The sequence below is a fragment of the Hemibagrus wyckioides genome, linkage group LG20 (genome assembly GCF_019097595.1).
Source record: "Hemibagrus wyckioides isolate EC202008001 linkage group LG20, SWU_Hwy_1.0, whole genome shotgun sequence".
Classification (NCBI taxonomy): Eukaryota; Metazoa; Chordata; class Actinopteri; order Siluriformes; family Bagridae; genus Hemibagrus; species Hemibagrus wyckioides.
The window spans coordinates 10076091-10148179 of record NC_080729.1 but is presented as its reverse complement, the minus strand read 5'-3'; the positions used below and the strand labels follow the sequence as shown (position 1 = coordinate 10148179).

At 37.9% G+C, this 72089-nt stretch overlaps 1 protein-coding gene, 4 non-coding genes and 5 pseudogenes across 8 annotated transcripts in view; 2 read left to right on the top strand and 8 right to left on the bottom strand.

Moving 5' to 3' along the window:
- The window catches only part of epc1b (enhancer of polycomb homolog 1 (Drosophila) b), a 53892-nt gene extending 40482 nt beyond the window's left edge, over positions 1-13410 (top strand). For 3 of the 4 annotated variants that reach the window (XM_058418132.1, XM_058418131.1, XM_058418133.1), the window contains 5 exons: positions 2802-2908; positions 5435-5576; positions 6355-6682; positions 6872-6907; positions 11204-13410. In XM_058418132.1, coding sequence (XP_058274115.1) covers positions 2802-2908; positions 5435-5576; positions 6355-6682; positions 6872-6907; positions 11204-11276 — 686 coding nt within the window. In that variant the 3' untranslated portion in view covers positions 11277-13410. The remainder of the gene's footprint in view (positions 1-2801; positions 2909-5434; positions 5577-6354; positions 6683-6871; positions 6908-11203) is intronic. The other variant, XM_058418130.1, reaches the window with a different exon arrangement.
- A 19313-nt stretch (positions 13411-32723) lies between these two features.
- On the bottom strand, positions 32724-32838 carry LOC131342108 (U5 spliceosomal RNA). The gene has a single exon (XR_009202969.1). It is a non-coding gene; the product is annotated as a U5 spliceosomal RNA (small nuclear RNA).
- Positions 32839-33410: 572 nt separating this feature from the next.
- On the bottom strand, positions 33411-33528 carry LOC131342109 (U5 spliceosomal RNA). Its single transcript, XR_009202970.1, has one exon. It is a non-coding gene; the product is annotated as a U5 spliceosomal RNA (small nuclear RNA).
- A 271-nt stretch (positions 33529-33799) lies between these two features.
- On the bottom strand, positions 33800-34021 carry LOC131342098 (U2 spliceosomal RNA; annotated as a pseudogene).
- Positions 34022-34474: 453 nt separating this feature from the next.
- Positions 34475-34639, top strand: LOC131342104 (U2 spliceosomal RNA; annotated as a pseudogene).
- A 2434-nt stretch (positions 34640-37073) lies between these two features.
- Positions 37074-37189, bottom strand: LOC131342113 (U5 spliceosomal RNA). The gene has a single exon (XR_009202974.1). It is a non-coding gene; the product is annotated as a U5 spliceosomal RNA (small nuclear RNA).
- A 664-nt stretch (positions 37190-37853) lies between these two features.
- Positions 37854-37968, bottom strand: LOC131342107 (U5 spliceosomal RNA). Its single transcript, XR_009202968.1, has one exon. It is a non-coding gene; the product is annotated as a U5 spliceosomal RNA (small nuclear RNA).
- Positions 37969-38227: 259 nt separating this feature from the next.
- LOC131342102 (U2 spliceosomal RNA) lies at positions 38228-38394 on the bottom strand (annotated as a pseudogene).
- Positions 38395-38746: 352 nt separating this feature from the next.
- On the bottom strand, positions 38747-38854 carry LOC131342116 (U5 spliceosomal RNA; annotated as a pseudogene).
- Positions 38855-39126: 272 nt separating this feature from the next.
- Positions 39127-39348, bottom strand: LOC131342106 (U2 spliceosomal RNA; annotated as a pseudogene).
- Positions 39349-72089: the final 32741 nt, after the last annotated feature.

Here is a 72089-nt window from a genome sequence, read left to right as displayed (position 1 = left end):
AGGCTCATCTGAAGTTTGCCAGTGAACATCTGAATGATTCAGAGGAGAACTGGGTGAAAGTGTTGTGGTCAAATGAGACCAAAATCCAGCTCTTTGGCATCAACTCAACTCGCCATGTTTGGAGGAGGAGGAATGCTGCCTATGACTCCAAGTACGCCATCCCCAGGTGACAGGACAACTGCACCACATCAAAGGGACGATGGACAGGGCCATGTACCGTTAAATCTTGGATGAGAACCTCCTTCCCTCAGCCAGGGCATTGAAAATGGGTCGTGGATGGATATTCCAGCCTGACAATGACCCAAAACACACGGCCAAGGCAACAAAGGAGTGGTTCAAAAAGAAGCACATTAAGGTCCTGTAGTGGCCTAGCCAGTCTCCAGACCTTAATCCCATAGAAAATCTGTGGAGGGAGCTGAAGGGTCAGCCACAAAACCTTAATGACTTGGAGAGGATCTGCAAAGAGGAGTGGGCCCAAATTCCTTGAGATGTGAGATGTGTGCAAACCTGGTGGCCAACTAAAAGAAATGTCTGACGTCTGTGATTGCCAACAAGGGTTTGCCACCAACCACAGTCTCAATGTTATGAAGCCTGAGTGACGACTCATTGCAGCTAGCAGACAGTCGGATTAGCCTGCTTGTCTGCTCCCTGGCTCTGGATTGTCACTGATTAACTAGATCTGCTCTAAGACTATGTGCTATGCTGCAAGAAATGAGAGCAGCACCTTCCCGAGTGGGATGGACACCATCCCGTCCTAACAGGCCAGCTTTGCCCTCAAAAAAGCTCCAACTGTCCAAACTCTCAAGCCGCCTCAAACGGGGCGGGGGGCGCTGTAAACTCTCACTGTATTACACTATGTAACGTGATTTTTGTTCCTGGGTAGTGAATGACATTTTCCAATTACTCTTGATGGAAAATTATAAAAAATAGCCATTAAGCCCCTTTAAGTTTGGGTTTGGGCTTTTAAGAGAATGAAAACCTCAAAATTAGCCCATTTTACTAAAAAAAAAAAAAAAACTGCCCAAATCTAACCCAAATTTCATGGCTAAGATGGTTTTTTTTTCTCTTTATTTAGGTTACAAAGAATGGGGGGAAATAACACTCATTTCCCAGGAACAAGAAAAAAATAAAAATTTGTTACATAGTGTTATTAATGAACTGATTACTGATCAGGAGTACAGGCTCCTCAAACTTCAGATGAGCCTGTACATGTGCTTTCTTTAGCAGGGGGACCTTGCGGGCGCTATTGGATTTCAGTCTTTCATGGCGTAGTGTGTTACCAATTGTTTTCTTGGTGACTATGGAGGCAGCTGCCTTGAGATCATTGACAAATCCTCCAGTGTAATTCTGGGCCGATTCCTCGCCGTTCTCATGATCATTGAAACTCCATGAGGTGAGATATTGCATGGAGCACCAGACCGAGAAAGATTGACAGTCCTTTTGTGTTTCTTCCATTTGGGAATAATCGCACCAACTGTTGTCACCTTCTCACCAAGCTGCTTGGCGATGGTCTTGTAGCTCATTCCAGCCTTGTGTAGGTCTACAATCTTGTCCCTGACATCCATGGACAGCTCTTTGGTCTTGGCCATGATGGAGAGTTTGGAATCTGATTGATTGCTTCCTTCTGTGGACAGGTGTCTTTCATACAGTTAATGAGCTGAGATTAAGAGCACTCCCCGAGAGTGCTCCTGCTGTAATCTCAGCTCATTACCTGTATAAAAGACACCTGGGAGCAAGAAATCTTTCTGATTGACTTATTTCACTCATTAAAATGCAAATCAATGTATAACTTTTCTGAAATGCGTTTTTCTGGATTTTTTTGTTATTCTGTCTCTCACTGTTCAAATACACCTACCATTAAAATTATAGGCTGATCATTTCTTTGTCAGTGGGCAAACGTACAAAATCAGCAGGGGATCAAATAATTTTTTCCCTCACTGTATCATATATAGAAACATGTTTAAGTTTTCAGTTCATCTGTATGGTATTTTTTACATTGGCTTAAAGCAGCCTTGCCAAACATTTAGAACACTTAATCCAATCAATTAGTATGGGAGCAGCAGCAAGACATCAAGGACCATCACTTAACAAAGACTATGTTATGTTCATGACCCTGAATACCATTTAGTATTGCCGACCATGTGGGTGATGACAACTATAACAATACCTAGCCAAGGTGTACGTGACCGTGATTACCATTTAAGGACATCCGGCTAGACGACGGTATCACCCGGCCATTTGGGTGATACTCGGTTCTTACAATAATTTACATTTCAAGTGAAACTCATTTAAATTACACACAGGAAACACTGTATAAAATGTTTGAGCAGGATTTGTCCTGCGTTCTTTTTGACTCAGATGAACCCAAAGTACTTTTTGTATTTTGACACTGCAACGCTTCAGTAAACTACTACTTCATTAATATCTTTGACGTCCTCATCGTTTTATTTTTCTTAGTGTGGTAATTAACAGACACATGAATGTCAGGGTGCCAGTTTTTCCCAGCAGAATATTGTCTAGAGCATCACACTGCCTCCATCAGCTTGCCTTCTTTTAGAGCAACTTGGTGCCATCTTTTCCCCCGGTGACATGGACACACATCCATGGACCCAGCCATCCACATGGCAGATGGTGGCCTGGTCTGACAAATCATTTTTTCTCTTACATTATGTGAATGCCCAGGTGTGTGTGCACGAGTCACCTGGGAAAGAGATTGCACCAGGACCTCACAACTTACAGAATGTCTTAGTGCTAGATACCATAACACAGCTTCAGAGGTCTTTTTGCTCTGTGTTTTGTAGTGTTTACGGCTGAGCAGTATCATGTCCATCAGGAGCAGCTAGCCTTGATGAAGAAAGAGCAGCTGGAGCAGGCACAGCAGCAGCACCGAGTCAATGCCAAGACACAGGTGAGTGTAGGTGTGCAATGACAACAAAAATGTAATAGTTAGTGGAATTCTGAGTATGTTACAATGATGGTTATATGATGCCCTTTCAAAAAAGTGAGCATTGCTCAAATATGTGCCTAGGTCCAATTTCCAATTGATTAAATCATCAAACGGAGCATCAAATCTTTCATCTGTAGTTCAAGGGGTTTAACAAAGATTTTTCTTTAAAAGTGTAGTAGTAATATACATTTACAAATAATTCCATTTTCACAGGCCCAAATGTCATATTTTTTGAAAACTAACTTTATTTATCTATTATCAGTGATCTAAACTTATCAGCAGTTTCATTGCCTGTTTCCTGAAGTTGATTTCAAGTGTTGAATTTTCATTCATGAGCTTGGAAATCCATGTAAATATATGTCCAAAGAGGTGAAGGAGGCTATTCCTAGCCTAAAAAACAGATTATCAGAGAGATGATGATAACTGGAATGGTCAAATTAAAAATTTGTTGCAAGGAGCACACTTGGCAGTTCAGCAACACCAAAAGGCTTGGAAGGATAGACTAAACTAAAGTGGTCACAGAATTCTTTCCTTTATCATTTGTCAAAGTCTACAATCAAGTGCCACCTGCATGAATGTAAATGCATAGCTTTTACCTCAAGATGCAAAACTCTTAAGTAACACCATTGGGAAAGATGCAACGTGTAAAATGATGAGTAGAGAAGGGAAGAAGGGCTCATTATCCAAAGCATACCACTTCTGTTTAACAAGGTGGAGGCAGTGTTATGCATATGGCTGCAAATGAACTTGTGTATAGAGCTACTTTCTGCTCAGATTCATTCAAATGCTTTAAAACTTAATGGACAGTGTTTCACTGATAGAAAATGACCAAAACATACCACAAAAGCAGCCCAAGAGCTTCTTAAGTCACAAAAAGAAACAGTTATAAAAGCCTGGTAAAGCATCTTAAAGGAGGTAACTCTGCATTTGTTGATGTCGATGAGTTCCAGATCAATGATTTCAGGCAGTCATTGACTGCAAAGAATTTGCAACTGAGTGGTTGAAAAAGAATGGTTTGGAGGAAGAGCTGGACACATGCACATTCACACACTCAGCTCTGTCCTCCACTCTATTTGTCCATTGACCTTTCTCTCCATTCACAAACAGGTGCTTGTCTACTCCCACATTTCCACACTGAGTATTAAAAAAAAAAAATAACCCTTATATTTAGAATTGTAAGTTTGTCCAATTAATTTTGAGCCTGTGAGAACAGAAGGAATGAAAAAATGGCTGTAATTCCTAAACAATGTAATATGTTTGGACAGCCTTGAAATAGAGCTGAAAGTCTAATCCATTGTGGTGATCTACAGCTTCAAAATTATTAAATTTTATATAAACAAGAATCTGAGGCTGAACAATTGGACAGTTGTTCAGCTGTCAAATTTAGTGAGCCTCTACCCATGATTGCCTCAGATTCCTGTTCTTGGTTGACAGGAGTCAAACCCAATGTGATGATCTGCAGTTGTAGGCCATCCACTTCAAGGTTTGATATTTTGTGCATGCTGAGATGCTTTTTGTCTTACCTCAGTTGTAAAGAGTGATTGGGTAATGTGCTAGGAATGAAAGGATGCCACATTGTTTGATGGAAATTATCGACCTACAGAGGGCTGAATTTATAGACAACCCGAAAATCAAAGTGAAAAAATGATGCAGCAGGCTAATCCATTTTGCTGAAATTTCATGGCATCAACTCAAAATGGTATTCAGTAGTTTGTATGGCCCCAATGTGCTTGTATGCATGCCTGACAACGTCGGGGCTTGCTCCTAATGAGGTAATGATGGTGTCCTGGGGTATTTCCTCCCAGATCTGGACCAGGGCATCACTGAGCTCCTGGACAGTCTGTTGTGCAACCTGGCAGCATGTACCAAAAATAATGTCCCAGAGGTGTTCTATTGGATTTAGGTCAGGTGAGCCTGGGGGCCATTCAATAGTATCAATTCTTTCATTCTCCAGGAACTGCCTGCATACTCTTGCCACATGAGGCTGGGCATTGTTGTGCACCAGGAGGAACCCAGGACCCACTGCCTACTACGCAGCTGTTTCTGTTTCTGTTTCTGTTTCAGTTAATGACTCTGTTCAACCTACATATGAAACTTATGATTGTTAGTATGTGCATAATTGGTTAAACAAACAATGCTCTTTGCATTTTGTAAATTGCTAAAAAAAAAAAATTAACAATTAAAATACATCTTTACAGCATTTCTTCACACCTCTTCACACCACATATTGCCTACTTACTGTTAATGTCATCATGAATGGTCATGGCTCCCATTTGAAAGAAACACAAAGTATAAAAGTATAAATTGATGAGTTGATGTAGTCAGACTGTCCTTTGCCTGCTTGACTGTCAAACATGAACATTGCAAATGCCATCTGATCTGAGAAATGCTTCTCATGTTAACAGAATAAAGACGAGAGGTTTTTTTTGTTTGTGTTTTTTTAAAATAAGAAACACATTTGATTTGTGTATTATTGTTTTGTTTTAGACTTTTTCATCCAAGACCTTAGACTCTTCCAGTGCACAGTTTGCTGCCTCTGCACTGGTGACTTCAGAACAGCTAATGGCACTGAAGAGTAAAGAGGAAGGTATTCTGGGTGTTGGAGTCAATGGAGTTATATCAGCCTCAGGTAAAAATAAATAATAATGCATCATAATTCAGTTACGGTTGCATCTGGTCCTAATCAATCTTAATATGTCTTAAAATAGATTTTTGGATGTTTTAAATGTTTTAAAATATCATAAATATGATTTTTTTTTTTTTTTTTAGGTATGTATTTAGGTATTTTAAATACATGATTTAAGGACAATTTAGAAAACTTTTGGACACAATGTAATGTTCTTGAGAATTTAACATCTTGTCATTTGTTATTTATTGTTTAATAAGTTTTGTAGATATTATGATACCTCACATTGGTTAATGCAGTTTAACAAATGCTAAGTGCAGTTAGTCTGCCAAAAGACATTTAGTTCCTAATTTTCTCAAGCTTTTTTGCAGACATACGGATGTAATCCTATTTTTAGTCAGATATCAGCTGATAAAATGTCCGCGATGCATCAGCTCCATCACATTTTTAAAACAGAGGAGCCTGTTTAGATCTGTACAGTGATCTGTGTAGATAACACAATGATTTTTGTAGGTTTGTGTATCATTATAGGTTGCATCATGGTCCTGGAGAAACATTTAGTTCCAGTCAATACAAGCTATATAGAGGAATGACAGTAAAATCCCACTTGATTTCACTTTTACTTGTCTATGCTCATGGGTTGATGTTGTAATGACTGGTGCATATAATACCTAGTGCAATGGAAGTCGGCTACCTAATAAATGTATTAAATTATTCAGTTATTTTTATGTATTGTGAAGTCCTCCCTAGTATTATATACATTTCATATTTCTTTCTGCAGGAGCCTATAAGGGATTGCACCACACAAGAACAACATCCAACAGCTCCATACCCATCTCTAACAATCACCAGTGCTCCCCTACCTCCAACCCCAACAATGGAACTTCCTCAGATAATCACCATGTTGGCTCAGTCAGTCCAGCCCCTGCACAGGTGCTGTTAGCTGGGGCAGTGAGAGTGGGTGTGCCATCACCGGGTGCAGCGTTAACTGTGCGACATTTGCATCGTCAGCTCACAGATCCATCTTCCGCCCTAAAACTTGCTGCCAATGTCAACAGGCAGCTCCCTAAAGTCACAACTAGTTCTACCACACTGGACATGAGCATTAGGTCAGTAAGCTTTGTTTGAAATCTTCAACACCACAATCATTAATTCTTTGTATTATTTTCCTTTTAAGTAACTTGAGGGTGGCACAATAGGTAACATTGCCACTTAACAGGGTCTTTGATTTAATCCTGAGCTCAGATCACTCTCTGAGGTTCACCTGTTTTCCCTGTGTCTGCATGGGCTTCCTCCAGGTTCTCCAGTTTCCTACACCACCCAAAAGCAAACGGGTAGGTGAATTGGCCATGTGCATGGTGCGCGCATATCCCCATTTGCCCAGTGTTCCCAGCATAAACGCCAGATCCACTGTGACCATGACCAGGATAAAGTGGTTATATAATATGAATTGATAACTTCAACTCATTCAAGAATTTAAATTTAAAATAAGTTTTATTACATAATTGAGGAAATTATTTGGCTACACTGATCTAGCATTTGAATTCATTATTAGCAATTTATTTTTTAGATTTATTTGTCACTAATAAATCTGTCAATCTAGGAAGATTACTAAAAAAGAATGTGAATAAAATGTAACAAAATGAAAGACCCAAAACCTTTGAATGGGTCTGGTTAAACAAGTGTTTTTATATAGAATTTAAAAACTTTCATTTTGGGTTGTGTTATTTCACAATTAGTCCCCATGTACACTCACTGTACACTTTATGCATGCCAATTATTTGGGAGCAGTGCAATGCAAAATATTGTGTGAATACTGCTCAGAAGCTTCTGGTAATTTTCACATAAAGCAGCAGAATTAAGACAAATGCTCTGTGTGACTTTTATCATGGTATGGAGGATGATACCAAATCGGCTGGTTTAAATATTTCATGAACTAGTATTTTCACACACAACAGTATCTAGTGCAAAAAAAACATTGTGTGAGCAACTTTCCAAATTTGTTGAGCAGAAAAGCATCTTGGCATTCATAAAACATTGACTTTGATGTGGTTGTGCTACAACAGCAGACGACCATGTTGGGTTCTGCTCTTGTCAACTAAGAACAGGAATCTGAGGCTATCATCCAGTCTTTTTCCAGTCTTCAGTCTGAGCTTTCATTACAAGATGTTTTAGCTTGCAGAGACCCACCGTTCACAGGATTTTTGCACCATTCTATGAAAACTCTAGCGCAGGGGTGTCAAACTGTATCCACAAAGGGCCGGTGTGGGTGCAGGTTTTCATTAAGTGATGATCCTGTATCTGCATTATTTTATACAATGCACTGCTGCCACATGATTGGCTGATTAGATAACTGCATGAATGTGACATACAGATGTTCATAACAAAGTAGGTGATGAGTTTATGATTAAAGAATCTTAACAAAGACTTTTTAAAAATGTATCCTAATTTTTTTTCTTGATTTCAGTTTATAATGAAAGTGATGCAAGTGTTGTATAATGACAAAGCACTTGGAAATGTTCTGAAAAATATTGTTTTGTAAAGATTTTGTCCTACAGTTTGGCAATAAAATGATTGTGCCTTTTCTTTAGTATAAAGACACTCCAGGAAGTGCTCACTTTAAGCCTAGTTCACACTACAGGATTTTAAACCCGATTTGCAAATTAACGAGCTCACCGACAGATCGGTCTGTGATCGTGGGAAAATCAGCGGGTGATCAGCGCTCGGCAATCTTTGTGTGAACTACTCAACGACGCATCAAAGAGGCTCGCTGACAAAGCGATCTGCCGACGGTTAAAGTCTTGTAGTGTGACCAAGCCTTTAAGGCCCGGAAAATGATGCGAGACTTTTGGTAGAGGTTTGTTTTGAAAATGGACGTCGGCAGGAGTCTCGCTCTAAATAAATGTTAATTTATTAAAATAAATGTTGTGTCCACACTATTTTTGAAGCCATATTGCTGCTGCTGCTTTTCTTCCGGTGACCTCAACCTGTTGACTTGCTCTCTCGTTGGCTGGAGGTCGTAGCTACAATTGACACCATGTGATGTCGAGTCGGCCGACCGTCCTAGATACACTATATTGCCAAAAGTATTCGCTCACCCATCCAAATAATCAGAATCAGGTGTTCCAATCACTTCCATGGCCACAGGTGTATAAAATCAAGCACCTAGGCATGCAGACTGTTTTTACAAACATTTGTGAAAGAATGGGTCGCTCTCAGGAGCTCAGTGAATTCCAGCGTGGAACTGTGATAGGATGCCACCTGTGCAACAAATCCAGTCGTGAAATTTCCTCGCTCCTAAATATTCCACAGTCAACTGTCAGCTGTATTATAAGAACGTGGAAGTGTTTGGGAACGACAGCAACTCAGCCACGAAGTGGTAGGCCACGTAAACTGACGGAGCGGGGTCAGCGGATGCTGAGGCGCATAGTGCGAAGAGGTCGCCAACTTTCTGCAGTGTCAATCGCTACAGACCTCCAAACTTCATGTGGCCTTCAGATTAGCTCAAGAACAGTGCGCAGAGAGCTTCATGGAATGGGTTTCCATGGCCGAGCAGCTGCATCCAAGCCATACATCACCAAGTGCAATGCAAAGCGTCGGATGCAGTGGTGTAAAGCATCCGGCCGCTGGACTCTAGAGCAGTGGAGACGCGTTCTCTGGAGTGACGAATCGCGCTTCTCCATCTGGCAATCTGATGGACGAGTCTGGGTTTGGCGGTTGCCAGGAGAACGGTACTTGTCTGACTGCATTGTGCCAAGTGTAAAGTTTGGTGGAGGGGGGATTATGGTGTGGGGTTGTTTTTCAGGAGCTGGGCTTGGCCGCTTAGTTCCAGTGAAAGGAACTCTGAATGCTTCAGCATACAGACATTTTGGACAATTCCATGCTCCCAACTTTGTGGGAACAGTTTGGAGCTGGCCCCTTCCTCTTCCAACATGACTGTGCACCAGTGCACAAAGCAAGGTCCATAAAGACATGGATGACAGTCTGGTGTGGATGAACTTGACTGGCCTGCTCAGAGTCCTGACCTCAACCCGATAGAACACCTTTGGGATGAATTAGAGCGGAGACTGAGAGCCAGGCCTTCTCGTCCAACATCAGTGTGTGACCTCACAAATGCGCTTCTGGAAGAATGGTCAAAAATTCCCATAAACACACTCCTAAACCTTGTGGACAGCCTTCCCAGAAGAGTTGAAGCTGTTATAGCTGCAAAGGGTGGACCGACGTCATATTGAACCCTATGGATTAGGAATGGGATGTCACTTAAGTTCATGTGCGAGTCAAGGCAGGTGAGTGAATACTTTTGGCAATATAGTGTATTTAACATGCCAGATATCTGGATTTTGTCTGCGAGGTGTCAGCGAGCCTCTTTGATGCGTCGTTGAGTAGTTCACACATAAAGATTGCTGAGTGCTGATCACCCGCTGATTTTCCCACGATCACAGCCCGATCTGTCGGCGAGCTCGTTAATTTGCAAATCGGGATTAAATCGGGCTTAAAATCCTGTAGTGTGAACTAGGCTTAAGTCTCCTGCCAAAAAACAGCATAAAATGGAGTTGTTTGAAACAGTATGTCAGAGTGACTCTTTCAGGTTTTAAGTACGTTAGCACAGATATCTAACATGGGTACACACTACATACATGTTATGGTCATGTGATACGCTAATGAATGAGTTCAGGTTGCATAGCCATGCCCCATTCAAAAAGCACTTAAAATAGCAGTTAACAATTGTGGCTAAAATGAAATGTCTTCCACAACTGCAAAGTACTCTTTCAGAGTGGTCAAAATGAAACAACATTGATCTGTTAAAGGGCATAGGTCTGCTAAATTCATATTTAGCTGCTAACCTTCTGCTCTTTGCACAGTATCTCAGTGATGAGTGGTTTCAGTAATGTATGTAATTTTAGTGTAAACAGAAGAGGAACTTTGTTTTCGTGATCCACCACATGGTTAAATGTCTGCAATAGTCTTTTTTTTAATAGCTTTCTTCTTGTTCCAAGAGTATTTCTGGCATACAAATTAGTAACCACAAAAACTAGACTGGGTGGTGTGTGTTAAAGTTCTACTTGTTTTATTTGTTTGACCACTCTAAAAGTGTTTACAATTCACTAAGAATTATGGATCTCTTTGGCCTAATGTACATGGATATTTGTATATTTGAAGATCTTGAGATTTCTATTTAGGATTCTAATTTTCCATCAAATACATAACCTATGATTTCATTATGTTGTTAAAAACAAATCGTAATGCATCTAGAGTTAATTCAAGGAAATAGTTCAAAACATTGTTTAAAATGTATAAAATTAAGTTCAAAGAAAAAAATCTGGCATTATAAAATGCAAATATAATAATGAAATCCATATATAATTCATATACAAACATTTGCCAGTTTTCACATTCCTTACAAACTTGCTGCACACTGTTGGTATTTATTTTTAATTGATGCAATAATGTAGACTAAACATGGATAGACTAAATTGAACAGTTTTCCTAATCCAAAATTACTTTCTATAGTCAAACCTGAAACTGTCATTTGTTTACAAGAAAAAACCTCAGCATCTTTGAGTGAATATGTGGTTCACTTTATACGAATTAATATGATTCAGTTATCTTTATTGTTTTTATTGTTTCAGGGAAAATCATGATCAAGAAAAGCCAACATTGAACAGTATAACAGAAAACACGGTAGCAATGGAGGTTACGTAGCCCTACCCCTTTTCCTTCATCACCCCAAGATTTTGGGCGTCTAAACCAGGTGCTGTGCATCAGTGACATTGTGTGTCCAAGGCAGCTGTTGGGACTATACTGCAGTGTTTGCCGCTTATTGTTTTGTTACGGTCATCTGTAAATTATGAAAAGCATTTATACTATGTACATTTTTGTAATATGGCCCTTTGTACATAACATTTACTTGAATACAGAAATTCTGCGGTTATGTTTTGCACTTTTTTTTGGTCAAAAAACAAACTGCGACTTTGTTGGAGTGAATGGTGGTGTCTATGTTCATGTGGTGATGTGAGATCAGATGCATGGTGTAAACCTGCTATTTTATCTATTTATTGTAAGGTGTTTACAGGAAATTTACTTTGTTTTTTATACTGTGTGACCTCTGTGGGTGTCTGTGCGTCTAACCATATGTGATCGTTTTCTTGTGAAAAAGTGCATTTTTTTTTTCCAGTTATGTTCCCTTGTACTACAATCAACTCCTTTCATGGTCATTTCTGTGAAATATTAATTGCTTGTATGTACACATACACAAATAGATTCACTGTCATACCTCTGTACACCTGCTCATTTATATTTCTAATCAGCCAAGCATGAGACTGCAAGAGCTTTAGTTCATGTTCACATTAAACATGTGAATGGGGAAAAGGGGGATCTTTGTGATTATGGCGTGATGCCAAATGGGCTAGTTTGAGTATTACAGAAAAATGCAAATCTGCTAAGTTTTACACACATAACAGTCGCTAGTGTTTACACAGGATGGTGTGAAAAATAAAAAAACGTTTAGTAAGCGACAGTTCTGTGGGTGAAAATGTCTTGTTGATAGGTTAAGAGATCAGAAGAAAATGACCAGACTAATCTGAAAATTACCGACTACTATTGCTCACAGGAAGTTTATATTAAAACTGTGGTGAGCCAAGAAATCATGCATGCACAAAACATAACACCTTGAGGTGGATGAATAGCTGAAAACCACATTGGGTTCCACTCGTGTCAACCGAGAACAGCAATCTGAGATTTTCATGGGCACATACCCAAACTGGATGGTTCAAGATTATGGGGAAAAAATCACCTGATCTTTTTCCAATGTTCACTTGTGTAATTTGGGCAAGACTGTACACATTATGGCCTTAGATCTTTGTTGATATGAATATTACCTCAAACTTTTGACCTATATCCGCATGATTGTATGCATTATGCTACTGCCGCATGGCTGATTGGATAAATGCTTAAATGAGTGGGTGTACAGGTGTTCCTATTAAAAGGGGAGTGGTCCATAAGATCTCTTATAAGGTCCATAAAGACATGGTTTGTTAAGCTTTGAATGGAATAACTATAGTTGCCTTTACAGAGCCTTGACCTCAACCCCAAGTACACCTTTGGGACTCCCCATACCATACAAATCCCCCCACACTCAACTACACTCTACTGGGAAGACTTTCTACAAGATTTTGTAATGCGTAAAAATTAGCTTTTGTGAGGTCAGACACTGATTGAAAGCCAGGCCTTCTTGTCCAGCATCAGAGTTCTAATAATTCCAAAGGTGTTTATTGGGTGCCAGGATCTGTACAGGCCATTTGAGTTTTGCTGGTTGTCAATTTGTATACAGGTGTATTTGTATACAAGTCTTTATGTACAGGATAGGGCCTTCCCCCAACTAAAGTTCGAAACATTCAGTTTAGATTTATAGGTTGTAGCATTATAACATCTAACTAAACCCTGAAAAACAACCCAAAACACTTACCCGTCCTTCACAAAACTGTTGGCACCTTGTATTAGTGTTTTCCTTCCATCTACTAAACCCAGTCAAGGTGCCAGATAGCTAAGCTAGATTTGTCACTCTAAAAAAAAAAAGTATCTACTACTTCAAAGTCCAGTTGCATGTGGTTTACACCACTCCAGCTAATGCTTATATGGGGTATTATGGCAATTTATGTGATCTGCACTTAAGCACACTTAAGAGTGTGAAGTTTGGCTGAGCTATTTTGCTCCAAGACTCTTGTAGCACTACATTTTGACGAGAGCAAATCTAGCAGAGCTGAAACTTTGTAAACTGATTCATCCTATGATGGTGCCACAAGTCAATGAGTCAATGAGTAAATGTGTGTGTGTGTGTGTATATATATGTATGTATATATATAATATATGTATATATATGTATGTATATATATAATATATGTATATATATGTATGTATATATGTATGTATATATATATATGTATATATATGTATATAATATATATGTATATAATATATATGTATGTATGTATATACATATATGTATATAATGATATAATGTGTATATATGTGTATGTGTATATAATATATACACACACACACACACACATATAATATATATACTACTCACAAAAAGTTAAGGATATTTGGCGTTTGGGTGAAGTTTATGGAAAATGTAAAAAAAAGTTCACGCTACAGTGATGTATCATGAAAGTAGGGCATTTAAGTAGAAGCATGCAGTGGTGATTTCCTCATCTCAAACAATTGATTGAAACAAAAGCCAACAACAGTGGTGGGTATACCACAACAAAAAATGTCAATGTCTCAATAATTTGTCATGTGCCCTTGACCATCAATTACAGCTTAACAACGACATCTCATGCTGTTCACGAGTCGACTTATTGTCTGCTGAGGCATGGCATTCCACTCTTCTTGAAGGGCGGCCCTCAGGTCATTGAGGTTCTGGGGTGCAGGGTTATGAGCCTCTACATGGCAACTCTGCTGATCCCATAGGTTTTCTATGGGATTCAGGTCTGGAGAAAGTGCAGGCCACTCCATTTGAGGTACCCCAGCCTCCAGCATCAGCCTTCCTAATGATGCAACCTCAATGACCTGGAGCATTGTTGTCCATGAAGATGAAATTAGGCCTGTGTTGTTCAAGCAGGGGCACAATGATTGGATTAATGATGTTATTCAGGTAGTATTGGCTTGTCACTGTAGGGCAGTTCTGTATTGAGTAGACACACCAGAACAGTGGCTGATGCATAGCGCTCTACTTGACGTCTCCAACATCGTTGGTGGCCATCATTTCTGCTCAGCGTGAATCAACTTTTATCAGAGAACAGCACTGAGGCCCACTGGTCCCTCGTCCAGCGTAAATGCTCCCTGGCCTGATGCCTGGTGGTGTGGTCAGGTACCCTTGCAGGTCGTCTAGCACGCAGACCACGCTGATGTAAATGGTTTCGAATGGTCTGAGGTGACCCTTGGGTGCCTCTCACCTCCCTTAAATGTGCCTGGAGTTGAGTGGCATTTATCATCCGGTTCCCCAGGGCACTGTTCACAATGAAGCGGTCATCAACGTGGGATGTGGCCAAAGGACGTCCACTTCTATGCCTTTCTGTGACTCTTCCAGTCTCTCTGTATCTCTGTCGCAACCTGCTGATGACACTCTGTGACTCTCTAAGCTCAGTGGCCACTTCCCTCTGAGAAAATCCTGTTTGAAGCCTCGCAATGGCGAGGTACTGTTGATCAATTGTTTGGTGTGGTCTTGGTCTCATGATGTCAAAATGTGAACACCATGATGAAGAGGACTGTTTAAATACCAATTCTAATTGAACCAGAAAATTTCTTGGTCGATTCATGGATCAAACACCAGTTGTGAATTTTGCCGTTAAGCACCTTGTTAGAGAACAGCAAGTTATGCAAAAAGTACTGAAACACTGAACAGTTGGACATGTGCATTCAAAAGTGTAGAGAAGGTCAAATTAAGTTCACCTGTAAAGGTTATAGTGCAATTTAGGTGCATCCTGAAATTTCACCCGAAAGCCGAATATCCTTAACTTTTTGAGTTGTGTGTGTGTGTGTATATATGTATATATAATATATTATATATATATATATATATATATATATATATATATATATATATATATATATATATATATATATATGAGACCATTCCTCTCTGCACAATTTTTCTAGATCGTCCTGGGTTCTTATGCACTGTCCTCTTCAGCTCACCCCCAGGTTTTCAATTTGGTTGAGGTCTGGGGACTGAGATGGCCATAGGAGGAGCTTGATGTTGTGTCTGCTGAACCATTTTTGTGTAGATTTCGCCACGTTTTGGGTCATTATCCTGCTGAAAGACCCAATGACCCATCTTCAGCTTTCAGGTTTTCATTTAAAATGTCCTGGTATTTCAAAGAGTTTATGATGCCATGCACTCTAACAAGGTTCCCAGGGCCCACAGCATCACTGATCCTCCACCATACTTCACAGTGGGCATGAGTTGCTTTACTGCATACTCATCTTTTGATTTTTTTTTTACTTCTCTTACCATCCTCCTCACTGTGCATGGTGGCAAGATAAACTTGGGTCCTCATCCAGGCTTGTTTGTCATTGTTCCAGATGTTTTAAACTTCTTAATGATTCCTCTGACTGTAGATATGGACAAATTTAGGCGAGTGGCTATTTTCTTGTAGCCATTGCTCGACTTATGAAGGTCAACACACATCTGCCTTACTTGAATGGGGTATTCTCTTGTCTTTCCCATGTTGAAGGGTGAATAAGAGAATTAGGCCTCTGTGTCACGTCATATTTATACCCTAGAGAAACAGGAAGTCATGAATTATTAATTAAAAGTTTCTGGATACTCTGATCAACTTTAAAAACTACAGTAAAAATTACAAAAATGCTTCAATTACATTTATTTTTTAGGAATTGTTAGGGGTGCCAATAATTGTGGAACAGGTGATTTTATAAAATTGTTTGTCATGGATTTTTTTTTTTTAATTCACTTTAGTTAAAGGTTAGATTTTTCTACAATTTTCAGTGAGATTATGCTTCTGCAATAAAAAATGAATTTATCAGAAGCCTAAAAACACATCTTAACCAGGGGTGTGTGTATGTGTGTATATATATATATATATATATATATACATATATATATATATATATATATATATATATATATATATATATATATATATATATATATATATATATATATATATATATATATATATATATACACACACACACACACACACACATATATTGAATATTTGAAATTATGAACTTTCAAAGTGCAGACTTTCAGCTCTAATAATTTGACAGTTCAAAGAATTTGCAACAACGTATTAAAAATAAAAATAATTATGAAATAAATATAATAAATAAAATAATTCTTCCCTGGTGATACTGCATAATGCTTGATTCCCTGGTTTTTACTGCAGCTGTCTTCTGTTCCTGCTTGTTCTTGGGAGCATTCCACTTCTTTGCCTTAAAAAGTCAAGAGTTTCTTGTAAAGTATTCTTTGGTTCAAAGTGAGCCGATAATATCAGAAATCATCCAATTGCTCATCCAGTTGGTCAGGAGTCAAATAATTAATGCAAGGGAACCAGTTTCACTGGCAGCCATACATGGCTATACTTCTCTATACTCTTCTCTATCCATCATTCTGGCACAATGATCTTTAGTTGTTGTTTGGATTTTTTTTTTTAGGTTTATCAGTGTGTATGATTTACAAAGTTTCTCTTGACTTTGACACAGATACACCTATTTCCTGGATGGTGTTCTTTATATGGTCAACTGTTGTGTTGACCATATAAATTCTTCTGTCATGTACCATAGTTTCTGTTTTCTTCAGGGCCTTTTGGTGTTTTTGAGCACACCCGTTTGTTCTTTCTTTTAAGATATACCAAATAATTGATTTATTTGGTAACTGACTTTTGCTCTCTCTCTTGTTGTTTTTTTTTTCAGCCTACTGATGGCTGAAACTGGCACTGCTTACTTCACTGGCAGTTACAGCTCCTTAGACTTTTCATTATGAGATTTAACAGCAGCAATAAATTCCAAATTCAAATGCCACACATGAAATCATCTCTAGACCTTTAGACCTGTCTACTTATTTTTAAGTAAAATTACGATTGCTTTTGGTCGCTTAAAAAGATGGGACCACTAAGTGGTGTAATTCCTACATTGTTTTCTATTTGAATGTAAATATATGGCCAACACATTAATCCTGAAAGTCTGCATTTCGAGCATATGCATTATTTAATAAATTTTAAATAGGCGGTGTTAAATAGCTAAAATAACAAAACCTTTTTGTCAACGTCCAAATATCTATGGGCCTGTTTATATATGTATATCTTAATGCTTAATGCCAATTTTTACTTTGGTTGTCAATCCAAAGTAGGATCTTTGTATAAAATAAGAGAAATGAATTTTTTTTATATATATATATATCTCTGTAAGAATTCTCCCAGCCACCAGATGCTGTGGTGCTTTCCTTTAGAAACTGTACAAGCTCTCTTCAGTGAAGAGGACAGTGATTTACAAGGCTATTTGTACTTATGTATGTACATCAGTCTGAATGCCCATTCCAAAGGCATATAATCAGTCCATAAGGGTTTTTTTAATTGTCTGGGCCTATCTGCACATGTACCACATAGAAGATTTAATAATTTAATATAAAGAAAAAATGTTCAATAAAGCCAGGGCATTACGTGTTTGACCAGCACGTAGGTGTGTGCTGCTTTTTATTACACAAAAAGATTTGTAAAAGTGTCTATATACAACTGGGCTGCTTAAGATAAACTTATCTGAACTGATTGGTCAGTTGTGCACATTGTAGGTTTAGATTTATTGATTGTAGCCCCCTTGTCTCACTTTACTTCAGGAGGAAAGAGACCACTAATGAGATTATATTTGAGTGGTAGGCTAATCTGTGCACAGAAATAACAGTGTTTCTGGTAAGGGTGACACAAACAGCAGCATTGGTGGAATTCTGAGCTTCAAGCCTGCTACTACAGGGTCATCCACAATTAATGGCAGTCCAAATCTTAACTAATATTTAGCTACTTATATGTAGCTCGTCCAGGTCTTCAAAGACTCAGGATTGGTGCTTAATATTGTACCAACATATACCTGTCTGGATTGGTATACCTATTCATGTTTTACTCCTACTCCATTTGTGGCCTCAGCTCATGGAATCATCCTAATACTGTTGCTGTCATTCCTGAAGCATATTGTATATATATTATAATATATATATATATACATATATATATATATATATAATATGTTATGAATATATATATATATATTCATAACATATATATATATATATATGTATATGTATATATATATAATACGTTTCCTGAAGCATATTGCTAGTACTGGGTTTTCATTCGAGTTTCTATTCATAAAAATGACTCGCTCCCGAAGGCCAGCGTTGGTAATAAGCTTTAAGGAACTAAAGGCAAGCACCAGGAATCTGCTTCTATTCACCTTGCAGCACACCACTCCACTCCCACAATACATGCTTCACTGCACACATCTTTCCAAAAAAGATTCTCTCTTGGACCGTTACTTAATTGTGACCTGGCAGAGACAGACAGGACCAATATCACACTGACCAGAGTGAGTGATTGATGAGCTCCATAATTAAGGAGACAAAGTATGAATGATGAGCTCTAAAGTTACTTTGAAGACTATGACTGTGAACCATTCAATAATCCATGAGAGAGAAAAAAGCTGAGTATGCATTAATATGTGTGAATCAGAGTGATCCTACATGACAGACCAATTAGCTGTCTCTGTGCATGTGTTACACGTGGATTCTAAATCAGGACGAGGACAAAGTATTCATTCCCTTTATCTGCTTTTGTAAACTCGCTTGATTTCCGCTTTTTTGTCAATAGTTGCATTTCTGCAGTGAAAAGAAAAGATGAAAAATTTGTCAATCAATGGACATTTTGCTGATTGCTCATTGCTGCCTTCTGCTGCTCTTGGGTAGTACTGTAGCAGCTGTAATTTTTCATTCTCTCACCATGCTGTAATTCAGTAGCCTAGTCATTTGATCTAATGGATTTAAAATATTTCTGATTTTATCATTAATGTTTAAGCTAGCAAAATATTAATGTAACATTTGGTAAGTTCTTACAATATTAATTTACGATTGCTCATAAATGTGACCATTATTGCAATCACATTCTCTGATTTAGCCATGGAGAATGTTCTCCCTTTCTCTCTCTTTTTCTTTCTCTCTCACACATGCTATCTAGCTCACACTCTAAAAAAGAAGGGAATGAATGAATGAATGAATAGACAACAGTATAAAGAACTCATCAGAATTTTGCTACACAGTAGCCTGTATTAACCAATAGTGCATCTTCTGTTAAGAAATCTGTTAAGGTTGGTAGCACAAGATATAGAAGAAGATGAAAGAGGGGAAAAAAAGAACAAGAAAGTGAAGGACAGCGAGAGGGGAGGCCTCAGCCCTATGCAAGGGATTTTTCTGACAAACGAATGTTTGCAGCTGAATGGGGCAGTTTTCTTTTACTTTTTTCACGTTTGGAATCAACTATGATATGAAATATGATTTTTTACAGTAAAATGCAAAAATTCTTCCAGTGATTTTTCCAATAGGAGCAAAAACAAGCTCCAGTTAGTCCAGAACACAGCAGCTAGAGTCCTAAACTAGAACCAGAAGATATGAGCACATCACTCCTATTTTAGCCACACTACATTGGCTCCCAGTCAAATTTCGCATTGATTATAAAATCCTGTTACTGACCTATAAAGCACTAAATGGTCTCGCGCCACAGTACTTGAGCGATCTTTTAGTCTTTTATGATCCGCCACGCCTACTCCGATCAAAGGGTGCAGGTCATTTGGTAGTACCTCAAGTAGCAAAGGCTATAGCAAGGGGCAGAGCTATTTCTTTTAAAGCCCCACAGTAATGGAACAGCCTTCCAATTAGTATTCGTGATTTAGACACAGTGTCAATGTTTAAGTCTAGGCTGAAGACATATTTGTTTAGTCAAAAAACGTTCCTCCTTTACTTTCAAATGTTAATAATTAATATGAGATTTTTTAAATAATTAGTTTATATGGCTTGTTCGCGAGTCTCGCGAGACGTTGGAGAGGTTGCTTCGCAAGAGGCTGTTACGGATCTCCCGCTTACGTTTAGCGCGTTTAGAGGAAGATGATGGCTGAAGCAGAGGAAGACGAGTGCGAGTTAACGGAGGCAGATGACCTATGGCCAGTTCAAGTTCAGTTTATGTTTTCACTCCAGGATGTCAAAAAGTATAGTTTCATAATGCGGTGCATGCTGTGTTCACCAAAACTAACTGACATGGCAGCGTACAAGAATTCCAGCTCCAACCTGAAAAAACACGGAGCAGTAAGTGTTACAGTGAAGTCTATTTGAACCCTATTAATGGTCATTTGGTAACTATGGACACAGTGACCTTATTTTAATACCAGATTTCTCACACTGTCCGAATGTTTTTCTTCATATGCCCTCTCGTGCAAGCAATTACCAATATCTTGTGAACCCTACAAACAACACAGGTTCATGAACAAATATTCATTCTAAACGTCTGCACAATTTCACACCCATTTTCCACAAAACCACATCAATTGAACAGCACACTGTGACGTCATACACAAATACGGACACCTAAACAAAGTCTAGAACATACATACACAATAAAAACGGGATTGTATTTTATTCCTAAAGAATGCATGTACTTTATTATATTATATTATTATTTCATCAGAGGATTCTCCAAGCTTAAGGTTTATGCAGAACTAATCAAGTCAAGAAACTGATTGTTCAAGAAAGAACATATGACAAAATAAACAGTCACATACTGAAGGGCAAACACACACAAACAAGTTCATACACAAACATAAACACACACACTGCACACACACCTTCTCTTTTGTTCTCTATTAGCTTGTTTAAATGCAGATGCTGACAAGTTTGTGTTGTGAATGTGAAAATAAAGACAGAGTTAACTGAAAAACACCTGGGTGTGTTTGAGATGACAGGTCATGTAATGTTAATGTGCCCCTCACTGGACTGAGATAGGCTACTTTACTTTAACCTGTGTTTTATATAAGCAGAACAAAGAGACTTTCAAGGAGAGGTGTGTGAAAGCTGTCCAAGTAGTTTGAAATTCTGGGTTTTCGCTTCATATCAATCAGATCAGAAGTAACTAATAACTAGCTACTTGAGTAGGTTTTTTCATTGGATACTTTTTTACTCTTACTCAAGTAACTATTAAGATTGTTACTTTTACTTTTACTTTACTCAAAAATATTTCTGTAAGTACTTGTTCTTGTACTTGAGTACAGATTTTGGATACTCTACCCACCTCTGACTGTCATAGCTAGTCTTGCCTAGCTAGTCTTGTCCCTGCCTGCACTTTACACATAATCTACATTGTCTTTGAACATCACATGATCACAAGCATATTAAATATCTTTCTCTTTCTTTCTCTGTCTTTCTCTGTTGAGCTATACACCCCACTCCTGAGCTAACAGTGTTTGCCAGTTTCCAGTATGACCACTGCCTCTACCCCTGGTCGGAGTCTTGTCGCTTGGTGGTGCTCACTGATGCTGTGGGTGGATCTGTGTGGACAGCCTGTGACCCAGGAGACAGCCATGGACAGAGCCAGTTGGGGACTTTCACACAGTCACAGATCTGCTATTTCATCTGACAGCTAGTGACAGCAAGAAATTAGTGTCTATAATGAACTCAGAAACTACAATGACCTAATAGTTCCTCATGGGCCATTGATTGCTGTTGTAGAAAGGACATTAATCAGTTACAGTTACATTAATTTCTGTCCAGTGTCACCCAAATGAGGACAGGTTCCCTTCTGAGCCTGGTTCTTCTCAAGGTTTCTTACTCATATCATCCCAGGGAGATTTTCCTTGCCACCATCGCCACAGGCTTGCTCATTAGGGATAAAATTAATTAAGGATGAAATAGTTTAATAATTTAATTTAATACTTTATTTTTGTTTATATTTATTTAGTTATTTTTTATTTTCGTTTTTTCCCCTCCCCTTTTTCCATTTCTCTTCTTTTGTAAAGCTGCTTTGAGACAATGTTCATTGTAAAAGGCACTATGCAAAATAAATTGAATTGAATCATTTTTCATCAAACAGGCTTGTTTCTTGTCACAGCGCAGTGTGTTCTCTGCATTGTGCTTCTCTGGCGCTGAAGTGGCAATTCCAAGTCTCAGCGCTCTACGAGCAAGGGAAAGTGGTTTTTCAGACAAATGCATGTGTGCAGTTGATTGGGGCAGTTTTCTTTGACTTTTTTCATGTTTGGGGTCGACTATGATATGAAATGTGATTGTTTACATAAAATACAAAAATTCATAAGAAACATGGGACAGTGATGAAAAACATGAATTTTGATAAGAAATATGATTTTTTCCATTAAAATGCAAAAATTCATAAGAAACATGGAAACAGTGATATTCCATCAAAATTCACTTGACAAAGTGAACATTCATGATTTTTCATTGAACAGGCTCATTTCCTGCCACAGCACAGTGTGCTCTCTGCATTGTGCTTCTCTGGCCTGCACACCTCTCTCTACAACTGGATCCTGGATTTCCTGACTGGGAGACCCCAGTCAGCATACAGAGAGGAGGTGCAGCGGCTAACAGCCTGGTGTAAAGCCAACAACCTCTCCCTGAACATTGACAAGATTAAAGAGATGGTTGTTGACTTCAGGAGAGCACAGAGTGACCATTCCCCGTTGTTCATCGACGGATCCTCTGTGGAGATCGTCAAGAGCACCAAATTCCTTGGTGTTCATCTGACAGAGAACTTCACCTGGTCACTCAACACCAGCTCCATCACCAAGAAAGCCCAGCAGCACCTCTACTTCCTGAGGAGGCTAAGGAAAGCCCATCTCCCATCTCCCTTCCCCCATCCTGAGCATCCTGAGCAGCTGCATCACTGCCTGGTTTGGGAACTGCACCGTCTCGGATCGCAAGACCAGCGATCTTCAGCGGATGGTGAGGACAGCTGAAAAGATCATCGGAGTCTCTCTTCCCTCTATCACGGACATTTACACCGCACACTGCATCCGCAAAGCTAACAGCATTGTGGATGACCCCAAACACCCCTCACACACACTCTTCACCCTCCTGCCATCTGGAAAGAGGTACCGGAGCATTCGGGCCCTCACAACCAGACTGTGTAACAGTTTCTTTCCTCAAGCCATCAGTCTCCTCAACATCCAGGACTGAATTGCACAAAAAAACTCTCTCTCTGTCTCTCTCTCTCTCTCTCTCTCTCACACACACACACACACACACACACACATAAACCCAGAACTGTACAAGACTAAAGAGAACTGAACTGTACAAAACTCTCTGTCTCTCTCTCTCACACATACACACTCTCTCTCTCTCTCTCTCTCTCTCTTTCACCTGTGTGGACACACACAACTTATATTGTTCACTATTTATTGCATTACTTCAAACCCTGTTATTATTTCAATACACTGCTATGCTTATATTTATGTCTATGCCTATTTCTATTTGCACTACCTCAACGGCTGCTACTCTGTACATCATTTCATTTTTATTCCATTTCATTTTTTTTCATTTCACTGCACGTTCTTTTTTCTTTCGGCGCTGTCTTATTTTTGTGTTGTCTTTTTGTACCTACTGGTTTTGCATTGTCTTATCTTTGCACTGTTTGCACCTAGTTGCACACTTTGCACTTTTTGTGGCTAGGACAAAAACCTTGGTCAAAAAATATGAATTTTGATATGAAATATGATTTTTTACATTGAATCTTCTTTCGGCTGCTCCCTACGTGTGTGAGGGGTCGCCACAGCAGACCAACTGGTCCGCACATCAATCTGGCACAGGTTTTACGCCAGATGCCCTTCCTGACACAACCCTCCCATTTTGGGAATTTTGGGAATCGAACCCTGGCCTTCCGCATGATAGGTGAGAAACCTACCACTGAGCCACCAGTGCCCTAAATATGATTTTTTACATTAAAGTGCAAAAATTCATAAGAAACATGGAAACAGTGATATTCCATGAAAATTAACTTAACAAAGTCAACTTTCATCATTTTTCATCGAACTGGCTCGTTTCCTGCCACAGTGCAGTGTGCTCTCTGCATTGTGCTTCTCTGGTAATGAAAATGTGATTCTCAGCGCTCTACAAGCAAGGGAAAGCGGTTTTTCTGTGTAGTGGAAATTTTAACAAGTAACATAGATGAACAAGTAACACTGCTGTGTGTGTGTGTGTGTGGAGAGCAAGATATTAACCAGGTGGCTATCAGTACCTGGAGCAACTCTACTCGTGCAATGCAAGAACATTGTATATCTTGTCTTTCTATATGCTATAGCTCCTTTTATGGATGTGAGATGTACCATTCTACAAGAGTTTCGTCATGTACAGCTGTTGGTCATGTATACATTTAGTTTAGGATGCACCTAAAAGTCCTATATAATATATGAAATAATAAAAGTCCTATATAATAATATGAAAGTGGGCCTCGCCTCTCCGCTGTGTAATCTCATTGCACTGTGTTTGAGATGCCTTTTGCTCTAATCTCTTTGCTTTGACTCCCACACTTGTGTCCGTGTTCCACCGAGATCCCTCATCTGAGTGCTAGTCTTGGGGTTGATCCCTGCTGGTTTGGACCAAGACGGATCACGCAATTGACTGCTGGTGGGGAGAGATTTGGACAATCATGAGACTGCCCCAGCAAAGGGATCTGGAATTAGTGGGTAAGATTTTAATTTATTTAAACTCTCACTCTTTCCATCTTCAGACAATCAGCTTTAGGTAGGCAGAATTTAAGCTTGGATTCTGGCCAACGGTTCTGGGAACCAGTAAAGTTACATGAATAGTTCTGGGAACTAACTATATACTATGGTAGTATATATTGATGTTGTAACTACTTTCAGTGGACTTGGAGGAAAGCCATCGCTGCTGCTGACGAGCACAGCTGAGTGACCTGAGTAAAATCAGGCTAAAAGAGGTAAATAAGGCATTGTCTGTTGATTGATTGTGTGCTATCACACCCGTGGCCGAAAGCAAAAGGGGATCCTAGGAAACGAGACCAGATGATCCAATTTCCAGCACACTCGATGAGCATGTTGCAGAGGCAGTTCCTGATGGCCGACGCGGATCGCCTCACTCAAAAACCAATGACATTCAGATGCCTATGGTCGAGGTAGCTGGCCCAGAGGGAGGACCGTGTATCGCCCATGGGGATCAAATGACTTCAAAAGATGCACAAAAAGAACTCCCAGATCCAAGAGAAGTGGGAGGTCAGAAGTTTGGTGATAAACTGGTCCGATTTTTGCAGAGAATTCAGACCCACAGCCCATGAACTGTGATGCCTCGTGATGAGAAAACCCAGCGTTGATGTGTCATGCCTGCATTTTGACTGGCCAGGGAGAAATATTCAGATTTTTCACGTAAAACTGGAATAACGCCGAGAATGTTGAATACAGAGACTTAGTAATGTGCCTGACTGATGCTCTTAACCAAGCTTTTCCAGTAAGAATGGACATGACTAAAATCTCTATGTGCAGACAAGAAGACGACGAAACAGTCTCCAGATATCTTGCACGATTAACAGAAGTGCATGATGCTCACAGTGGCCTCGAGTGCCCAGCGGACTTGGCTGCAGCGGATATTACACGATATGAGGCACACTTGAGAAACAGTTTTATGAATGGATTAAAAGAACACATTGCAAGAAAAGTCAAACAAACGTGCATTACTTGGGACACTGGAAAGTTATCTCTGATTGAACAGCATGCTGTGCACGCAGAAAAGTTGTGGAATGCTGAAAGACAAAAAGGGAAATAAAAAAGAACAGAAATGAAACACCGTCTCAATATGGTTCAATTATTTGAGGCTCAAGGAGATTTTTACAGGGGGAGGGGCTGTGGCAGAGGTAGAGGCTGAGGACGGGGCAAGCCTGGATTCCAGAGCGGATGTTTCCTGTGTGGAAACTGGATACGAGACTGTCCGAAGAGACATTGCGTGGGAGAAGCGAACACCGAAGCATGAGGTAGGGTCAGGGACGGGTGAGCAGTCAAGGAAGGGTAAGGTCTGATCTTTTTGTGTAATGCAGAAATACTCAACTTTTCTCACACAGACTACATGATACCGAAAGCGCTGCACTGTGCTGTGCACATACACAGACACAAACCACATGAGAGTTATGAGAAAGAATGGTACAGGAAGGCCAGACATATTGATATTGAAGCGTGTGATATGGAATGAACACAGATATGCTGTATAGGTAGATTTATCTCAGGATTCAGTTCGAGTTGGTCATCCACACCCATTCCAAATGAGTCATGGATCTCCACATCTCTCTCTAGCCAAATCCATCAATGACATTCTCTTTGGGAGAATGGATGTTACAGGCTACTCAAAGTCATGACTGGGAACCAACTAAGCAGCCAGCTGTTCTTTACAGCCCAAAATTTAATGCATATAGCACAGCACTAATTTGGCTGGCTAGAGCTGAGAGAGGCGTGGTGATCCTTCCTGATGACGGGACAGATCCCAACCCATGGTACAAAACCGATTTGGCCCTACCCAAATTGGAATCTTCAGATGTACGACTACGAAAAGTGCCCAGGGAATTGTGGGCAAGTGGAAAATATGATGTAGGTCTGATTGAAAATTGCCCTCCAATGATTATTACACCAAAATCAGATTATAGGCCAAAGAAGGCTCAATATCCCCTAAAACCAGAAGCTACAGCAGGAATAACACCGGTGTTTAATTCTCTATTAATATCTGGTGTTATTGTGCCATGTGAGATGTCTCCTGTGCAAACACCACTCTTCCCAGTAAGGTAAATATGAGCTCCAGAGGAACTGGATAAGTGGAGATTCTTGAGTGGAGATTCTTGATTCATTGAAAGTGTTCAATGATGCTGTGATCCAACGAGCACCTAATGTTCCCAACCCATACACTACAGGCATTCTTTATCAGTAGATCCAGATTGTCAATTGTGGTTTGCGTTTTCCTTCAATGGAAAAGCCTATACTTTCACATGCTTATGTCAGGGCTATTGTGAGTCACCTACAATCTATAATGAAGCATTAAATAACAGTTTAGATACACTGCAGCTAACTGAGAAATCTGTGTTGCTTCAGCATGTAGATGACATTCTTTTGGCCGCACCGACTAAAGAGCGGTGTGAAAAAGACACCATTAAATTGCTCTGTCACCTCACTAAAGAAGGACATATAGCAAGCCTGTCAAAACTGCAATTTGTACAACAAGAAGTGAAGTTCCTAGAACATTTAATTTCTGCAGAAGGTAAAAGACTCGAGTCGAGTAGAGTGGAAGCAAGTATGTGTTCATACTGTAGGATGTTTATACCCGATTATGCTGTGTTAGAGGCACCACTGAGTGCTATTGCTCATGGACAAGGCCTGCAAGCACACAGAAAAGTGATGTGGACTGAGACTGCAAATGCTGCGTTTCAACGACTGAAACAGACATTACAGACCACACCTACATTGGGCATTCCTGACCCGATGAGAGCATTTACGCAGACTGTGGACGAAAAAGGGGGGTGCATGACATCTGTTTTACTTCAAGAGCATGGGGGTAGGCTGCGACCAGTGGCTTACTTCTCAGCAAAGCTAGATCCGGTAGCAGCAGGACTTCTAATGTGTCTTAGAGCAGTGGCTGCAGCAGAGAAAGCTGTCAATGCCTCACGAGACATCGTAGGCTACAGCAAATTAACACTGTTGGTCAACCACATGCAATTGCTTTTAGAACAAAAGACAGCACACATGACGGTTGCTCGATGGTTGAGATATAACACTGTACTCTTAGAAATGCCGAATGTCACAGTTAAACGGTGCACAGCTCTTACCCCTGCCACTCTTCTTCCCACAGAGCAGGATGGAGAGCCTCATGATTATGAGTGTGATTAATGAAGTGTGTAGTCCAAGACCTGATTTACAGGAGATACCCCCGATCAACCCTGATCAACGGATCAGCATCCAGGGGCCCAGAAACAGGTAAAAAATGCGTAGGGTTTGCAGTAGTGACTCAGAATGAAATTCTACTTTCATGTAAACTTCTGTCTCATTACTCAGCACAGGTGGCAGAACTCACTGCCCTCATAGAGGCCTGCAAATTGGCAGAGAGTAAGACTGTGAAAATTTACACTGATAGCAGGTACGCCTTTGGTGTCACGCATGATTTTGGAACATTATGGAAGCATAAGTTTTTTGACCTCCTCAGGCAAGCTTATCGCGCACCATGACCTGATAGCTGACCTCCTGGACGCAATCCTACTTCCAAAACCTATTACAGTATGTAAATGTGAAGCACATATGCATTGTAATGATCCTATTTCCACATGGACTTTATTGAGTTAACACTTAGCGAAGGTATTGTCTGGTTATAGTAGAAATGTTCTCTAAATGGGTAGAGGCTTTTCCTACATCTAAGCTAGTGCAGTAGCAAAAGCACTACTCACTGAAATTATTCCACAGTGGGGAATTCCTGAGAGAATTGGTAGTGATAATGGTACCCCATTCGTGAATCAGGCATTACAGAAAGTCAGTGAATACTTAGGATTCAACCTGAAACAGCACTGTGCCTATCACCCAGCTAGTGGTGGAGCAGTAGAAAGGGAGAATGGCACACTAAAAAATAAATTGGCAAAATGCTGCACAAAGACATGTTTGTCATGGGTCAAAGCCCTCCCAATAGTGTTGATGTACATGCGAGCTCAAGCAAGAGGGAGAGCTAACCTGAATCCATTTGAAATTCTTTTTGGCAGGCCATTAGCCACAGGAGTGGGTTTTCCAGGAAGCCAGAGACACAGTATCGGCAAATGTGAAGATGAAATGTTGAACTATTGCATAAATTTCTCTTCTGTGTTATGTGATATTCACAGGCAGGTGAAGGACGCCCTTCCTTAACCACACACAGACACCCTGCACCACCTGAAGCCTGGCGAGTGGATCGTGGTGAAAGACTTCAGGAGGAAGAATTGGAAGGCCAAGTGTTGGCTGGGACAGTTCCAGATTCTGCTGACTACACCCACCGCTGTGAAGATAGCAGAGAGAGCAACGTGGATACACACCAGTCACTGTAAGCGGGTACCAGTGCCAGATCAGGAACTAGGGGCAGAGTAAAGATTCACCGTAACCACCCCGTATGGTAGAATTGTAGAATTCTAGAACACCCCCATTTAGGAAGACAACCCTAACGGATAGTGTTCTAGAACCCCCGTGAGGTGGGACGAGTGCGTAAGGGCAGTGCCTGCACTCTGAGCACCAATATATGTCAAGAAAGGTGAAGGTTCACTTAAAGGTTGGTGTAGTTCATATATGGGAATAAGTTCATTATCTCTGCAAATACCCATGTGGGTCAAAAGGGTGGCTCTCAGTGGGGTGTAGTACCAGTACATCTTTGACGAGTCATCGTCCAGGAGGTTGCTCCTGGAGTAAGAATGGACCAACAGCTACATTTATTTTAAACAATGTCACTAACTCTGACAGAGGCAAGTTCTGGTGTGCAACTGAGCAGATAGGCACTGACTCCTATGAACACACGGTGGACATAGAAGTGATTAAACCAGCCGTGATAGATAGGGTAATAATTGTAGTCATACCAGCTCCGGCCCAGGCTAATTTGGAAGATGATCTCACCGAACAGATTTCCACCATTAAGGGGTCTAACACTACTGATCTGCAGAAACGAATGGAACTCGCTGTGTAAGTGTGAAGACAATTACACCTGTGCTTTAGCCCTTATGCAACACGAAGAACTTCAAATTAATAAGTCATGCTGGCTTTGTCTTCAAGTTCATCAGTTGTTTAAAACTGTCCCTATAACTGCAAGCATGATTGAACAGGTGTCGACGTCCTGCAAACTCCCGGCTAGTATCAGTAATGTAGTTATGATGGGGAAAAGCCTTCTGACTAGCGGGAATGTAAGTTTCTACAGAGCAAATTGCACTGAAAAGTAACCAAAGTATCCTACACACCTAGTGTTCAGAGTAACAAAAGAGCAGGCTGATACTTGTGTATGCAGAGACTTGGGAAAAACAAACGTGGGCATGTCGTTGTGCAAGCTGAACGTGTATGTTCTGCACATCGACAACTTTTCAGCAAAGCAAGATGACTGCACCAACATGGGGCCGGCCAACTGCACAGCGAAGTTGTGTGGCGGGACCCAGGTGAACATGCCCTTTCACAAGACTCACTTCATCAGCTGCTGCAATATGGGTGTGTGGCAATAAGGGATTCTACCGACTCCCTACGAAGGGTTGGAGAGGTTGCTTCTACCCAGCATTACTCACTACTGGTACATCAGTGTACATACCTGATTATGAGAGCAATACTAGAGAGAAGAGAGCAGTATTCAAATATAACGGATACATGTTAGCGGATCCGTAGACTAGCCCGTCAGAAAATATAGGATGGACAGTATTTCTAGGAAGAGGAACTACAGTAGCCCTAAATAAAATCAATGGATTAGCTTATATGGTTCTGACCCTGGTGAATAATACTGAAACATTGACTACAATGATCACTGATGAACTTACACAGCTTCGGAGTGCAGTCATACAAAATTGCCTAGTGTTAGATATGCTCACGGTAGAGAAAGAAGTAGTGTGCAAGATGCTTGACATCTCGTGTTGTTTTAACATACCAGATGTGTCTGCTAATGTTACAGAGGTGCTCAACCACATGAGGAACGAGATTAGACCCCCTCCACAAGCGGACGATTCATGGGTCAGTTGGTTCACTGCCTTTTGGGGAGGCTGGGGATACTGGATGGTGCATACACTGCTGCCCATAATAGTGATCAGACTAGCGCTGATGTGTGTTCCCTGCATCTGTCAGTTGGTGTCTACCACTCTACAATGATTAGTTGCCTCAACAGTCAACAGGAAAATAGAGCATCAACTGCTACAACAAACGGAGGACAGATCTGATGAATGGAGAGAGCAGTTTCGAGACACTGATTTTCCACCGGATCTGACACAAACAGACTATGACCCTAAGTTGACAAATGATAAAAAATAATTCAGCTTAGACTGTGTGTGTTTTGTTTTGATTTTTTATCCTGATATGTTTTGTGTTATGCATTTCTTTTCCCTGATTCTGATTCTCTAACTCACAAAGAAAAAAAGAAAATTAGAGGGGTTTCTCTCAAGAAAAAGCAGAGTTTATGTTTTAGTTGATGAAGACATCATTGGAAAGCCAAGGGAAAAGATGATGTCTGATGTTGGTCTAAAACTGTCTGTGAAATGCTTAAAGTAAATATGTTACAATTTTGTATATGTAGTTTGTCCTTGAGGACAAAAAGGAGGGAAATGTAGTGGAAATTTTAACAAGTAACACAGATGAACAAGTTACCCTTTAGGAACTCTGCTGTGTGTGTGTGTGGAGAGGAAGATATTAACCAGGTGGCTGTCAATACTAGGAATGACTCTACTCGTGAAATACAAGAACATTGTATATATTGTCTTTCTATATGCTATAGCTCCTATTATGGAAGTGAGATGTACCATTCTACAAGAGTTTTGTGCTGTTGGTCAAGCATACATTTAGTGTAGGATGCACCTAAAAGTCCTATATAAGGGTCCCGTGAAAGCAGGCCTCCCCTCTCCACTGTATAATCTCATTGCACTGTGTTTGAGATGCCTTTTGCTGCGGAAAAATAAAAATTCCTTTCTTATCTCTTTGGTTTGACTCGCACCCTTGTGTCCATGTGTAGTTTGTTAATTATTTGAAGTCAGACTGCAGACTTGCCAACACATCTGATAAATGCATGTGTGCAGCCGAATGGGGCAGGTTTCTTGACTTTCTTCACATGCTTGGGGTCAACTATGATATGAAATGTGATTGTTTACTTTAAAATGCCAAAATTCATAAGAAACATAGGAAAGTAAAAAAAAAATATGAATTTTGATATGAAATATGATTTTTTTTCATAAAAGTGCAAAAATTCGTAAGAAACATGGAAACAGTGATATTCCATGAAAATTAACTTTACAAAGTCAACTTTCATCATTTTTCATCGAACTGGCTCGTTTCCTGCCTCAGCGAAGTGTGTTCTCTGCATTGTGCTTCTCTGGCGCTGAAAATGCGATTCCGGAAGTCTCAGCGCTCTACGAGCAAGGGAAAGCGGTTTTTCAGACAAACGCATGTGTGCAGACGAATGGGGCAGTTTTCTGTGACCTTTTCACGTTTGAGGTCAAGTATGATATGAAATGTGATTGATTATTTTAAAATACCAAAAATCATGAGAAACATAGGAAAGTGATATAAATATGAATTTTGGTATTTTTAGTCTTCTCAAGGACAGACTAAGGATTGTAACATGAACCCAGACCAAGGCCAAAAAGCCAGACCAGTGAACACAATAGATCCTAGCTAAAAAGCCTGAGAAGCGATCCTACACAAACACCATTCCATATATTCTCCTTCTCAAACCCAGTAAAAGCCCAAAACCACACCAGAGAACACTTGATCTTAGCCAAAAGGCAGAGAAGCAATGTACATTTATCTCCTCTGCTTAACAGACAGCCTCAGGGCACACTTATACAGACATGCATGAAGTCACATAATCAAATAAGACCCAACTCCTGGAAACTACCCATTTAACATTGAGACATACACAGCTTTGCCAGAGCAACACTCATGAAAATACATCAAGCTCATTAAAGTTCCCCTCCACGGAAATCTTTAATAAAAAGCGAAAGATTTATGCATGACATAAGAGAAACCAGAGCTATGAAGAAAAAAAGGCGAGCAGCACCAGGAAACCCTTTTCGGAGAAACACAATGCTCGATGATGGTAAGACCGGCCCTTTTTTTGTTTCTTTCGTTGTTTTTTTTATATCCTTTCCGTCACACTCGCCTTCTCAAAGCCAGACTAAGAAGTGCAATGTGAATACAGTCACAGCTCAAAGCCAGACCAGAGAACACTTGATCTTAGCCAAAAGGCCGAGAAGCAATAAACTTTTATCTCTTCTTCTTCTTAACAGACAGCCTCAGGCCACACCAATACAGACATGCATAAAGTCACATAACCAAATAAAACCCAACTAGATTTTTTTTTTTATATCCTTTCCGTCACATTCGCCTTCTCAAAGCCAGACTAAGAAGTGCAATGTGAATACAGTCACAGCCCAAAGCCAGACCAGAGAACACTTGATCTTAGCCAAAAGGCCAAGAAGCAATAAACTTTTATCTCCTCTGCTTAACGGACAGCCTCAGGACACACCTATACAGGCATGCATAACGTCACATAACCAAATAAGACCCACCTCCAGGAAACTACCCATTTAACATTGAAGCATACACAGCTTTGCCAAAGCAACGCTCACAAAAATATTTCATCAAACTCATTGATGTTCCTCTACACAGAAATCTTTAATAAAAGGGGAAAGATTTATGCATGACTTAAAAGAATCCAGAGCTATAACGAAAAAAAGGCGAGCAGCACCAGGAAACCCTTGTCAGAGAAACACAATGCTCTATGAGGGGAAGGCCGCCCCTTGGGTTGGTTGAGTGGAGAAAGGGTGGGGAAAGGTTGACGAGCAACAACTGACAGTGGTGAGCAGAAGGAGGCGAAGATAGGCTAGGGAACAGGGCGGGTTTAATTGAGACAAAATTTTTGTAAGTAAGTCAGTAAGTCAGTAAGTCAGTAAGTCAGTAATTCAGTAATTGATTCTCCTTCATTTTACATCAGAAAACGGTGCACCAAGCCTGGAAGTACTGCAATACCAGGCCGATCCGCGGAGCAGACGTAGCAAGCCACTTTTCCGGCTCCCAGCTCTAAAAAGTCTGTTTAATATATAGGACATATGAGATATTAAACTGATGAGAACAGATTTTTTTTTCAATCCAAATCCTACCCATATCCATACCTAACCATTCACCATGTCAAGGCCAGACAAAGGCCAAAAAGCCAGACCAGTGAACACAATAGATCATAACTAAAAAGCCTGACAAGCGATCCTACACAAAATCAATGAGTTTGATGTATTTTTGTGAGCTATGCTCTGGCAAAGCTGTGTATGCTTCAATGTTAAATGGGTAGTTTCCAGTACTTGGGTCTTATGTCATTACGTGACTTTATGCATGCCTGTATAGGTATGGCCTGAGGCTGTCCTTTAAGCAGAGGAGATGAATGTTTCTTGCTTCTTGGCCTTTTGGCTAAGATCAAGTGTTCTCTGGTCTGGTTTTGGGCTTTGACTGGGTTTGAGAAGGAGAATTGATGGAATGGGGTTTGTGTAGGATCGCTTCTCAGGCTTTTTAGCTAGGATAAATTGTGTTAACTGGTCTGGCCTTTTGGCCTTGGTCTGGGTTCACGTTACAATCCTTAGTCTGGCCTTGAAAAGCTGAATGGTTAGGTATGGATATGGGTAGGATTTGGAATGGAAAAACAAATCTGTTCTAATCAGTTCAATATCTCATATGTCCTTTATATTAAACAGATTTTTAGAGCTGGGAGCCGGAAAAGGGGCTTGCTACATCCGCTCCACGGATCGGCTTGGTATTGCAGTACATCCAGGCTTGGTGCACCGTTTTCTGATGTAAAATGAAGGAGAAGAAATTACTAACTTACTGACTTACATACTTACTTACCAAATTATGTCTGCATTCAACCTGCCCTGTTCCCTAGCCTATTTTCACCTCCTTCTGCTCACCACTGTCAGTTGTTGCTCGTCAACCTTTCCCCACCCTTTCTCCACTCAACCAACCCAAGGGGCCGGCCTTACCCTCATCGAGCATTGTGTATCTCCGACAAGGGTTTCCTGATGCTGCTCGGCTTTTTTTTGTTTTTATAGCTTTGGTTTCTCTTATGTCATGCATAAATCTTTTACCTTTCGTTGAAGCTTTGCATGGAGTGGAACATCAATGAGTTTGATGTATTTTCATGAGCTTTGTTCTAGCAAAGCTGTCTATGTATCAGCATTAAATGGGTAGTTTCCAGGAGTTGGGTCTTAATTGGGTATGTGACTTTATGCATACCTGTATAGGTATGGTCTGATGCTGTCTGTTAAACAGAAGAGATAAAAGTTTATTGCTTCTCGCCTTTTGGCTAAGATCAAGTGTTCTCTGGTCTGGCTTTGGGCTGTGACTGTATTCACATTGCACTTCTGAGTCTGGCTTTGAGAAGGCGAGTGTGACAGAAAGGATATAAAAAAAAATGAAAGAAAAAAAAAGGGGCCGGCCTTACCCTCATCGAGCATTGTGTTTCTCCGACAAGGGTTTCCTGGTGCTGGTTGGCTTTTTTTTTTCTTCACGTTTCTGGTTTCTTTTAAATCAAGTATAACTCTATTGCCTTTTAGTAAAGCTTTCTGTGGAGATGTACATCAATAAGTTTGATGTATTTTTATGAGCTTTGCTCTGGCAAAGCTGTGTATGCTTGAATGTTAAATGGGTAGGTTCCAGGAGTTGGGTTTCATTTGCTTAACTGACTTTATGCAGGCCGGAATAGGTGTGGCCTGAGGCTGTCTGTTAAGCAGAGGAGATAAAAGTTTATTGCTCCTTGGCCTTTTGGCTAAGATCAAGTGTTCTCTGATCTGGTTTTGGGCTTTGAGAAGAAGCAGAATAGACATCATTTTTCATAACTAAGGAACGGCATAAAAAATATGAATTTTGATATGAAATATGATTTTTTTCATCAAAGTGCAAAAATTCATATAAAACATGGAAAAAGTGATATTCCATGAAAATTCACTAAACAAAGTCAACTTTCAACATTTTTCATCAAACTGGATCGTTTCAGACAAACCAAGGTGTGCAGTTGAATGGGGCAGTTTTCTTTGACTTTTTTCACGTTTGGGGTCGACTATGATATGAAATGTGATTGTTTACTTTAAAATGCAACAATTCATAAGACACATAGGAAAGTCATGAAAAAAATGAATTTTGATATGAAATATGATTTTTTCATCAAAGTCCAAAAAACATATGATTCATGGAATAAATGATATTCCATGAAAATTCACTTAACAAAGACAACTTTCAACATTTTTCATCGAACTGGCTCGTTTCGTGCTTCAGCGCAGTGTGTTCTGTGCATTGTGCTTCTCAGGCGCTGAAAATGCGATTCCGCAAGTCTCAGCGCTCTACGAGCAAGGGAAAGCGGTTTTTCAGACAAACAAATGTGTGCAGTTGAATGGGACAGTATCCTTTGACTTTTTTCACGTTTGGGGTCAACTATGATATGAAATGTGATTGTTTAGTCTAAAATGAAAAAATTCCTAAGAAACATAGGAATGTCATAAAAAATATGAATTTTGATATGAAATATGATTTTTTTCATCAAAGTGCCAAAATTCATATGAAACATGGAAAAAGTGATATTCCATGAAAATTCACTTAACAAAGACAACTTTCATCATTTTTCATCGAACTGGCTCGTTTCATGCCTCAGCGCAGTGTGTTCTCTACATTGTGCTTCTCTGGCGCTGAAAATGCGATTCCGCAAGTCTCAGCGCTCTACAAGCAAGGGAAAGCAGTTTTTCAGACAAACGAATGTGTGCAGTTGAATGGGGCAGTTTTCTTTGACTTTTTTCATATGTATGGGGTCAACTATGATATGAAATGTGATTGATTACTTTAAAATACCAAAATTCATGAGAAAGATAGGAAAGTGATAAAAATAAGAATTTTGTTATTTTTAGTCTTCTCAAGGCCAGACTAAGGATTGTACGTGAACCCAGACCAAGGCCAAAAAGCCAGACCAGTTAACACAATTGATCCTAGCTAAAAAGCCTGAGAAGCGATCCTACACAAACACCATTCCATATATTCTCCTTCTCAAACCCAGTAAAAGCCCAAAACCACACCAGAGAACACTTGATCTTAGCCAAAAGGCAGAGAAGCAATGTACATTTATCTCCTCTGCTTAACGGACAGCCTCAGGACACACCTATACAGGCATGCAAAAAATCACCTAACCAAATAAGTCCCAACTCCTGGAAACTACCCATTTAACATTGAAGCATACACAGCTTTGCCAGAGCAAAGCTAACAAAATATTTATCAAACTCATTGACATTCTACTCCACAGAAATCTTTAATAAAAGGTGAAAGATTTACACCTGACTTAAGAGAAACCAGAGCTATAAAGAAAAAAAAAAAGGCGAGCAGCACCAGGAAACCCTTGTCAGAGAAACACAATGCTCGATGAGGGTAAGGCCGGCCCCTTGGGTTGGTTGAGTGAAGAGAAAGGGTGGAGAAAGGTTGATGAGCAACAACTGACAGTGGTGAGCAGAAGGAGGCGAAGATAGGCTAGGGAACAGGGCGGGTTGAATTGAGACAAAGTTTGGTAAGTAAGTCAGTAAATCAGTAATTCAGTAATTGATTCTCCTTCATTTTACATCAGAAAATGGTGCACCAATCCTGGACGTACTGCAATAGGAGGCCAATCCGCGGACGTAGCAAGCCACTTTTCCCGGTCTCTTTCTCCCCGGTCTAAAAAGTCTGTTTAATATATAGGATGTATGAGATATTAAACTGATAAGAACAGATTTTTTTTTTCAATCCAAATCATACCCATATCCATACCTAACCAATCGCCTTCTCAAGGCCAGACTAAGAAGTGCAATGTGAGTACAGTCACAGCCCAAATCCAGACCAGGAAACACTTGATCTTAACCAAAAGGGCAAGAAGCAATAAACTTTTATCCGCTCTGCTTAACAGACAGCCTCAGGCCACACCTATACAGACATGCATAAAATCACATAACCAAATAAGAAACATATAGAAAACAAATAGGAAATATACACAGCTTTGCCAGAGCAAAGCTCACAAAAATATATCAAACTCATTAATGTTCTTCTCCACAGAAATCTTTAATAAAAGGCAAAAGATTTATGCATGACTTAAGAAAAACCAGAGCTATAAAGAAAGAAAGATGAGCAGCACAAGGAAACCCTTGTCGGAGAAAAACAATGCTCGATGAGGGTAAGGCCGGCCCCTTGGGTTGGTTGAGTGGAGAAAGGGTGGGGAAAGGTTGACGAGCAACAACTGACAGTGGTGAGCAGAAGGAGGTGAAGATAGGCTAGGGAACAGGGCGGGTTGAATGCAGACACAATTTGATAAGTAAGTTAGTAAGTAAGTCAGTAATTCTGTACTTGATCCTCCTTCATTTTACATCAGAAAACGGTGCACCAAGCCTGGAAGTACTACAATGCCAGGCTGATCCGCGGAGCGGATGTAGCAAGCCACTTTTCCGGCTCCCAGCTCTAAAAAGTCTGTTTAATATATAGGATGTATGAGATATTAAACTGATGAGAACAGATTTTTTTTTTTCAATTCAAATCCTAACCATATCCATACCTAACCATTCGCATTCTCAAGGCCAGACTAAGGATTGTAACGTGAACCCAGACCAAGGCCAAAGTGCCAGACCTGCGAATACAATAGATCTTAACTAAAAAGCCTGACTAGCGATCCTACACAAACCCTATTCCATCTATTCTCCTTCCCAAACCCAGTCAAAGCCCAAAACCAGACCAGAGAACACTTGATCTTAGCCAAATGCCCAAGAAGCAATAAAATTTTATCTCCTCTGCTTAACGGACAGGCCCAGGCCACACCTATACAGGCATGCATAAAGTCATATAACCAAATAAGGCCCAACTCCAGGAAACTACCCTTTTAACATTGAAGCATACACAGCTTTGCCAGAAAAAAGTTCACAAAAATACATAAAACTCATTGATATTCCTCTACACTGAAATCTTTAACAAAAGATTTATGCGCGACTTAAGAGAATCCAGAGCTATTAAGAAAAAAAAGGTGAGCAGCACCAGGAAACCATTGTCGGAGCAACACAATGCTCGATGAGGGTAAGGCCGGCCCCTTGGGTTGGTTGAGTGGAGAAAGGGTGGGGAAAGGTTGACGAGCAACAACTGACAGTGGTGAGCAGAAGGAGGTGAAAATAGGCTAGGGAACAGGGCGGGTTGAATGCATACATAATTTGTTAAGTAAGTAACTAAGTCAGTAAGTCAGTCAATCAGTAAGTCAGTCATTTTTTCATCATCATTTTAGATCAGAAAATGGTGCACCAAGGCTGGAAGTACTGCGATACCAGGCCAAGCTGTGGCGGAGAAACAGCAAGCCCCTTTTCCTGCTCCCAGATCTAAAAGTCTGTTTAATATAGAGGACGTAAGAGATATTAAACTGATAAGAACAGATTTTTTTATCAAATCCAAATCCTACCCATATCCATACCTAACCATTCGCCTTGTCAAGGCCAGACAAAGGCCAAAAAGCCAGACCAGTGAACACAATAGATCTTAACTAAAAAGCCTGACAAGTGATCCTACACAAAATTAATGAGTTTGATGTATTTTTGTGAGCTATGCTCTAGCAAAGCTTGATGCTTCAATGTTAAATGGGTAGTTTCCAGTACTTGGGTCTTATTTCATTACGTGATATTATGCATACCTGTATAGGTGTGGTCTGACGCTGTCCGTTCAGCAGAAGAGATAAATGTTTATTGCTTCTCGGCCTTTTGGCTAAGATCAAGTGTTCTCTGGTGTGGCTTTGGGCTGTGACTGTATTCACATTGCACTTCTTAGTCTGCCTTTGAGAAGGCGAGTGTGACGGAAAGGATATAAAAAAATAAATAGAAAGAAAAAAAAAAAAGGGGCCGGCCTTACCATCATCGAGCATTGTGTTTCTCCGAAAAGGGTTTCCTGGTGCTGGTTGCCTTTTTCTCGTCATAGCTCTGGTTTCTCTTAAGTCATGCTTAAATATTTTGTTGTTTATTAAAGCTTTCCGCAGAGAGGTACATCAATGAGCTTGATGTGTTTTTATGAGCTTTGCTCTGGCAAAGCTGTGTATGCTTCAATATTAAGTGGGTAGTTTCCAGGAGTGGGGTCTTATTTCCTTAGGTGACTATATGCATGCCTGTATGTGTGGCCTAAGACTATCCTTTAAGCAGAGGAGATAAAAGTTTATTGCTCCTTGGCCTATTGGCTAAGATCAAGTGTTCTCTGGTCTGGTTTTCGGCTTTGAGAAGAAACAGAAGAGACATCATTTTTCATAACTAAGGAACGGAATAAAAAATATGAATTTTGATATGAAATATGATTTTTTTCATCAAAGTGCAAAAATATATATGAAACATGGAATAAATGATATTCCATGAAAATTCACTTAATAATGACAACTTTCAACATTTTTCATCAAACTGGCTCGTTTCGTGCCTCAGCGCAGTGTGTTCTCTGCATTGTGCTTCTCAGGCGCTGAAAATGCGATTCCGCAAGTCTCAGCGCTCTACGAGCAAGGGAAAGCGGTTTTTCAGACAAACGAATGTGTGCAGTTGATTGGGGCAGTTTTCTTTGACTTTTTTCACATGTTTGGGGTCAACTATGATATGAAATGTGATTGTTTAGTCTAAAATGAAAAAAATCATAAGACACATAGGAATGTCATAAAAAATATGAATTTTGATATGAAATATGATTTTTTTCATCAAAGTGCCAAAATTCATATGAAACATGTTATAAATGCTATTCCATGAAAATTCACTTAACAAAGACAACTGTCAACATTTTTCATCGAACTGGCTCGTTTCGTGCTTCAGCGCAGTGTGTTCTCCTCATTGTGCTTCTCAGGCGCTGAAAATGCGATTCCGCAAGTCTCAGCGCTCTACGAGCAAGGGAAAGCGGTTTTTCAGACAAACGAATGTGTGCAGTTGATTGGGGCAGTTTTCTTTGACTTTTTTCACATGTTTGGGGTCAACTATGATATGAAATGTGATTGTTTAGTCTAAAATGAAAAAAATCATAAGACACATAGGAATGTCATAAAAAATATGAATTTTGATATGAAATATGATTTTTTTCATCAAAGTGCCAAAATTCATATGAAACATGTTATAAATGCTATTCCATGAAAATTCACTTAACAAAGACAACTGTCAACATTTTTCATCGAACTGGCTCGTTTCGTGCTTCAGCGCAGTGTGTTCTCCTCATTGTGCTTCTCAGGCGCTGAAAATGCGATTCCGCAAGTCTCAGCGCTCTACGAGCAAGGGAAAGCGGTTTTTCAGACAAACGAATGTGTGCAGTTGATTGGGGCAGTTTTCTTTGACTTTTTTCACATGTTTGGGGTCAACGGTGATATGAAATGTGATTGTTTAGTCTAAAATGAAAAAATTCATAATGCACATAGGAATGTCATAAAAAATATGAATTTTGATATGAAATATGATTTTTTTCATCATAGTGGAAAAATTCATATGAAACATGGAATAAATGATATTCTATGAAAATTCACTTAATAAAGACAACTTTCAACATTTTTCATCAAACTGGCTCGTTTCGTGCCTCAGCGCAGTGTGTTCTCCTCATTGTGCTTCTCAGGCGCTGAAAATGCGATTCCGCAAGTCTCAGCGCTCTACGAGCAAGGGAAAGCGGTTTTTCAGACAAACGAATGTGTGCAGTTGATTGGGGCAGTTTTCTTTGACTTTTTTCACATGTTTGGGGTCAACTATGATATGAAATGTGATTGTTTAGTCTAAAATGAAAAAATTCATAATACACATAGGAATGTCATAAAAAATATGAATTTTGATATGAAATATGATTTTTTTCATCAAAGTGCCAAAATTCATATGAAACATGTTATAAATGCTATTCCATGAAAATTCACTTAACAAAGACAACTGTCAACATTTTTCATCGAACTGGCTCGTTTCGTGCTTCAGCGCAGTGTGTTCTCCTCATTGTGCTTCTCAGGCGCTGAAAATGCGATTCCGCAAGTCTCAGCGCTCTACGAGCAAGGGAAAGCGGTTTTTCAGACAAACGAATGTGTGCAGTTGATTGGGGCAGTTTTCTTTGACTTTTTTCACATGTTTGGGGTCAACGATGATATGAAATGTGATTGTTTAGTCTAAAATGAAAAAATTCCCAAAAAACATAGGAATGTCATAAAAAAATGAAATTTGATATGAAATATGATTTTTTTCATAAAAGTACAAAGATTCATATGAAACATGGAAAAATTGATATTCCATGAAAATTCACTTAACAAAGACAACTGTCAACATTTTTCATCGAACTGGCTCGTTTCGTGCTTCAGCGCAGTGTGTTCTCCTCATTGTGCTTCTCAGGCGCTGAAAATGCGATTCCGCAAGTCTCAGCGCTCTACGAGCAAGGGAAAGCGGTTTTTCAGACAAACGAATGTGTGCAGTTGATTGGGGCAGTTTTCTTTGACTTTTTTCACATGTTTGGGGTCAACTATGATATGAAATGTGATTGTTTAGTCTAAAATGAAAAAATTCATAAGACACATAGGAATGTCATAAAAAATATGAAATTTGATATGAAATATGATTTTTTTCATAAAAGTACAAAGATTCATATGAAACATGGAAAAATTGATATTCCATGAAAATTCACTTAACAAAGACAACTGTCAACATTTTTCATCGAACTGGCTCGTTTCGTGCCTCAGCGCAGTGTGTTCTCCTCATTGTGCTTCTCAGGCGCTGAAAATGCGATTCCGCAAGTCTCAGCGCTCTACGAGCAAGGGAAAGCGGTTTTTCAGACAAACGAATGTGTGCAGTTGATTGGGGCAGTTTTCTTTGACTTTTTTCACATGTTTGGGGTCAACTATGATATGAAATGTGATTGTTTAGTCTGAAATGAAAAAATTCCCAAAAAACATAGGAATGTCATAAAAAATATGAAATTTGATATGAAATATGATTTTTTTCATAAAAGTACAAAGATTCATATGAAACATGTTATAAATGCTATTCCATGAAAATTCACTTAACAAAGACAACTTTCAACATTTTTCATCAAACTGGCTCGTTTCGTGCCTCAGCGCAGTGTGTTCTCCTCATTGTGCTTCTCAGGCGCTGAAAATGCGATTCCGCAAGTCTCAGCGCTCTACGAGCAAGGGAAAGCGGTTTTTCAGACAAACGAATGTGTGCAGTTGATTGGGGCAGTTTTCTTTGACTTTTTTCACATGTTTGGGGTCAACTATGATATGAAATGTGATTGTTTAGTCTAAAATGAAAAAATTCATAAGACACATAGGAATGTCATAAAAAATATGAATTTTGATATGAAATATGATTTTTTTCATCATAGTGGAAAAATTCATATGAAACATGTTATAAATGCTATTCCATGAAAATTCACTTAACAAAGACAACTGTCAACATTTTTCATCGAACTGGCTCGTTTCGTGCTTCAGCGCAGTGTGTTCTCCTCATTGTGCTTCTCAGGCGCTGAAAATGCGATTCCGCAAGTCTCAGCGCTCTACGAGCAAGGGAAAGCGGTTTTTCAGACAAACGAATGTGTGCAGTTGATTGGGGCAGTTTTCTTTGACTTTTTTCACATGTTTGGGGTCAACGATGATATGAAATGTGATTGTTTAGTCTAAAATGAAAAAAATTCCCAAAAAACATAGGAATGTCATAAAAAAATGAAATTTGATATGAAATATGATTTTTTTCATAAAAGTACAAAGATTCATATGAAACATGGAAAAATTGATATTCCATGAAAATTCACTTAACAAAGACAACTGTCAACATTTTTCATCGAACTGGCTCGTTTCGTGCTTCAGCGCAGTGTGTTCTCCTCATTGTGCTTCTCAGGCGCTGAAAATGCGATTCCGCAAGTCTCAGCGCTCTACGAGCAAGGGAAAGCGGTTTTTCAGACAAACGAATGTGTGCAGTTGATTGGGGCAGTTTTCTTTGACTTTTTTCACATGTTTGGGGTCAACTATGATATGAAATGTGATTGTTTAGTCTAAAATGAAAAAATTCATAAGACACATAGGAATGTCATAAAAAATATGAATTTTGATATGAAATATGATTTTTTTCATCAAAGTGCCAAAATTCATATGAAACATGTTATAAATGCTATTCCATGAAAATTCACTTAACAAAGACAACTGTCAACATTTTTCATCGAACTGGCTCGTTTCGTGCTTCAGCGCAGTGTGTTCTCTGCATTGTGCTTCTCAGGCGCTGAAAATGCGATTCCGCAAGTCTCAGCGCTCTACGAGCAAGGGAAAGCGGTTTTTCAGACAAACGAATGTGTGCAGTTGATTGGGGCAGTTTTCTTTGACTTTTTTCACATGTTTGGGGTCAACTATGATATGAAATGTGATTGTTTAGTCTAAAATGAAAAAATTCATAAGACACATAGGAATGTCATAAAAAATATGAATTTTGATATGAAATATGATTTTTTTCATCAAAGTGCCAAAATTCATATGAAACATGTTATAAATGCTATTCCATGAAAATTCACTTAACAAAGACAACTGTCAACATTTTTCATCGAACTGGCTCGTTTCGTGCTTCAGCGCAGTGTGTTCTCCTCATTGTGCTTCTCAGGCGCTGAAAATGCGATTCCGCAAGTCTCAGCGCTCTACGAGCAAGGGAAAGCGGTTTTTCAGACAAACGAATGTGTGCAGTTGATTGGGGCAGATTTCTTTGACTTTTTTCACATGTTTGGGGTCAACTATGATATGAAATGTGATTGTTTAGTCTAAAATGAAAAAATTTCCAAAAAACATAGGAATGTCATAAAAAAATGAAATTTGATATGAAATATGATTTTTTTCATAAAAGTACAAAGATTCATATGAAACATGGAAAAATTGATATTCCATGAAAATTCACTTAACAAAGACAACTGTCAACATTTTTCATCGAACTGGCTCGTTTCGTGCTTCAGCGCAGTGTGTTCTCCTCATTGTGCTTCTCAGGCGCTGAAAATGCGATTCCGCAAGTCTCAGCGCTCTACGAGCAAGGGAAAGCGGTTTTTCAGACAAACGAATGTGTGCAGTTGATTGGGGCAGTTTTCTTTGACTTTTTTCACATGTTTGGGGTCAACTATGATATGAAATGTGATTGTTTAGTCTAAAATGAAAAAATTCATAAGACACATAGGAATGTCATAAAAAATATGAATTTTGATATGAAATATGATTTTTTTCATCATAGTGGAAAAATTCATATGAAACATGGAATAAATGATATTCTATGAAAATTCACTTAATAAAGACAACTTTCAACATTTTTCATCAAACTGGCTCGTTTCGTGCCTCAGCGCAGTGTGTTCTCCTCATTGTGCTTCTCAGGCGCTGAAAATGCGATTCCGCAAGTCTCAGCGCTCTACGAGCAAGGGAAAGCGGTTTTTCAGACAAACGAATGTGTGCAGTTGATTGGGGCAGTTTTCTTTGACTTTTTTCACATGTTTGGGGTCAACTATGATATGAAATGTGATTGTTTAGTCTAAAATGAAAAAATTCATAAGACACATAGGAATGTCATAAAAAATATGAAATTTTGATATGAAATATGATTTTTTACAGAATAGTACAAAGATTCATATGAAACATGGAAAAATTGATATTCCATGAAAATTCACTTAACAAAGACAACTGTCAACATTTTTCATCGAACTGGCTCGTTTCGTGCTTCAGCGCAGTGTGTTCTCCTCATTGTGCTTCTCAGGCGCTGAAAATGCGATTCCGCAAGTCTCAGCGCTCTACGAGCAAGGGAAAGCGGTTTTTCAGACAAACGAATGTGTGCAGTTGATTGGGGCAGTTTTCTTTGACTTTTTTCACATGTTTGGGGTCAACTATGATATGAAATGTGATTGTTTAGTCTAAAATGAAAAAATTCCCAAAAAACATAGGAATGTCATAAAAAAATGAAATTTGATATGAAATATGATTTTTTTCATAAAAGTACAAAGATTCATATGAAACATGGAAAAATTGATATTCCATGAAAATTCACTTAACAAAGACAACTGTCAACATTTTTCATCGAACTGGCTCGTTTCGTGCTTCAGCGCAGTGTGTTCTCCTCATTGTGCTTCTCAGGCGCTGAAAATGCGATTCCGCAAGTCTCAGCGCTCTACGAGCAAGGGAAAGCGGTTTTTCAGACAAACGAATGTGTGCAGTTGATTGGGGCAGTTTTCTTTGACTTTTTTCACATGTTTGGGGTCAACTATGATATGAAATGTGATTGTTTAGTCTAAAATGAAAAAATTCATAAGACACATAGGAATGTCATAAAAAATATGAATTTTGATATGAAATATGATTTTTTTCATCATAGAGGTAAAATTCATATGAAACATGGAATAAATGATATTCTATGAAAATTCACTTAATAAAGACAACTTTCAACATTTTTCATCAAACTGGCTCGTTTCGTGCTTCAGCGCAGTGTGTTCTCTGCATTGTGCTTCTCAGGCGCTGAAAATGCGATTCCGCAAGTCTCAGCGCTCTACGAGCAAGGGAAAGCGGTTTTTCAGACAAACGAATGTGTGCAGTTGATTGGGGCAGTTTTCTTTGACTTTTTTCACATGTTTGGGGTCAACTATGATATGAAATGTGATTGTTTAGTCTAAAATGAAAAAATTCATAAGACACATAGGAATGTCATAAAAAATATGAATTTTGATATGAAATATGATTTTTTTCATCAAAGTGCCAAAATTCATATGAAACATGTTATAAATGCTATTCCATGAAAATTCACTTAACAAAGACAACTGTCAACATTTTTCATCGAACTGGCTCGTTTCGTGCTTCAGCGCAGTGTGTTCTCCTCATTGTGCTTCTCAGGCGCTGAAAATGCGATTCCGCAAGTCTCAGCGCTCTACGAGCAAGGGAAAGCGGTTTTTCAGACAAACGAATGTGTGCAGTTGATTGGGGCAGTTTTCTTTGACTTTTTTCACATGTTTGGGGTCAACTATGATATGAAATGTGATTGTTTAGTCTAAAATGAAAAAATTCATAAGACACATAGGAATGTCATAAAAAATATGAATTTTGATATGAAATATGATTTTTTTCATCATAGTGGAAAAATTCATATGAAACATGGAATAAATGATATTCTATGAAAATTCACTTAATAAAGACAACTTTCAACATTTTTCATCAAACTGGCTCGTTTCGTGCCTCAGCGCAGTGTGTTCTCTGCATTGTGCTTCTCAGGCGCTGAAAATGCGATTCCGCAAGTCTCAGCGCTCTACGAGCAAGGGAAAGCGGTTTTTCAGACAAACGAATGTGTGCAGTTGATTGGGGCAGTTTTCTTTGACTTTTTTCACATGTTTGGGGTCAACTATGATATGAAATGTGATTGTTTAGTCTAAAATGAAAAAATTCCCAAAAGACACATAGGAATGTCATAAAAAATATGAATTTTGATATGAAATATGATTTTTTTCATCAAAATTACAAAATTCATATGAAACATGGAAAAATTGATATTCCATGAAAATTCACTTAACAAAGACAACTGTCAACATTTTTCATCGAACTGGCTCGTTTCGTGCTTCAGCGCAGTGTGTTCTCCTCATTGTGCTTCTCAGGCGCTGAAAATGCGATTCCGCAAGTCTCAGCGCTCTACGAGCAAGGGAAAGCGGTTTTTCAGACAAACGAATGTGTGCAGTTGATTGGGGCAGTTTTCTTTGACTTTTTTCACATGTTTGGGGTCAACTATGATATGAAATGTGATTGTTTAGTCTAAAATGAAAAAATTCATAATACACATAGGAATGTCATAAAAAATATGAATTTTGATATGAAATATGATTTTTTTCATCATAGTGGAAAAATTCATATGAAACATGGAATAAATGATATTCTATGAAAATTCACTTAATAAAGACAACTTTCAACATTTTTCATCAAACTGGCTCGTTTCGTTCCTCAGCGCAGTGTGTTCTCTGCATTGTGCTTCTCAGGCGCTGAAAATGCGATTCCGCAAGTCTCAGCGCTCTACGAGCAAGGGAAAGCGGTTTTTCAGACAAACGAATGTGTGCAGTTGATTGGGGCAGTTTTCTTTGACTTTTTTCACATGTTTGGGGTCAACTATGATATGAAATGTGATTGTTTAGTCTGAAATGAAAAAATTCCCAAAAAACATAGGAATGTCATAAAAAATATGAAATTTGATATGAAATATGATTTTTTTCATAAAAGTACAAAGATTCATATGAAACATGGAAAAATTGATATTCCATGAAAATTCACTTAACAAAGACAACTGTCAACATTTTTCATCGAACTGGCTCGTTTCGTGCTTCAGCGCAGTGTGTTCTCCTCATTGTGCTTCTCAGGCGCTGAAAATGCGATTCCGCAAGTCTCAGCGCTCTACGAGCAAGGGAAAGCGGTTTTTCAGACAAACGAATGTGTGCAGTTGATTGGGGCAGATTTCTTTGACTTTTTTCACATGTTTGGGGTCAACTATGATATGAAATGTGATTGTTTAGTCTGAAATGAAAAAATTCATAATACACATAGGAATGTCATAAAAAATATAAATTTTGATATGAAATATGATTTTTTTCATCATAGTCGAAAAATTCATATGAAACATGGAATATATGATAACCTATGAAAATTCACTTAATAAAGACAACTTTCAACATTTTTCATCAAACTGGCTCGTTTCGTGCCTCAGCGCAGTGTGTTCTCCTCATTGTGCTTCTCAGGCGCTGAAAATGCGATTCCGCAAGTCTCAGCGCTCTACGAGCAAGGGAAAGCGGTTTTTCAGACAAACGAATGTGTGCAGTTGATTGGGGCAGTTTTCTTTGACTTTTGTCATATGTTTGGGGTCAACTATGATATGAAATGTGATTGTTTAGTCTAAAATGAAAAAATTCATAAGACACATAGGAATGTCATAAAAAATATAAATTTTGATATGAAATATGATTTTTTTCATCATAGTGGTAAAATTCATATGAAACATGGAATAAATGATATTCTATGAAAATTCACTTAATAAAGACAACTTTCAACATTTTTCATCAAACTGGCTCGTTTCGTGCCTCAGCGCAGTGTGTTCTCTGCATTGTGCTTCGCAGGCGCTGAAAATGCGATTCCGCAAGTCTCAGCGTTCTACGAGCAAGGGAAAGCGGTTTTTCAGACAAACGAATGTGTGCAGTTGATTGGGGCAGTTTTCTTTGACTTTTTTCACATGTTTGGGGTCAACTATGATATGAAATGTGATTGTTTAGTCTAAAATGAAAAAATTCATAAGACACATAGGAATGTCATAAAAAATATGAATTTTGATATGAAATATGATTTTTTTCATCATAGTGGAAAAATTCATATGAAACATGGAATAAATGATATTCTATGAAAATTCACTTAATAAAGACAACTTTCAACATTTTTCATCAAACTGGCTCGTTTCGTGCCTCAGCGCAGTGTGTTCTCCTCATTGTGCTTCTCAGGCGCTGAAAATGCGATTCCGCAAGTCTCAGCGCTCTACGAGCAAGGGAAAGCGGTTTTTCAGACAAACGAATGTGTGCAGTTGATTGGGGCAGTTTTCTTTGACTTTTTTCACATGTTTGGGGTCAACTATGATATGAAATGTGATTGTTTAGTCTAAAATGAAAAAATTCCCAAAAAACATAGGAATGTCATAAAAAAATGAAATTTGATATGAAATATGATTTTTTTCATAAAAGTACAAAGATTCATATGAAACATGGACAAATTGATATTCCATGAAAATTCACTTAACAAAGACAACTGTCAACATTTTTCATCAAACTGGCTCGTTTCGTTCTTCAGCGCAGTGTGTTCTCCTCATTGTGCTTCTCAGGCGCTGAAAATGCGATTCCGCAAGTCTCAGCGCTCTACGAGCAAGGGAAAGCGGTTTTTCAGACAAACGAATGTGTGCAGTTGATTGGGGCAGTTTTCTTTGACTTTTTTCACATGTTTGGGGTCAACTATGATATGAAATGTGATTGTTTAGTCTAAAATGAAAAAATTTTAAGACACATAGGAATGTCATAAAAAATATGAATTTTGATATGAAATATGATTTTTTTCATCAAAATGCCAAAATTCATATGAAACATGTTATAAATGCTATTCCATGAAAATTCACTTAACAAAGACAACTGTCAACATTTTTCATCGAACTGGCTCGTTTCGTGCTTCAGCGCAGTGTGTTCTCCTCATTGTGCTTCTCAGGCGCTGAAAATGCGATTCCGCAAGTCTCAGCGCTCTACGAGCAAGGGAAAGCGGTTTTTCAGACAAACGAATGTGTGCAGTTGATTGGGGCAGTTTTCTTTGACTTTTTTCACATGTTTGGGGTCAACTATGATATGAAATGTGATTGTTTAGTCTAAAATGAAAAAATTCATAAGACACATAGGAATGTCATAAAAAATATGAATTTTGATATGAAATATGATTTTTTTCATCATAGTGGAAAAATTCATATGAAACATGGAATAAATGATATTCTATGAAAATTCACTTAATAAAGACAACTTTCAACATTTTTCTTCAAACAGGCTCGTTTCGTGCCTCAGCGCCGTGTGTTCTCTGCATTGTGCTTCTCAGGCGCTGAAAATGCGATTCCGCAAGTCTCAGCGCTCTACGAGCAAGGGAAAGCGGTTTTTCAGACAAACGAATGTGTGCAGATGATTGGGGCAGTTTTCTTTGACTTTTTTCACATGTTTGGGGTCAACGATGATATGAAATGTGATTGTTTAGTCTAAAATGAAAAAATTCCCAAAAAACATGGGAATGTCATAAAGAAATGAAATTTGATATGAAATATGATTTTTTTCATAAAAGTACAAAGATTCATATGAAACATGGAAAAATTGATATTCCATGAAAATTCACTTAACAAAGACAACTGTCAACATTTTTCATCGAACTGGCTCGTTTCGTGCTTCAGCGCAGTGTGTTCTCCTCATTGTGCTTCTCAGGCGCTGAAAATGCGATTCCGCAAGTCTCAGCGCTCTACGAGCAAGGGAAAGCGGTTTTTCAGACAAACGAATGTGTGCAGTTGATTGGGGCAGTTTTCTTTGACTTTTTTCACATGTTTGGGGTCAACTATGATATGAAATGTGATTGTTTAGTCTAAAATGAAAAAAATCATAAGACACATAGGAATGTCATAAAAAATATGAATTTTGATATGAAATATGATTTTTTTCATCAAAGTCCCAAAATTCATATGAAACATGTTATAAATGCTATTCCATGAAAATTCACTTAACAAAGACAACTGTCAACATTTTTCAGCGAACTGGCTCGTTTCGTGCTTCAGCGCTATGTGTTCTCTGCATTGTGCTTCTCAGGCGCTGAAAATGCGATTCCGCAAGTCTCAGCGCTCTACGAGCAAGGGAAAGCGGTTTTTCAGACAAACGAATGTGTGCAGTTGATTGGGGCAGTTTTCTTTGACTTTTTTCACATGTTTGGGGTCAACGATGATATGAAATGTGATTGTTTAGTCTAAAATGAAAAAATTCATAATACACATAGGAATGTCATAAAAAATATGAATTTTGATATGAAATATGATTTTTTTCATCATAGTGGAAAAATTCATATGAAACATGGAATAAATGATATTCTATGAAAATTCACTTAATAAAGACAACTTTCAACATTTTTCATCAAACTGGCTCGTTTCGTGCCTCAGCGCAGTGTGTTCTCTGCATTGTGCTTCTCAGGCGCTGAAAATGCGATTCCGCAAGTCTCAGCGCTCTACGAGCAAGGGAAAGCGGTTTTTCAGACAAACGAATGTGTGCAGTTGATTGGGGCAGTTTTCTTTGACTTTTTTCACATGTTTGGGGTCAACGATGATATGAAATGTGATTGTTTAGTCTAAAATGAAAAAAATCATAATACACATAGGAATGTCATAAAAAATATGAATTTTGATATGAAATATGATTTTTTTCATCATAGTGGAAAAATTCATATGAAACATGTTATAAATGCTATTCCATGAAAATTCACTTAACAAAGACAACTGTCAACATTTTTCATCGAACTGGCTCGTTTCGTGCTTCAGCGCAGTGTGTTCTCCTCATTGTGCTTCTCAGGCGCTGAAAATGCGATTCCGCAAGTCTCAGCGCTCTACGAGCAAGGGAAAGCGGTTTTTCAGACAAACGAATGTGTGCAGTTGATTGGGGCAGATTTCTTTGACTTTTGTCAACTATAGTTTGGGGTCAACTATGATATGAAATGTGATTGTTTAGTCTAAAATGAAAAAATTCCCAAAAAACATAGGAATGTCATAAAAAAATGAAATTTGATATGAAATATGATTTTTTTCATAAAATTACAAAGATTCATATGAAACATGGAAAAATTGATATTCCATGAAAATTCACTTAACAAAGACAACTGTCAACATTTTTCATCGAACTGGCTCGTTTCGTGCTTCAGCGCAGTGTGTTCTCCTCATTGTGCTTCTCAGGCGCTGAAAATGCGATTCCGCAAGTCTCAGCGCTCTACGAGCAAGGGAAAGCGGTTTTTCAGACAAACGAATGTGTGCAGTTGATTGGGGCAGTTTTCTTTGACTTTTTTCACGTTTGGGGTCAACTATGATATGAAATGTGATTGTTTAGTCTAAAATGAAAAAATTCATAAGACACATAGGAATGTCATAAAAAATATGAATTTTGATATGAAATATGATTTTTTTCATCAAAGTGCCAAAATTCATATGAAACATGTTATAAATGCTATTCTATGAAAATTCACTTAACAAAGACAACTGTCAACATTTTTCATCGAACTGGCTCGTTTCGTGCTTCAGCGCAGTGTGTTCTCCTCATTGTGCTTCTCAGGCGCTGAAAATGCGATTCCGCAAGTCTCAGCGCTCTACGAGCAAGGGAAAGCGGTTTTTCAGACAAACGAATGTGTGCAGTTGATTGGGGCAGTTTTCTTTGACTTTTTTCACATGTTTGGGGTCAACGATGATATGAAATGTGATTGTTTAGTCTAAAATGAAAAAATTCATAATACACATAGGAATATCATAAAAAATATGAATTTTGATATGAAATATGATTTTTTTCATCATAGTGGAAAAATTCATATGAAACATGGAATATATGATATTCTATGAAAATTCACTTAATAAAGACAACTTTCAACATTTTTCATCAAACTGGCTCGTTTCGTTCCTCAGCGCAGTGTGTTCTCTGCATTGTGCTTCTCAGGAGCTGAAAATGCTATTCCGCAAGTCTCAGCGCTCTATGAACAATGGAAAGCGGTTTTTCAGACAAACGAATGTGTGCAGTTGATTGGGGCAGTTTTCTTTGACTTTTTTCACATGTTTGGGGTCAACGATGATATGAAATGTGATTGTTTAGTCTAAAATGAAAAAATTCATAATACATATAGGAATGTCATAAAAAATATGAATTTTGATATGAAATATGATTTTTTTCATCATAGTGGAAAAATTCATATGAAACATGGAATAAATGATATTCTATGAAAATTCACTTAATAAAGACAACTTTCAACATTTTTCATCAAACTGGCTCGTTTCGTTCCTCAGCGCAGTGTGTTCTCTGCATTGTGCTTCTCAGGCGCTGAAAATGCGATTCCGCAAGTCTCAGCGCTCTATGAACAATGGAAAGTGGTTTTTCAGACAAACGAATGTGTGCAGTTGATTGGGGCAGTTTTCTTTGACTTTTTTCACATGTTTGGGGTCAACTATGATATGAAATGTGATTGTTTAGTCTAAAATGAAAAAATTCATAAGACACATAGGAATGTCATAAAAAATATGAATTTTGATAAGAAATATGATTTTTTTCATCAAAGTCCCAAAATTCATATGAAACATGTTATAAATGCTATTCCATGAAAATTCACTTAACAAAGACAACTGTCAACATTTTTCATCGAACTGGCTCGTTTCGTGCTCAGCGCAGTGTGTTCTCCTCATTGTGCTTCTCAGGCGCTGAAAATGCGATTCCACAAGTCTCAGCGCTCTACGAGCAAGGGAAAGCGGTTTTTCAGACAAACGAATGTGTGCAGTTGATTGGGGCAGTTTTCTTTGACTTTTTTCACATGTTTGGGGTCAACTATGATATGAAATGTGATTGTTTAGTCTAAAATGAAAAAATTCATAAGACACATAGGAATGTCATAAAAAATATGAATTTTGATATGAAATATGATTTTTTTCATCAAAGTGCCAAAATTTATATGAAACATGTTATAAATGCTATTCCATGAAAATTCACTTAACAAAGACAACTGTCAACATTTTTCATCGAACTGGCTCGTTTCGTGCTTCAGCGCAGTGTGTTCTCCTCATTGTGCTTCTCAGGCGCTGAAAATGCGATTCCGCAAGTCTCAGCGCTCTACGAGCAAGGGAAAGCGGTTTTTCAGACAAACGAATGTGTGCAGTTGATTGGGGCAGATTTCTTTGACTTTTTTCACATGTTTGGGGTCAACTATGATATGAAATGTGATTGTTTAGTCTATAATGAAAAAATTCATAAGACACATAGGAATGTCATAAAAAATATGAATTTTGATATGAAATATGATTTTTTTCATCATAGTGGAAAAATTCATATGAAACATGGAATAAATGATATTCTATGAAAATTCACTTAATAAAGACAACTTTCAACATTTTTCATCAAACTGGCTCGTTTCGTGCCTCAGCGCAGTGTGTTCTCTGCATTGTGCTTCTCAGGCGCTGAAAATGCGATTCCGCAAGTCTCAGCGCTCTACGAGCAAGGGAAAGCGGTTTTTCAGACAAACGAATGTGTGCAGTTGATTGGGGCAGTTTTCTTTGACTTTTTTCACATGTTTGGGGTCAACGATGATATGAAATGTGATTGTTTAGTCTAAAATGAAAAAAATCATAATACACATAGGAATGTCATAAAAAATATGAATTTTGATATGAAATATGATTTTTTTCATCATAGTGGAAAAATTCATATGAAACATGTTATAAATGCTATTCCATGAAAATTCACTTAACAAAGACAACTGTCAACATTTTTCATCGAACTGGCTCGTTTCGTGCTTCAGCGCAGTGTGTTCTCCTCATTGTGCTTCTCAGGCGCTGAAAATGCGATTCCGCAAGTCTCAGCGCTCTACGAGCAAGGGAAAGCGGTTTTTCAGACAAACGAATGTGTGCAGTTGATTGGGGCAGATTTCTTTGACTTTTGTCAACTATAGTTTGGGGTCAACTATGATATGAAATGTGATTGTTTAGTCTAAAATGAAAAAATTCCCAAAAAACATAGGAATGTCATAAAAAAATGAAATTTGATATGAAATATGATTTTTTTCATAATATTACAAAGATTCATATGAAACATGGAAAAATTGATATTCCATGAAAATTCACTTAACAAAGACAACTGTCAACATTTTTCATCGAACTGGCTCGTTTCGTGCTTCAGCGCAGTGTGTTCTCCTCATTGTGCTTCTCAGGCGCTGAAAATGCCATTCCGCAAATCTCAGCGCTCTACGAGCAAGGGAAAGCGGTTTTTCAGACAAACGAATGTGTGCAGTTGATTGGGGCAGTTTTCTTTGACTTTTTTCACATGTTTGGGGTCAACTATGATATGAAATGTGATTGTTTAGTCTAAAATGAAAAAATTCATAAGACACATAGGAATGTCATAAAAATATGAATTTTGATATGAAATATGATTTTTTTCATCATAGTGGAAAAATTCATATGAAATATGGAATAAATGATATTCTATGAAAATTCACTTAATAAAGACAACTTTCAACATTTTTCATCAATCTGGCTCGTTTCGTCCTTCAGCGCAGTGTGTTCTCCTCATTGTGCTTCTCAGGCGCTGAAAATGCGATTCCGCAAGTCTCAGCGCTCTACGAGCAAGGGAAAGCGGTTTTTCAGACAAACGAATGTGTGCAGTTGATTGGGGCAGTTTTCTTTGACTTTTTTCACATGTTTGGGGTCAACGATGATATGAAATGTGATTGTTTAGTCTAAAATGAAAAAATTCATAATACACATAGGAATGTCATAAAAAATATGAATTTTGATATGAAATATGATTTTTTTCATCATAGTGGAAAAATTCATATGAAACATGGAATAAATGATATTCTATGAAAATTCACTTAATAAAGACAACTTTCAACATTTTTCATCAAACTGGCTCGTTTCGTGCCTCAGCGCAGTGTGTTCTCCTCATTGTGCTTCTCAGGCGCTGAAAATGCGATTCCGCAAGTCTCAGCGCTCTACGAGCAAGGGAAAGCGGTTTTTCAGACAAACGAATGTGTGCAGTTGATTGGGGCAGTTTTCTTTGACTTTTGTCATATGTTTGGGGTCAACTATGATATGAAATGTGATTGTTTAGTCTAAAATGAAAAAATTCCCAAAAAACATAGGAATGTCATAAAAAAATGAAATTTGATATGAAATATGATTTTTTTCATAAAATTACAAAGATTCATATGAAACATGGAAAAATTGATATTCCATGAAAATTCACTTAACAAAGACAACTGTCAACATTTTTCATCGAACTGGCTCGTTTCGTGCTTCAGCGCAGTGTGTTCTCCTCATTGTGCTTCTCAGGCGCTGAAAATGCGATTCCGCAAGTCTCAGCGCTCTACGAGCAAGGGAAAGCGGTTTTTCAGACAAACGAATGTGTGCAGTTGATTGGGGCAGTTTTCTTTGACTTTTTTCACGTTTGGGGTCAACTATGATATGAAATGTGATTGTTTAGTCTAAAATGAAAAAATTCATAAGACACATAGGAATGTCATAAAAAATATGAATTTTGATATGAAATATGATTTTTTTCATCAAAGTGCCAAAATTCATATGAAACATGTTATAAATGCTATTCCATGAAAATTCACTTAACAAAGACAACTGTCAACATTTTTCATCGAACTGGCTCGTTTCGTGCTTCAGCGCAGTGTGTTCTCCTCATTGTGCTTCTCAGGCGCTGAAAATGCGATTCCGCAAGTCTCAGCGCTCTACGAGCAAGGGAAAGCGGTTTTTCAGACAAACGAATGTGTGCAGTTGATTGGGGCAGTTTTCTTTGACTTTTTTCACATGTTTGGGGTCAACTATGATATGAAATGTGATTGTTTAGTCTAAAATGAAAAAATTCATAATACACATAGGAATGTCATAAAAAATATGAATTTTGATATGAAATATGATTTTTTTCATCATAGTGGAAAAATTCATATGAAACATGGAATATATGATATTCTATGAAAATTCACTTAATAAAGACAACTTTCAACATTTTTCATCAAACTGGCTCGTTTCGTGCCTCAGCGCAGTGTGTTCTCTGCATTGTGCTTCTCAGGCGCTGAAAATGCGATTCCGCAAGTCTCAGCGCTCTACGAGCAAGGGAAAGCGGTTTTTCAGACAAACGAATGTGTGCAGTTGATTGGGGCAGTTTTCTTTGACTTTTTTCACATGTTTGGGGTCAACTATGATATGAAATGTGATTGTTTAGTCTAAAATGAAAAAATTCCCAAAAAACATTGGAATGTCATAAAAAAATGAAATTTGATAAGAAATATGATTTTTTTCATAAAATTACAAAGATTCATATGAAACATGGAAAAATTGATATTCCATGAAAATTCACTTAACAAAGACAACTGTCAACATTTTTCATCGAACTGGCTCGTTTCGTGCTTCAGCGCAGTGTGTTCTCCTCATTGTGCTTCTCAGGCGCTGAAAATGCGATTCCGCAAGTCTCAGCGCTCTACGAGCAAGGGAAAGCGGTTTTTCAGACAAACGAATGTGTGCAGTTGATTGGGGCAGTTTTCTTAGACTTTTTTCACATGTTTGGGGTCAACTATGATATGAAATGTGATTGTTTAGTCTAAAATGAAAAAATTCATAAGACACATAGGAATGTCATAAAAAATATGAATTTTGATATGAAATATGATTTTTTTCATCATAGTGGAAAAATTCATATGAAACATGGAATAAATGATATTCTATGAAAATTCACTTAATAAAGACAACTTTCAACATTTTTCATCAAACTGGCTCGTTTCGTGCCTCAGCGCAGTGTGTTCTCTGCATTGTGCTTCTCAGGCGCTGAAAATGCGATTCCGCAAGTCTCAGCGCTCTACGAGCAATGGAAAGCGGTTTTTCAGACAAACGAATGTGTGCAGTTGATTGGGGCAGTTTTCTTTGACTTTTTTCACATGTTTGGGGTCAACTATGATATGAAATGTGATTGTTTAGTCTAAAATGAAAAAATTCATAAGACACATAGGAATGTCATAAAAAATATGAATTTTGATATGAAATATGATTTTTTTCATCAAAGTCCCAAAATTCATATGAAACATGTTATAAATGCTATTCCATGAAAATTCACTTAACAAAGACAACTGTCAACATTTTTCATCGAACTGGCTCGTTTCGTGCTTCAGCGCAGTGTGTTCTCCTCATTGTGCTTCTCAGGCGCTGAAAATGCGATTCCGCAAGTCTCAGCGCTCTACGAGCAAGGGAAAGCGGTTTTTCAGACAAACGAATGTGTGCAGTTGATTGGGGCAGTTTTCTTTGACTTTTTTCACATGTTTGGGGTCAACTATGATATGAAATGTGATTGTTTAGTCTAAAATGAAAAAATTCATAAGACACATAGGAATGTCATAAAAAATATGAATTTTGATATGAAATATGATTTTTTTCATCATAGTGGAAAAATTCATATGAAACATGGAATAAATGATATTCTATGAAAATTCACTTAATAAAGACAACTTTCAACATTTTTCATCAAACTGGCTCGTTTCGTGCCTCAGCGCAGTGTGTTCTCCTCATTGTGCTTCTCAGGCGCTGAAAATGCGATTCCGCAAGTCTCAGCGCTCTACGAGCAAGGGAAAGCGGTTTTTCAGACAAACGAATGTGTGCAGTTGATTGGGGCAGTTTTCTTTGACTTTTTTCACATGTTTGGGGTCAACTATGATATGAAATGTGATTGTTTAGTCTAAAATGAAAAAATTCATAAGACACATAGGAATGTCATAAAAAATATGAATTTTGATATGAAATATGATTTTTTTCATCAAAGTGCCAAAATTCATATGAAACATGTTATAAATGCTATTCCATGAAAATTCACTTAACAAAGACAACTGTCAACATTTTTCATCGAACTGGCTCGTTTCGTGCTTCAGCGCAGTGTGTTCTCCTCATTGTGCTTCTCAGGCGCTGAAAATGCGATTCCGCAAGTCTCAGCGCTCTACGAGCAAGGGAAAGCGGTTTTTCAGACAAACGAATGTGTGCAGTTGATTGGGGCAGTTTTCTTTGACTTTTTTCACATGTTTGGGGTCAACTATGATATGAAATGTGATTGTTTAGTCTAAAATGAAAAAATTCATAATACACATAGGAATGTCATAAAAAATATGAATTTTGATATGAAATATGATTTTTTTCATCATAGTGGAAAAATTCATATGAAACATGGAATAAATGATATTCTATGAAAATTCACTTAATAAAGACAACTTTCAACATTTTTCATCAAACTGGCTCGTTTCGTGCCTCAGCGCAGTGTGTTCTCCTCATTGTGCTTCTCAGGCGCTGAAAATGCGATTCCGCAAGTCTCAGCGCTCTACGAGCAAGGGAAAGCGGTTTTTCAGACAAACGAATGTGTGCAGTTGATTGGGGCAGTTTTCTTTGACTTTTGTCATATGTTTGGGGTCAACTATGATATGAAATGTGATTGTTTAGTCTAAAATGAAAAAATTCATAAGACACATAGGAATGTCATAAAAAATATGAATTTTGATATGAAATATGATTTTTTTCATCAAAGAGCCAAAATTCATATGAAACATGTTATAAATGCTATTCCATGAAAATTCACTTAACAAAGACAACTGTCAACATTTTTCATCGAACTGGCTCGTTTCGTGCTTCAGCGCAGTGTGTTCTCCTCATTGTGCTTCTCAGGCGCTGAAAATGCGATTCCGCAAGTCTCAGCGCTCTACGAGCAAGGGAAAGCGGTTTTTCAGACAAACGAATGTGTGCAGTTGATTGGGGCAGTTTTCTTTGACTTTTTTCACATGTTTGGGGTCAACTATGATATGAAATGTGATTGTTTAGTCTAAAATGAAAAAATTCATAAGACACATAGGAATGTCATAAAAAATATGAATTTTGATATGAAATATGATTTTTTTCATCATAGTGGAAAAATTCATATGAAACATAGAATAAATGATATTCTATGAAAATTCACTTAATAAAGACAACTTTCAACATTTTTCATCAAACTGGCTCGTTTCGTGCCTCAGCGCAGTGTGTTCTCCTCATTGTGCTTCTCAGGCGCTGAAAATGCGATTCCGCAAGTCTCAGCGCTCTACGAGCAAGGGAAAGCGGTTTTTCAGACAAACGAATGTGTGCAGTTGATTGGGGCAGTTTTCTTTGACTTTTTTCACGTTTGGGGTCAACTATGATATGAAATGTGATTGTTTAGTCTAAAATGAAAAAATTCATAAGACACATAGGAATGTCATAAAAAATATGAATTTTGATATGAAATATGATTTTTTTCATCAAAGTGCCAAAATTCATATGAAACATGTTATAAATGCTATTCCATGAAAATTCACTTAACAAAGACAACTGTCAACATTTTTCATCGAACTGGCTCGTTTCGTGCTTCAGCGCAGTGTGTTCTCCTCATTGTGCTTCTCAGGCGCTGAAAATGCGATTCCGCAAGTCTCAGCGCTCTACGAGCAAGGGAAAGCGGTTTTTCAGACAAACGAATGTGTGCAGTTGATTGGGGCAGTTTTCTTTGACTTTTTTCACATGTTTGGGGTCAACTATGATATGAAATGTGATTGTTTAGTCTAAAATGAAAAAATTCATAAGACACATAGGAATGTCATAAAAAATATGAATTTTGATATGAAATATGATTTTTTTCATCATAGTGGAAAAATTCATATGAAACATGGAATAAATGATATTCTATGAAAATTCACTTAATAAAGACAACTTTCAACATTTTTCATCAAACTGGCTCGTTTCGTGCCTCAGCGCAGTGTGTTCTCTGCATTGTGCTTCTCAGGCGCTGAAAATGCGATTCCGCAAGTCTCAGCGCTCTACGAGCAAGGGAAAGCGGTTTTTCAGACAAACGAATGTGTGCAGTTGATTGGGCCAGTTTTCTTTGACTTTTGTCATATGTTTGGGGTCAACTATGATATGAAATGTGATTGTTTAGTCTAAAATGAAAAAATTCCCAAAAAACATAGGAATGTCATAAAAAATATGAAATTTGATATGAAATATGATTTTTTTCATAAAAGTACAAAGATTCATATGAAACATGGAAAAATTGATATTCCATGAAAATTCACTTAACAAAGACAACTGTCAACATTTTTCATCGAACTGGCTCGTTTCGTGCTTCAGCGCAGTGTGTTCTCCTCATTGTGCTTCTCAGGCGCTGAAAATGCGATTCCGCAAGTCTCAGCGCTCTACGAGCAAGGGAAAGCGGTTTTTCAGACAAACGAATGTGTGCAGTTGATTGGGGCAGTTTTCTTTGACTTTTTTCACATGTTTGGGGTCAACGATGATATGAAATGTGATTGTTTAGTCTAAAATGAAAAAATTCATAATACACATAGGAATGTCATAAAAAATATGAATTTTGATATGAAATATGATTTTTTTCATCATAGTGGAAAAATTCATATGAAACATGTTATAAATGCTATTCCATGAAAATTCACTTAACAAAGACAACTGTCAACATTTTTCATCGAACTGGCTCGTTTCGTGCTTCAGCGCAGTGTGTTCTCCTCATTGTGCTTCTCAGGCGCTGAAAATGCGATTCCGCAAGTCTCAGCGCTCTACGAGCAAGGGAAAGCGGTTTTTCAGACAAACGAATGTGTGCAGTTGATTGGGGCAGATTTCTTTGACTTTTTTCACATGTTTGGGGTCAACTATTATATGAAATGTGATTGTTTAGTCTAAAATGAAAAAAATTCATAAGACACATAGGAATGTCATAAAAAATATGAATTTTGATATGAAATATGATTTTTTTCATCATAGTGGAAAAATTCATATGAAACATGGAATAAATGATATTCTATGAAAATTCACTTAATTAAGACAACTTTCAACATTTTTCATCAAACTGGCTCGTTTCGTGCCTCAGCGCAGTGTGTTCTCTGCATTGTGCTTCTCAGGCGCTGAAAATGCGATTCCGCAAGTCTCAGCGCTCTACGAGCAAGGGAAAGCGGTTTTTCAGACAAACGAATGTGTGCAGTTGATTGGGCCAGTTTTCTTTGACTTTTGTCATATGTTTGGGTTAAACTATGATATGAAATGTGATTGTTTAGTCTGAAATGAAAAAATTCCCAAAAAACATAAGAATGTCATAAAAAAATGAAATTTGATATGAAATATGATTTTTTTTCATAAAATTACAAAGATTCATATGAAACATGGAAAAATTGATATTCCATGAAAATTCACTTAACAAAGACAACTGTCAACATTTTTCATCGAACTGGCTCGTTTCGTGCTTCAGCGCAGTGTGTTCTCCTCATTGTGCTTCTCAGGCGCTGAAAATGCGATTCCGCAAGTCTCAGCGCTCTACGAGTAAGGGAAAGCGGTTTTTCAGACAAACGAATGTGTGCAGTTGATTGGGGCAGTTTTCTTTGACTTTTTTCATATGTTTGGGGTCAACGATGATATGAAATGTGATTGTTTAGTCTAAAATGAAAAAATTCATAAGACACATAGGAATGTCATAAAAAATATGAATTTTGATATGAAATATGATTTTTTTCATCAAAGAGCCAAAATTCATATGAAACATGTTATAAATGCTATTCCATGAAAATTCACTTAACAAAGACAACTGTCAACATTTTTCATCGAACTGGCTCGTTTCGTGCTTCAGCGCAGTGTGTTCTCCTCATTGTGCTTCTCAGGCGCTGAAAATGCGATTCCGCAAGTCTCAGCGCTCTACGAGCAAGGGAAAGCGGTTTTTCAGACAAACGAATGTTTGCAGTTGATTGGGGCAGATTTCTTTGACTATTTTCACATGTTTGGGGTCAACTATGATATGAAATGTGATTGTTTAGTCTGAAATGAAAAAATTCATAATACACATAGGAATGTCATAAAAAATATGAATTTTGATATGAAATATGATTTTTTTCATCATAGTGGAAAAATTCATATGAAACATGGAATATATGATAAACTATGAAAATTCACTTAATAAAGACAACTTTCAACATTTTTCATCAAACTGGCTCGTTTCGTGCCTCAGCGCAGTGTGTTCTCCTCATTGTGCTTCTCAGGCGCTGAAAATGCGATTCCGCAAGTCTCAGCGCTCTACGAGCAAGGGAAAGCGGTTTTTCAGACAAACGAATGTGTGCAGTTGATTGGGGCAGTTTTCTTTGACTTTTGTCATATGTTTGGGGTCAACTATGATATGAAATGTGATTGTTTAGTCTAAAATGAAAAAATTCCCAAAAAACATAGGAATGTCATAAAAAAATGAAATTTGATATGAAATATGATTTTTTTCATAAAATTACAAAGATTCATATGAAACATGGAAAAATTGATATTCCATGAAAATTCACTTAACAAAGACAACTGTCAACATTTTTCATCGAACTGGCTCGTTTCGTGCTTCAGCGCAGTGTGTTCTCCTCATTGTGCTTCACAGGCGCTGAAAATGCGATTCCGCAAGTCTCAGCGCTCTACGAGCAAGGGAAAGCGGTTTTTCAGACAAACGAATGTGTGCAGTTGATTGGGGCAGTTTTCTTTGACTTTTTTCACATGTTTGGGGTCAACTATGATATGAAATGTGATTGTTTAGTCTAAAATGAAAAAATTCATAAGACACATAGGAATGTCATAAAAAATATGAATTTTGATATGAAATATGATTTTTTTCATCAAAGAGCCAAAATTCATATGAAACATGTTATAAATGCTATTCCATGAAAATTCACTTAACAAAGACAACTGTCAACATTTTTCATCGAACTGGCTCGTTTCGTGCTTCAGCGCAGTGTGTTCTCCTCATTGTGCTTCTCAGGCGCTGAAAATGCGATTCCGCAAGTCTCAGCGCTCTACGAGCAAGGGAAAGCGGTTTTTCAGACAAACGAATGTGTGCAGTTGATTGGGGCAGTATTCTTTGACTTTTTTCACATGTTTGGGGTCAACTATGATATGAAATGTGATTGTTTAGTCTAAAATGAAAAAATTCCCAAAAAACATAGGAATGTCATAAAAAATATGAATTTTGATATGAAATATGATTTTTTTCATCATAGTGGAAAAATTCATATGAAACATGTTATAAATGCTATTCCATGAAAATTCACTTAACAAAGACAACTGTCAACATTTTTCATCGAACTGGCTCGTTTCGTGCTTCAGCGCAGTGTGTTCTCCTCATTGTGCTTCTCAGGCGCTGAAAATGCGATTCCTCAAGTCTCAGCGCTCTACGAGCAAGGGAAAGCGGTTTTTCAGACAAACGAATGTGTGCAGTTGATTGGGGCAGTTTTCTTTGACTTTTTTCACATGTTTGGGGTCAACTATGATATGAAATGTGATTGTTTAGTCTGAAATGAAAAAATTCCCAAAAACATAGGAATGTCATAAAAAATATGAAATTTGATATGAAATATGATTTTTTTCATCATAGTGGAAAAATTCATATGAAACATGGAATAAATGATATTCTATGAAAATTCACTTAATAAAGACAACTTTCAACATTTTTCATCAAACTGGCTCGTTTCGTGCCTCAGCGCAGTGTGTTCTCTGCATTGTGCTTCTCAGGCGCTGAAAATGCGATTCCGCAAGTCTCAGCGCTCTACGAGCAAGGGAAAGCGGTTTTTCAGACAAACGAATGTGTGCAGTTGATTGGGGCAGTTTTCTTTGACTTTTTTCACATGTTTGGGGTCAACTATGATATGAAATGTGATTGTTTAGTCTAAAATGAAAAAATTCCCAAAAAACATAGGAATGTCATAAAAAAATGAAATTTGATATGAAATATGATTTTTTTCATAAAATTACAAAGATTCATATGAAACATGGAAAAATTGATATTCCATGAAAATTCACTTAACAAAGACAACTGTCAACATTTTTCATCGAACTGGCTCGTTTCGTGCTTCAGCGCAGTGTGTTCTCCTCATTGTGCTTCTCAGGCGCTGAAAATGCGATTCCGCAAGTCTCAGCGCTCTACGAGCAAGGGAAAGCGGTTTTTCAGACAAACGAATGTGTGCAGTTGATTGGGGCAGTTTTCTTAGACTTTTTTCACATGTTTGGGGTCAACTATGATATGAAATGTGATTGTTTAGTCTAAAATGAAAAAATTCATAAGACACATAGGAATGTCATAAAAAATATGAATTTTGATATGAAATATGATTTTTTTCATCATAGAGGTAAAAATCATATGAAACATGGAATAAATGATATTCTATGAAAATTCACTTAATAAAGACAACTTTCAACATTTTTCATCAAACTGGCTCGTTTCCTCAGCGCAGTGTGTTCTCTGCATTGTGCTTCTCAGGCGCTGAAAATGCGATTCCGCAAGTCTCAGCGCTCTACGAGCAAGGGAAAGCGGTTTTTCAGACAAACGAATGTGTGCAGTTGATTGGGGCAGTTTTCTTTGACTTTTTTCACATGTTTGGGGTCAACTATGATATGAAATGTGATTGTTTAGTCTGAAATGAAAAAATTCCCAAAAACATAGGAATGTCATAAAAAATATGAAATTTGATATGAAATATGATTTTTTTCATAAAAGTACAAAGATTCATATGAAACATGGAAAAATTGATATTCCATGAAAATTCACTTAACAAAGACAACTGTCAACATTTTTCATCGAACTGGCTCGTTTCGTGCTTCAGCGCAGTGTGTTCTCCTCATTGTGCTTCTCAGGCGCTGAAAATGCGATTCCGCAAGTCTCAGCGCTCTACGAGCAAGGGAAAGCGGTTTTTCAGACAAACGAATGTTTGCAGTTGATTGGGGCAGATTTCTTTGACTTTTTTCACATGTTTGGGGTCAACTATGATATGAAATGTGATTGTTTAGTCTGAAATGAAAAAATTCATAATACACATAGGAATGTCATAAAAAATATGAATTTTGATATGAAATATGATTTTTTTCATCATAGTGGAAAAATTCATATGAAACATGGAATATATGATAAACTATGAAAATTCACTTAATAAAGACAACTTTCAACATTTTTCATCAAACTGGCTCGTTTCGTGCCTCAGCGCAGTGTGTTCTCCTCATTGTGCTTCTCAGGCGCTGAAAATGCGATTCCGCAAGTCTCAGCGCTCTACGAGCAAGGGAAAGCGGTTTTTCAGACAAACGAATGTGTGCAGTTGATTGGGGCAGTTTTCTTTGACTTTTGTCATATGTTTGGGTTCAACTATGATATGAAATGTGATTGTTTAGTCTGAAATGAAAAAATTCATAATACACATAGGAATGTCATAAAAAATATGAATTTTGATATGAAATATGATTTTTTTCATTATAGTGGAAAAATTCATATGAAACATGGAATATATGATAAACTATGAAAATTCACTTAATAAAGACAACTTTCAACATTTTTCATCAAACTGGCTCGTTTCGTGCCTCAGCGCAGTGTGTTCTCTGCATTGTGCTTCTCAGGCGCTGAAAATGCGATTCCGCAAGTCTCAGCGCTCTACGAGCAAGGGAAAGCGGTTTTTCAGACAAACGAATGTGTGCAGTTGATTGGGCCAGTTTTCTTTGACTTTTGTCATATGTTTGGGGTCAACTATGATATGAAATGTGATTGTTTAGTCTAAAATGAAAAAATTCCCAAAAAACATAGGAATGTCATAAAAAAATGAAATTTGTTATGAAATATGATTTTTTTCATAAAATTACAAAGATTCATATGAAACATGGAAAAATTGATATTCCATGAAAATTCACTTAACAAAGACAACTGTCAACATTTTTCATCGAACTGGCTCGTTTCGTGCTTCAGCGCAGTGTGTTCTCCTCATTGTGCTTCACAGGCGCTGAAAATGCGATTCCGCAAGTCTCAGCGCTCTACGAGCAAGGGAAAGCGGTTTTTCAGACAAACGAATGTGTGCAGTTGATTGGGGCAGTTTTCTTTGACTTTTTTCACATGTTTGGGGTCAACTATGATATGAAATGTGATTGTTTAGTCTAAAATTAAAAAATTCATAAGACACATAGGAATGTCATAAAAAATATGAATTTTGATATGAAATATGATTTTTTTCATCATAGTGGAAAAATTCATATGAAACATGGAATAAATGATATTCTATGAAAATTCACTTAATAAAGACAACTTTCAACATTTTTCATCAAACTGGCTCGTTTCGTGCCTCAGCGCAGTGTGTTCTCTGCATTGTGCTTCTCAGGCGCTGAAAATGCGATTCCGCAAGTCTCAGCGCTCTACGAGCAAGGGAAAGCGGTTTTTCAGACAAACGAATGTGTGCAGTTGATTGGGGCAGTTTTCTTTGACTTTTTTCACATGTTTGGGGTCAACTATGATATGAAATGTGATTGTTTAGTCTAAAATGAAAAAATTCCCAAAAAACATAGGAATGTCATAAAAAAATGAAATTTGATATGAAATATGATTTTTTTCATAAAATTACAAAGATTCATATGAAACATGGAAAAATTGATATTCCATGAAAATTCACTTAACAAAGACAACTGTCAACATTTTTCATCGAACTGGCTCGTTTCGTGCTTCAGCGCAGTGTGTTCTCCTCATTGTGCTTCTCAGGCGCTGAAAATGCGATTCCGCAAGTCTCAGCGCTCTACGAGCAAGGGAAAGCGGTTTTTCAGACAAACGAATGTGTGCAGTTGATTGGGGCAGTTTTCTTAGACTTTTTTCACATGTTTGGGGTCAACTATGATATGAAATGTGATTGTTTAGTCTAAAATGAAAAAATTCATAAGACACATAGGAATGTCATAAAAAATATGAATTTTGATATGAAATATGATTTTTTTCATCATAGAGGTAAAAATCATATGAAACATGGAATAAATGATATTCTATGAAAATTCACTTAATAAAGACAACTTTCAACATTTTTCATCAAACTGGCTCGTTTCGTGCCTCAGCGCAGTGTGTTCTCTGCATTGTGCTTCTCAGGCGCTGAAAATGCGATTCCGCAAGTCTCAGCGCTCTACGAGCAAGGGAAAGCGGTTTTTCAGACAAACGAATGTGTGCAGTTGATTGGGGCAGTTTTCTTTGACTTTTTTCACATGTTTGGGGTCAACGATGATATGAAATGTGATTGTTTAGTCTTAAATGAAAAAATTCATAATACACATAGTAATGTCATAAAAAATATGAATTTTGATATGAAATATGATTTTTTTCATCATAGTGGAAAAATTCATATGAAACATGGAATATATGATAACCTATGAAAATTCACTTAATAAAGACAACTTTCAACATTTTTCATCAAACTAGCTCGTTTCGTGCCTCAGCGCAGTGTGTTCTCCTCATTGTGCTTCTCAGGCGCTGAAAATGCGATTCCGCAAGTCTCAGCGCTCTACGAGCAAGGGAAAGCGGTTTTTCAGACAAACGAATGTGTGCAGTTGATTGGGGCAGTTTTCTTTGACTTTTTTCACATGTTTGGGGTCAACGATGATATGAAATGTGATTGTTTAGTCTAAAATGAACAAATTCATAAGACACATAGGAATGTCATAAAAAATATGAATTTTGATATGAAATATGATTTTTTTCATCATAGTGGAAAAATTCATATGAAACATGGAATAAATGATATTCTATGAAAATTCACTTAATAAAGACAACTTTCAACATTTTTCATTAAACTGGCTCGTTTCGTTCCTCTGCGCAGTGTGTTCTCTGCATTGTGCTTCTCAGGCGCTGAAAATGCGATTCCGCAAGTCTCAGCGCTCTACGAGCAAGGGAAAGCGGTTTTTCAGACAAACGAATGTGTGCAGTTGATTGGGCCAGTTTTCTTTGACTTTTGTCATATGTTTGGGGTCAACTATGATATGAAATGTGATTGTTTAGTCTAAAATAAAAAAAATTCCCAAAAAAAATAGGAATTTCATAAAAAAATGAAATTTGATATGAAATATGATTTTTTTCATAAAATTACAAAGATTCATATGAAACATGGAAAAATTGATATTCCATGAAAATTCACTTAACAAAGACAACTGTCAACATTTTTCATCGAACTGGCTCGTTTCGTGCTTCAGCGCAGTGTGTTCTCCTCATTGTGCTTCTCAGGCGCTGAAAATGCGATTCCGCAAGTCTCAGCGCTCTACGAGCAAGGGAAAGCGGTTTTTCAGACAAACGAATGTGTGCAGTTGATTGGGGCAGTTTTCTTAGACTTTTTTCACATGTTTGGGGTCAACTATGATATGAAATGTGATTGTTTAGTCTAAAATGAAAAAATTCATAATACACATAGGAATGTCATAAAAAATATGAATTTTGATATGAAATATGATTTTTTTCATCATAGTGGAAAAATTCATATGAAACATGGAATATATGATAACCTATGAAAATTCACTTAATAAAGACAACTTTCAACATTTTTCATCAAACTGGCTCGTTTCGTGCCTCAGCGCAGTGTGTTCTCCTCATTGTGCTTCTCAGGCGCTGAAAATGCGATTCCGCAAGTCTCAGCGCTCTACGAGCAAGGGAAAGCGGTTTTTCAGACAAACGAATGTGTGCAGTTGATTGGGGCAGTTTTCTTTGACTTTTGTCATATGTTTGGGGTCAACTATGATATGAAATGTGATTGTTTAGTCTAAAATGAAAAAATTCCCAAAAAACATAGGAATGTCATAAAAAAATGAAATTTGATATGAAATATGATTTTTTTCATAAAATTACAAAGATTCATATGAAACATGGAAAAATTGATATTCCATGAAAATTCACTTAACAAAGACAACTGTCAACATTTTTCATCGAACTGGCTCGTTTCGTGCTTCAGCGCAGTGTGTTCTCCTCATTGTGCTTCTCAGGCGCTGAAAATGCGATTCCGCAAGTCTCAGCGCTCTACGAGCAAGGGAAAGCGGTTTTTCAGACAAACGAATGTGTGCAGTTGATTGGGGCAGTTTTCTTTGACTTTTTTCACATGTTTGGGGTCAACTATGATATGAAATGTGATTGTTTAGGCTAAAATGAAAAAATTCATAAGACACATAGGAATGTCATAAAAAATATGAATTTTGATATGAAATATGATTTTTTTCATCAAAGTGCCAAAATTCATATGAAACATGTTATAAATGCTATTCCATGAAAATTCACTTAACAAAGACAACTGTCAACATTTTTCATCGAACTGGCTCGTTTCGTGCTTCAGCGCAGTGTGTTCTCCTCATTGTGCTTCTCAGGCGCTGAAAATGCGATTCCGCAAGTCTCAGCGCTCTACGAGCAAGGAAAAGCGGTTTTTCAGACAAACGAATGTGTGTAGTTGATTGGGGCAGTTTTCTTTGACTTTTTTCACATGTTTGGGGTCAACTATGATATGAAATGTGATTGTTTAGTCTAAAATGAAAAAATTCATAAGACACATAGGAATGTCATAAAAAATATGAATTTTGATATGAAATATGATTTTTTTCATCAAAGAGCCAAAATTCATATGAAACATGTTATAAATGCTATTCCATGATAATTCACTTAACAAAGACACCTGTCAACATTTTTCATCGAACTGGCTCGTTTCGTGCTTCAGCGCAGTGTGTTCTCCTCATTGTGCTTCTCAGGCGCTGAAAATGCGATTCCGCAAGTCTCAGCGTTCTACGAGCAAGGGAAAGCGGTTTTTCAGACAAACGAATGTGTGCAGTTGATTGGGGCAGTTTTCTTTGACTTTTTTCACATGTTTGGGGTCAACTATGATATGAAATGTGATTGTTTAGTCTAAACTGAAAAAATTCCCAAAAAACATAGGAATGTCATAAAAAAATGAAATTTGATATGAAATATGATTTTTTTCATCAAAATGCCAAAATTCATATGAAACATGTTATAAATGCTATTCCATGAAAATTCACATAACAAAGACAACTGTCAACATTTTTCATCGAACTGGCTCGTTTCGTGCTTCAGCGCAGTGTGTTCTCCTCATTGTGCTTCTCAGGCGCTGAAAATGCGATTCCGCAAGTCTCAGCGCTCTACGAGCAAGGGAAAGCGGTTTTTCAGACAAACGAATGTGTGCAGTTGATTGGGGCAGTTTTCTTAGACTTTTTTCACATGTTTGGGGTCAACTATGATATGAAATGTGATTGTTTAGTCTAAAATGAAAAAATTCATAAGACACATAGGAATGTCATAAAAAATATGAATTTTGATATGAAATATGATTTTTTTCATCATAGAGGTAAAATTCATATGAAACATGGAATAAATGATATTCTATGAAAATTCACTTAATAAAGACAACTTTCAACATTTTTCATCAAACTGGCTCGTTTCCTCAGCGCAGTGTGTTCTCTGCATTGTGCTTCTCAGGCGCTGAAAATGCGATTCCGCAAGTCTCAGCGCTCTACGAGCAAGGGAAAGCGGTTTTTCAGACAAACGAATGTGTGCAGTTGATTGGGGCAGTTTTCTTTGACTTTTTTCACATGTTTGGGGTCAACTATGATATGAAATGTGATTGTTTAGTCTGAAATGAAAAAATTCCCAAAAACATAGGAATGTCATAAAAAATATGAAATTTGATATGAAATATGATTTTTTTCATAAAAGTACAAAGATTCATATGAAACATGGAAAAATTGATATTCCATGAAAATTCACTTAACAAAGACAACTGTCAACATTTTTCATCGAACTGGCTCGTTTCGTGCTTCAGCGCAGTGTGTTCTCCTCATTGTGCTTCTCAGGCGCTGAAAATGCGATTCCGCAAGTCTCAGCGCTCTACGAGCAAGGGAAAGCGGTTTTTCAGACAAACGAATGTGTGCAGTTGATTGGGGCAGATTTCTTTGACTTTTTTCACATGTTTGGGGTCAACTATGATATGAAATGTGATTGTTTAGTCTAAAATGAAAAAATTCATAAGACACATAGGAATGTCATAAAAAATATGAATTTTGATATGAAATATGATTTTTTTCATCATAGTGGAAAAATTCATATGAAACATGGAATAAATGATATTCTATGAAAATTCACTTAATA